General features: G+C 36.2%; 3 non-coding genes across 3 annotated transcripts; 2 read left to right on the forward strand and 1 right to left on the reverse strand.

Annotated features, from left to right (window-relative positions):
• Positions 1–24,472: 24,472 nt before the first annotated feature.
• On the forward strand, positions 24,473–24,579 carry LOC136216002 (small nucleolar RNA R71). Its single transcript, XR_010683000.1, has one exon. It is a non-coding gene; the product is annotated as a small nucleolar RNA R71 (small nucleolar RNA).
• A 5,241-nt stretch (positions 24,580–29,820) lies between these two features.
• Positions 29,821–29,927, reverse strand: LOC136216085 (small nucleolar RNA R71). Its single transcript, XR_010683078.1, has one exon. It is a non-coding gene; the product is annotated as a small nucleolar RNA R71 (small nucleolar RNA).
• An 18,103-nt stretch (positions 29,928–48,030) lies between these two features.
• LOC136216172 (small nucleolar RNA R71) lies at positions 48,031–48,136 on the forward strand. Its single transcript, XR_010683162.1, has one exon. It is a non-coding gene; the product is annotated as a small nucleolar RNA R71 (small nucleolar RNA).
• Positions 48,137–72,089: the final 23,953 nt, after the last annotated feature.

Genomic DNA, 72,089 nt, shown 5'->3' on the forward strand with positions numbered 1-72,089 from the left:
GCTGCTCGACCAGAGCAGCTCTCCCTAGGCGTACCCTTCCCTACCTTAGGGAGAGAGTACTCGGTGATCCGTTATGGCGAGGTGGGCGTGGCCTACTTAGGCGTTGAAACGGCCCCTCTGACTTTTACTTCGATGGTGCCGTTTGATCCCCCTGATGCCCTCCATACTTCGAGGGAGACTTGCACAGATTTTGTGGGGTTATCTGATTATTTCCGAGAGCAACTCAACTTGCATTGTGCCAGCCACCTAGTGAGTATTCTTATTATGTTACAGTGTAGTGAAATGTATGCATGTGATGCACACATGTATGTATAACTTCTGTTTTTTCCTTTTTATTTATCTTTTGCAAAGTGATCTTCATGCTATCGATCAGAGAGTCAGCGAGTTACAGCGGGACGCCGATGCTCGGGTCGGACGTGCCTACCGGGAGAGGGATGCTAGCTAGGCGGAGAGCATGCGGATTGAGACAGAGGGCCGCCATGTCACCGAGGAGGGACGCCGAACTGCCGATGAGGCCCTAGCAGCGGAGCAGGCTTCACATATGAGGGGTTTTGAGGACTTCTGGGACTTTGGGCCGTTTCCTCCTTGATATGCCTATTATTACCATGTCTTGTAGCTTCCTTTTATTAGTATTACCCCAATGTCTAAATTGTATATAGGGAGAGGGGTGGATATAGGTATAGGCTTTTTATTTGGTAGAGATAGAAAATGTATAACTCATGATTTATAATACAATGCATTCAGTCGATCATAATAATTCCAATCATTCTCTTCAAATATATTCATGCCTTTATTTATTTACAAACAACAGAAATACTTAGCCAATTATACATTATTTTTGTAATTGCTCAAGACATAACTACTGTTACCAGGACCTGCCTTTTTTCGGTTTTCAGATCCCAGCGATTTTTCAACTCCCTTTTTATTATCCCGGAATTTTCAAATGAGTGCCCTCTCGGGTTTTCACCCATTGGGATGTCCCTTATTGTTGCATAGATCGCCCTTTGCGGGTTTTCAATCTATCGGGAATTTTATTTCCTTTATTTTTTTTTACGAAAAGTATTTCTTAAGCCTATCCAGATTGGTAGGTTCGGAGAACTCCATGCCGTCCATAGTAGTTAGCTTCACCGCCCCTTTGCTTAGCATCTTCTTCACGAGAAACGGTCCTTCCCAGTTTGGCCTAAACTTGCCCTTAGGGTCGGTATGCGTCATCCAGATCTGTTTCAGCACCATGTCTCCCTCTTTGATAGGAATAACCTTAACCCTTTTGTTGAAGGCTCGGGCCATCCTCCTCTAATATAGTTGTACGTGGTAAAGGGCCTCCATCCTCTTCTCGTCGACCAATGCCAATTGTTCATACCGTTTCTTCACCCATTCCGCTTCAGGAATCTCTGCTTCTACCGCGATTCTCAGCGATCGCTTCTCAATCTCGATCGGCAGAACTGCTTCTGCCCCATATACTAAGGAGAATGGTGTTGCCCCAGTGGATGTTCTAATAGTCGTGCGATAGGCCCACAAGGCAAGTGGGAGTTGCTCGTGCCAATTCCGATGTGACTCCACTGTCTTTACGAGAATCCTCTTAAGGTTCTTATTAGCTACCTCTACTGCCCCATTAGCTTGTGGGCGGTAGGGAGAAGATTTATGATGCTCAATACCGTACTCCTGGAAAAGACTTTTCACTTCTCCTTGGAACTGGACCCCATTGTCCGTGATCATGTGGTGAGGTACCCCAAACCTGGTGATTAGATGTTTTTCGATAAACTTCCTCATCTGCTTAGATCCCAACTTACTAAACGATTCTGCCTCTACCCACTTGGTGAAGTAATCAATGGCAACTGCGATGAACTTGTGTCCATTTGACGTATTAGGCCTCACTTCGCCGATGATATCAATGCCCCAAGCTGCGAACGGCCAAATGGGTGCAACACGTGCAGTTCCATAGCTGGCAGGTGATTATAATCCTCGTGGATTTGACAATCATGGCATTTCTTCATGTATTCATTGCAATCTCTTTCCATGGTGAGCCAATAGAAGCCTTGCCTTATGATTTTCTTTGCTAACACTGCTCCTCCCATATGGGCTCCACAAATTCCCGAGTGCACTGACTCCATCGCTTCACGGGCTTCTCCCTTGTCTAAGCATCTCAATTGTAACCCATCGGTGTGCCTTTTGTAAAGCAAATCGTTGTGGATGACAAATTGCTGAGCTAACCTTCTGATCACGGCCTGATCCCTAAGTTCTGATTCTGTCGGATAAGTTCCACTTTTCATGAAGTTGACAATGTCGAAATACCAAGGCTTTCCATCCACTCCTAACAACATTACATCTTCGTAGCATGGTTTGTGAGACCTCCTCAATACCAGAGGTTTTGAGGCAAGGTTCCATGGATTATCCCATACTGACACCAACGTAGCCAAAGCATCCACTGCTTGGTTCTGTGCTCGAGGAATATGATAAAAGCGGCACTCACTGAACCACTGTGCCAACCCCCCTAGCTGGTCTAGGTACGGGCGCAACCTTTCCTCCCTTACTTCCCAATTTCCCTGGGCTTGCTTGATAATCAGCTTTGAGTCGCCCCAGATTTCGATGTACGATGCTCCGAGCGTTGCTAACGATTCCAACCCATAGATGCATGCTTCATACTCGGCCATGTTGTTGGTGAGAGGAAATGACAACTTCTTTGCCATAGGGATCCTTTCCCCTTCTGGTGAGATAAGTAACACTCCTACCCCGGCTCCATTCGAGTTAACCGCTCCATCAAAGAACATTTTTCATGGTATAACTTCTATTGCGTTCAAGTGCTCATCGGGAAAATCATAGTTTATCTCCTCTTCTTCCGCACTTAGGGGTTGATTGGCCAGAAATTTCGCTACGGCTCTTCCCTTGATAACCGTCTTCGTTGCATATTCGATGTCGAATTCTGACAAGAGCAACAACCATCGGGCCAGCTTCCCGGTTAAGGATGGAGTTCGTTACAGATACTTCACGGGATCCATCCGGGAAATAATGATCACTTTGTAAGACTGAAAATAGTGACGCAGCTTCTTCGTTAGCCATACTACTGCCACGCCCGTCTTTTCGATCATGTTATACTTAAGCTCGTATTCCAAGAACTTTTTACTCAGATAATACACCGCATGCTCCACACCGGTGTCCCCTTCCTGGGCCAACATTGCTCCAATGGATCGCTCCTCGATCGCTACATATATGAGAAGTGGTTTTTCGAGTTTAGGCGGTTCAAAACTGGTGGATTAGTCAAATAGGTCCGGAGGCTCTCCAACGCTTGCTGGCATTTGTCGTTCCAAACCGTCGGTTGATCTTTTTGCAGCAGCTTAAAGATTGGTTCGCAGATTGTGGTGAATCGTGCTATGAACCGACTGATATACTGAACCTGCCCCAGGAACCTTCTTACTTCTTTTTCATTCTTCGGTGCCGGCATTTCTTGTATGGCCTTCACTTTATCGGGATCCACTTCTATCCCCTTGTTACTGATTACATAGCCTAGAATTTTTCCCGATGAAACACTAAAGAAGCACTTCTTCGGGTTCAACCTTAGCTTGAATTCTGTGATTCGGGCCAAAAAAATTTCAAGTGCCTCAAAATGCCCTTCTCTCGTATCCGACTTGACCATCATGTCATCCACATAAACCTCCACTTCTTTGTATATCATATCGTGGAACAGTGCCATAGCCATTCGCTGATAAGTTGCCCCGATGTTGAGCGATTTCTGCAAGTGCACGGTATACGCTTGTAGAAATAAAAGATATCGAACCCACAGGGAACGCTTTTTAACGAAAACTTATTTTGAATCAGTTAGATTTACTTTCAAGGTTTATAAAATGTAAAATCGTTTAATTGGATTTGATTTTGAAATTGCTAGAATAAGAATTAGATTAGAGAATAATGAATATTAGAAATCACTTCTGATTTAAGGGTGAATTTGCAAAACAGAAACATTTAGTTCTTTGGAAAAGTAAACAAATGTATTCGTTTACATTAAGCAAAGAAAACAACTTTAAACTTTGTATAAATTATAAAAACGAAATAACGTAAATTCCTCTAATTAAAAGGCTTTGAACGCAACAATCCCCTAACTGGTTAGATTGCTTCCTCAACCAAATTAATACTCTACCGAGATATCAATTTGTCTAAGTGTTCAGCAAAGTTTCCTTGAAAAGATTTTGAATTCAACTATGTTTTAATGAAAACACCAGAACTCACTTCGGATGATTTACCAAAGTGCTACATAAAAATCTATCGAATAGAATGAACTTTATTAGATGAAATGTGAATTTGATACAAGTTTACAGAGAACAAGAAGCATGGAAACTTTCGACGACTTGCAAGCGAACGGGTTGTCAATCTTTTTCTTGGGTTTCGTTAGAGTTTGTCAGGCTCAGGGGCGGATCCTCTACTAAATCTTCTCGTTGAATCTTCGGAATAGAGATGGGTCGTCAACTACCAAAATGTAAACTAATATAAACAAATCTAAATGCTACTGTGTTTGTAATTATTTGATAAACAATGTGTGTACATCATATTGCTTTTTACAGAATCGAACTTCTAACTCTGAATCGCTTGACTCAGAATTTCTGCATTAATTCTATACTAATCTTTCCTTCAATTTTCTATATCTTTATCTCTGAAATCAACTCTATATTTATAGATGCTGAAGAGTCGGGTTTAAGAGACGTGTCTGCTACGAAGAGGCGTTCTTATCCAATCGAACGAACGCGTTTCTTTGTGAACGAACGTGTACGTATAGCTCCTTCAGAATTTCTGCTCTTACCGAGAATTCAAATTCTCGGCCGAGAATGGGGGAGCAAATATTTAGCCTTCGAAATGGTAAGGGGGAGAAGCTAGTGACGCGTGTCGCGACCGAGAATGGAGGATTATCGGTTGCGACACGGAGTGATTTCCTCTGTGACTGACCTCGTCCTTGTCCTCATTTTCGTGCGTTTGATTTTCGTCGTCTTCGACTCCTTTTGTAGGGTTTTTCTTCTGTTTCTAACCTCTTTTCATTCCTATTTGGATTTTACCAAATATTTAGGTACCTTACAAGAAAGAAACATATTCGAAAGTAAAATTATTATAAACAGGTATAAATAGCATGAATTCGTAGCAAAACTGATGTAAATACTAATGATATTTTAGGTATATTTTGGGCTTAACAAATCTCCACACTTAATCTTTTGCTAGTCCCGAGCAAAATCTCACTGAATTTATTCTTGAACTAATCTCTTTATGAAAATAAAACATATATCTTTGTATCCCTTTTTAAATTAGTTAAGCCGAAAAGACTAACTTCGCATGGCAAATTTATACGCAAAATATCAAACTAACTAGTATAAAGGCGATATATCATTCGTCTTGTATTTTTATTTTAAATTGAAGCATTCGGGACGATATAAGCACGCATGTTATTGAATCATCCGTCTCAAGGCATTTTAAAGCACAAAAATTTCCTTTCCCAAACCTAAACTAATATGAAATATATTAAATGAGTAAGTACTTGGGTTAATTTGTTTGCTTAGTTACGCCCGAGATAAGGGTGGTCTCGATCGTAACTTTATACGTATTTTATTACTTAGTGTTTGCTTAAGAGGTACCGACCATGCCATGGGTGGACGCAATCGTTACTTTAAACTTAAACACGCTTATTATTTTGTATTTATATATTTTTTTATTATTATTTTTTTAAACGTTCCTTCCATACCTCGATTGTGATAAGGGTGGTCTCAACCGTGGCCAAAAGTAGACGGTACTTAATTTTCTTCCCTTTCATACCTCGATTGTGATAAGGTTGGTCTCAATCGTGGCCAAAAGTTAAGAATTCAACTAATTGATTAATTAATATGAATTTTGTAAAATTGCAATTTGGGAAAAAGAAAGATAGCACATTCATCCTATATTGACTTAAAATTCAACATGTATTATGGCTAAAGTTTCCTTAAAAACTTCAATTGATGTTAATGTAAGACGAAATTAAACCGAAAAAAATTGTTAGTTCAATTTAATGCCTATAAACCTAATTGAAAATTTAAAATAAGATTTATTGTATCATGAATTTCATGATATAAAATAGAGATTGAAAAATAAAGAATTTATTTATTTAAATACATTTACTCGAGACAATTCTTACTTAAAATTGTTTCGGAGATTTATGAAAAATTTGAAAAATATTGCTCGTATAGAAATATCATTTCTAACGATAATGATAACCTAAAAATAATCATAAGTTAAAATATTTTAAACATATAAAAATGTAATGTTAAATAAATTGTGTTGCAATATATGTTGCATTTGCATAAAACAAGTGTTGCTTTTGAAAATATTGTTTATAAAAATTAATATTTGTTTTTATGGTAAAACGGATGACAATTGTTCGTACTCTTCGCATTTATTCGTACGTGTATAAATGATAGATGTATATCTCCTCCTACACTTAAATTGGACCATGTCCTCATTGGTGCAAAAATTGATATAAACACGAAAATAAATCATACGAAATAAAAGAGAACGTAAACAAAGGAAAAGCATCCATCATAAAATTAAAAATAGTACCAAACATAATAAAAAGAAATATAGTACCAAACTGAAAATTAATAACAACATAAATAGATAAGTGAATAGAAGGATAAGATAAAACCTAAGCAGTAGGTGGGGAGTCCGGAGGGGTTGGTGAAGTTTCTACATTTTGGCGATGGAAGAATGAAAGCATCCGACGTCGGGTAGATGTGTGCTCCCTTCTTAAGGTATTGAGGTTGTCATTGATAACCATATTGTTTTCCACCAAATCATCAATCCTTAAATTCATATTGCGATTATTTTCATTGAGTTGGTTCAAAATCCGCCTCAAATCCATTGGATCATCATCCTGAGGTGCTCGGGGTTGTGGTTGTGCTTGTGGTTCATCCTCCTCTTCTTCCTCTGCTTCAGCTTCTGCGGTACCTGCAAATTGAGAACTAGAAGCTCCGCCACCCATAGTGCCACGAAGATGAGCAATGCGGGATTCATAAGATACAAAAACCGGAGGAACCGAAGTAAGCAACAAATGGGCTCGCTCAAGAGCCGAGAGATTCAAAAGCAGAACATAGCCATGGTAGGTAGACATGTCATAATCCTCCAACTCGCCATGGGCACCCAAAACAACTGCGGTGATAAAATTACCAAGAGGTACTTGAATGGTGTGGGCTCGCGAAGCACGAAACATATTATCAAAAAGCATCCATATACTATCAACCCACAATCCTTTAAACAAGCTATCAAAGAAACAAATCCCTAACTTGAATCTTTGAGCTCTCAACCCGGCCCAACAAAGAAAAACTCAAGAACTTGTGAAAATAGAGCAAACAATTATCCCTAATCATTTTGCTAGACGTGTTCTTTGAATTGAAAGAAGATTGCCCCGAAAGAGTATACCAAATAGCATCATTATCAAAATCACGAGGCTTGTCATGGAAATCGGTAAGTAGGAAAACCAAACATGTTGCCCATAGCTTCATAATTAATAGTGTATGTGACATTATTATTGTGGAATCGAATTGTAGTCTTTTTCTTATCAATTTCCAAAGTGACCAAGAATTCCACAATATATTCCTCAATATGAGGAAATCGCATAGAGGCAAAGGTTTGCCAACCCAAAGTGTCCAAGAAGGCATTAATCCTAGTAGAGAAGTTTAAATCCCTTACCGTATCAAAGTCTAGGAATGGCATATCCACGAACTCTCTCTTAGGTTTTGAAAAATGAGTGTATCTACTTGCTTCTTCTTCCGAGTTGATGTCAAATGGAGCTCCACAACGAATACGATACGAAGGCGGTTAGCATCCGTAACCTGGGGCTTGTGACCAACACGTTTTGTTCTAGGCATGATTGAGTTATTTAGGACTATGGAAGAACAAAGATGAAGAATGGTAGAGAGAAAAACCAAAGGTTGAAGATGAGTTGGGAATAGTAGGGTAATGAATGAATTGATATGGAGTTGAAAGGGTAAAGTGATTTGAAAGGGTAATGAATAAATGGGGAAGAGTAAAAGTTATGTATTGGGAAGAGTTTAGAGTAGGGGATTGGGTAAAAAGTGAGGTGATGTGAGGTTTGTGTAAGAGATAGGTATATATAGGGTGAAATAGAGTGATGTATAGGTAGATTAGGAATAGGAATAGGCTTAAAATTATGGCAAAAATCCGGAATTAATGTGCATACAGGTCGCGTGTCGCGATCGAGAATCAGTCCCTAGTGACTTATTCTTGTGCATTTTGACCCTATTTGTGTAATTTCTTGAGAAATTATATCCTAATCTTAATGAAAACGGAACCTGTACTTAAAAACATAAATGTAAAGCATTAAATGTCAAAGGAAAACCAAAGGTTTGTCCTTGGTAACAAATAAATAAGGATTCATTTAATGAATATAAATTCATGTAAGTTAAGAAAACCAAAGATTTTTACATCTTAATAAGGATTGAATGAAACATTAATGCACATTAAATCATGTAAGTTAAATGAATCTATATTAATAGATATAAATTCATGAATTTATTAAGTCATAAGTGAGTAATGGATTAATGTGATGAACTTATGGACATAATGAAGATAAAACATCTCATTAGTGTAGTGCTTAAATTATTATCTGATTGGAAATAATTAGAGTTAGAGGTCTTAGTTATTATTTATAAGTTCCAAAACAAAATTGACTGAAAATAAACCAAGATAAAAAATAAGAAAGTTAAGCAAATGAACAGAAATTATTATTGAATCAAAGATGTACAAAATAAAACAAATCAAAGAAAATATGTACAAAACACACAAATATGTACAATATGAAAACGAAAAAAAAAACTAAAACTATTCTATATACTCGTCTCTATCAAGAGGGATTTCTCTAGCCCTATAGCGATCAATTTTCAATTGCACAAAAGCTTGACGTTCTGGTGCAGAAAGAAAATGCGGGTCTGCTCGAAAAACACGTTTCACGAGACCTTCATATTCTAAAAACTCATAATCCTGCGTCGGAAAAGATTCATCCGCACTCCAAGGAAGAGAAATGGTGCCCTTGGTATCGAGAATTATTCCGCATATTATATTGCCGAAACCAATCTTTTTATCCTTAGATCGAGAAGCGGCAACAAGACCCTCCATCAGAATTTTGGAAGTATAAACCGTATTGCCTTAGAATATGTCTCCAAGGACATATAAATCGGTGTCTCTGGCCACACTGCTAAACGTGCGACCGAAAAGACCGTGACACAGAAATTTGTGTAGATACAACATCGAATTGGAGTGAAAGGATTGATTGTAGGCGAGTCGAGGATTGAAACGCCAAAATCCGGTTAGCATTCTCCATATATCCGTGGATGTCATATCTTTGCCAGGATGACGTTTGATTGTATCCCTCGGGGGAAAACCAAACCAGGCATGTAACTCAGGATACCCAAAAGTAAAGAGTTCGCCATCTCGACGAAAACTAAGATGCACTCTTCGTTTATTCACAAAACGAACTGTACAGAAAAACTCGAGAATCCAGTCTCCAATTATAGGAAACCGCATGTTGGCGAATTTAGTCCATCCCAGTCTTTCCAAATAGCGACCAATGTCATCGCTTATGCCGAGTTGTTTATTTAAAAACTCGTCCATATATAGCATACCGACGAAAAACTTGTAACGAAACCTATAGTAGCGCCTGCCTTCGTCATGGTTGAAGATAGGAAATGGCGCACCATAGCGTTTGGATAAGTCGGGACGCTTATTGCTTGAAGCAGCAATTTTCTTAGGGGATTTATGTTTGGTAGTCATGGTTTTGTGAGGAATAAAGAAGAAAAATGTTTCTGTTACTTTTCTGTTAATGGAGTGTTTGAGAAAATCAGAATTTTGTTCTAACAGAGAGGAAAAGAAAATGATGTAACAGAAATCTGAACCTTTAAAATTTATTTATAGGAATCATAGGACGAAAAGAGGTGTTGTTTTGATGCGAAAATGCATAAATTCATACCTCAAAACGTTGAAGAAACTCAATTTTTCGATTTTGAAAGGCTGTGTCTGCAAGATGAAGAAGAAATAGGTCTGATGGTGCAGAAAACACCCGTGTCGCGACCGAGAATCCTAATTCTCGGTCGCGACACGCTGATTTCCTTGCGAAAATCAGGCATCGAAACCCTATATGTCTGATTCTCGGTCGAGAATATGAATTCTCGGTAAGATCAGAAAATTCTTACCTGTTTGGACAAATCTGGAAATGTGAATTCTCAACTGAGAATTCCAAATTCTTGGCTGAGAATTGCCAAATTTCTTCTAATTCGAACTAATGACCTAAAATTAAATTAAAATCATGACTGAAACATATTTTCATGCATCAAAATCTTAATATAAAGTCTTCTAATAATTTTTTAAAAAAAAAAATCATAAATTGACATGTGTAACAATGAAAACAAAAAAAATGAAAAATTTAAACTAACAAATCTAAAACAAAACAAAGAAAAAGTATACGAAATTTAAACGAATTAATCTTCAGGAAATTGTGTTATGAACTCAATCTCCTTAATTGGAACATTTTTGTAATAAATTTTGCATCTATTACCGTTAACCTTGAAGCAAACTCCGTTAGGTCCTTCAAGTTCTAAAGATCCATAGTCGAATGTTTTAATGACTAAATATGGTCATGTCCATCTGGACCTAAGTTTACCTGGAAATAAACGGAGCCGTGAATTAAATAACAGCACCTTATCCCCAATGTTAAAGCTTTTCACTTTAATCTTGGCGTCGTGCCATTTTTTCACTTTTTCTTTATATATTTTTGCATTTTCGTAAGATAGATGACGTAACTCATCCAACTCATTTAAGTTGAGTAAACGTTTCTTACCTGCTTGTTGTAAATCAAAGTTAAGTTTTCTAATAGCCCAATAGGCTTTATGCTCTAATTCGACTGGTAAATGACATGCTTTCCCATACACTAATCGGTATGGCGTCATTCCTATTGGTGTTTTAAATGCAGTACGGTATGCCCATAACGCATTGTTGAGTTTACAAGACCAATCTTTTCTTGAAGTCGAAACCGTTTTCTCTAGAATCCATTTGAGTTCTCTATTTGATATCTCTGCCTGACCGTTCGATTGAGGATGGTATGGCGTTGACACGCGGTGGTGTACTCCATATTTTTTCATAAGTACATCAAAACTTCAGTTTATGAAATGGGTACCACCATCACTTACAATGACTCTAGGGCAACCAAATCTACAAAATATATCTTCAAGAAACCTAACAACAACCTTAGAATCGTTCGTCGGGGTTGCAATTGCTTCAACCCACTTTGAAACATAATCTACGGCTACTAATATGTAAGTTTTACCAAAAGAAGGCGGAAAAGATCCCATGAAATCTATTCCCCACATGTCGAAGACTTCAACTTCTAGTATGTTTGTGAGAGGCATCTCATCTTTCCTTCCTAAATTCTCTGTTCTTTGGCATTTGTCACATCGAATAATAAATGAACGGACGTCTTTAAACAACGTAGGCCAAAAGAATCCACATTCTAATATCCTGGCTACTGTTTTACTAACGTCGTTATGCCCTCCATAAGAACTAGAATGGAATTCTGACATTATAGACCCGTATTCATTTTCACTAACGCATCTCCTAATCATTCCGTCACCGCAAGTTCTGAACAAGAAAGGATCTTCCCAAAAATACTGTTTAATGTCAAAAAAAATTTCTTCTTTTGTTGGAAATTTAATCCTTCCGGAACAATGTTGGCTGCGAGATAATTTGCGATATCCGCATACCAAGGCGACATGACACTTTTTAATTCATAGAGATATTCATCAGGGAAATCATCTCGTATACCGATAGTCTCACCTATAGGACCGTTTTCATCTTCGAGTCTTGATAGATGATCGGCGACAAGGTTTTCTACTCCCTTTTTGTCTTTAATTTCTATATCAAATTCTTGTAACAATAAAACCTATCTAATTAGACGTGGTTTTGCATCTTTTTTAGCAAATAAATATCTTAAAGCTGCGTGATCGGTATAAATAATAACTTTTGAACCTAACAGGTATGACCTAAACTTATCACATGCAAAAACTACTGCTAGCATTTCCTTCTCGGTTGTGGTGTAATTTAATTGTGCACCTGACAGTGTGTGACTGGCATAATAAATAACATGAAGTTTCTTATCCTTTCTTTGACCTAAAACACATCCTACAGCTAAGTCACTTGCATCACAAACGATTTCAAAAGGTAAATCCCAATCAGGTTTAGCAATAATGGGTGCACTGACTAAAGTTGTTTTCAATGTTTCGAAAGCTTTAACGCAATCTTCATTAAAATCAAAGGTTGAGTCTTTCATGAGTAAATTAGTAAGTGGTTTGGAAATTACAGAGAAGTTTTTAATAAATCTTCTGTAAAAACCTGCATGTCCTAAAAATGATCGTACTCCCTTAACAGTAGTTGGAGGGGGTAATTTTTCTATCACTGAAGTTTTTGCTCTATCCACTTCTAATCCTTTTTCAGAAATTTTATGACCTAAAACAATTCCCTCGTCAACCATGAAATGACATTTTTCACAGTTTAACACTAAATTCGTTTCTTCACACCTAGATAAAACTTTATCCAAGTTTTGTAGGCATGCATCGAAAGAATCTCCATAAACGGAAAAATCATCCATAAAAACTTCCATGATATCTTCAATGAAATCATTAAAAATTACAGTCATACAACGTTGAAATGTTGCCGGTGCATTACATGGACCAAAAGGCATTCTCCTATATGCAAATGTTCCATAAGGACATGTGAAGGTTGTTTTGTCTTGGTCATCCGGGTAAATATATATTTGAAAAAATCCGGAGTAACCATCTAGAAAACAATAGAAAGCATGACCAGCTATCCTTTCGATCATTTGATCAATGAAAGGTAGAGGAAAATGATCTTTCCTAGTTGCTTTGTTAAGGTTCCTATAATCTATACAAACCCTCCAACCGGTGGTGGTTCGCGTAGGTATCAATTCACCTTCGTCATTCCTTACAATAGTTATGCCTCCCTTTTTAGGTACACAATGGATTGGACTAACCCATTCACTATCCGAAATAGGATAAATGATTCCGTTGTCTAAAAGTTTAGTAATCTCATTTTTTACTACTTCTTTCATATTCGAATTCAAGCGTCTTTGCATATCCGCTTTAGGTGGCTTACCTTCTTCTAAGTGAATTCTGTGCATTACAATACTAGGATTAATTCCTTTTAAGTCGAAAATTTGCCATCCCATACTTCCTATTCTATTTCTAACAACTTCCTTCAATTTTTCTTCTTGAATATTCGTTAATTTGTTAGAGATAATTATAGGTAGAGAATCGCCTTCTCCTAAGAAAGCGTACCTCAAATGGTTTAGTAATTCTTTAAGTTCTAATTTAGGTGGTATTACAATTGAAGGCGGAACTGGTCCATCTTCTCGAATCAAAGGCTCTAGGTCCTTATCTTCTAACTCTTCACTCATTATAGGTTCTATTACTTCTTCTTTTCGAATAATGTCATTAACACATTCTTCAACTAAATCAAATTTCATACAAGCGAAATCTTGTTGGGGTTTAGTGTCCTATAGACAATTGTTCTAGGATGCAAACTTAATGTAAATGAATTGTTCTTTATATCATTTGTTTAATGAGATATATGTTTTATAACTATATAAAGGCAATCCCTTTTAAGCACTAAATAAAGTCTAATAAAAGGAAATCCGTAAGTTTATTTAAAGTGATTATAAAGTGTTCATACAAGCATGAAGTGAGACAAAACTTTATAGTAAACTGATAAACTTAAAACCACCCCAAGTCAAGTGATATGTTTGGGATTGACATATCACTGTTGAGACTTGTATGTAACAATGTCTTCTGTCCGACAGAAAGCTGATCTCACAAGCTTCATATATACAGATATCTGGACAGTTACATAGATCCGATGAAACGTTGTTCATTAGGATTGGGGATCCGATTTGAGATAACAGGATGGGTAGATTCATCCTTGTCACCTGTTCATCTCATTGGTATTAATAGGTATAACTAATCCTCAGACTCAAAGGAATATTAATTGGTATTCTGGATTACGGAATGTGATGCTTTGACTCTAGTGTAACACGATCCTTAACAGAGATGACTCTGGGGTGTGAACAGTAGACGTTGGGTATCACAGGAAGTAATTGCGGAGTTGTTATATATTGGATTGAGCATTTATCACTCCCGATAAATGGGAGATACATCCATGGATCGCTTGTGGAAGACTCGACTCTAAATCCTTGCAAGGTGATAGCTTAAGAGTAAGAAATACAGATTTCACTTAACCTATCTTTTTGAGTTGACTCGGCCTGTACAAGTAAAACGAACGTCTCGCTATATGTGACTTGACATCACCCATAGTCATAAGATTCAGTTCAAGGATGTAGTTGATAAAGGATCGAATTATACTGTAACTAATACGGAAAGGTTAACGACAGAATCAACCTGTCTTCTTATAGCTCTGGGGGAATGATTATGGACTTGTTAATCACATACTCTGTACATCATTCCGTTATGCAAAGATTAAATATAATTCTTTGAAAATTAATTTAATAACGTTGCATACGGCTAGAAGCAATAAGAACCTAATGGATCACACATAAGACTTGGAACCTAAAAGAGAGATAGATGTTAATTAATTGATAGAAGCCCAATTGAGCCCAATAAGGCCCATGGACATAAGGGGGTCGAAATTCATGTAGTGATATACCTGAATAATTAATTTGATTTTGTTAATCCTAATTAGATTAGGAATATGAATTAAATTAATTAAGAGATAATTAAGTTAGGAGTTTTAATTAGATTAATATACTTCTATTATTATCCAATAAGGTTATTATTATTATCCTTAATATATTAGATATAGTGAGATAATAATTAGGAATTCTATTCCGAATGGAATTCCTATTCAGTAACCTAATTCTATCTAACTAGGGATTAGATACAAGAGATTATAAATACCCTTTCCCTTGAGATTTTCGAAATCCAAGCAAGCCATACCCTACTTGTGATTTTCGAAATTCACCTAGTCCAAGAGAGAGAAAATTCGACACCCCTAGTTCGAGGACGAGATTTCTCTACGGCTTCGTTTGATCAATTGATTTTCATCTATTTCTTTTATCCTTGATCTTGTGTTGATTAGTTAGAGGCAATCTACTTTGGTTGCTATTCAACGATTGATACTAAATTAATCTTCCCGTGTTTTATTTCGTGTTTGGGAACTCGAAGAAGAAAAACAAACAAAAGGGAGAAATTCGTTTTACTAATCCTACATCAGGTCAGTTCACGATTTTGCGGATTCCCGGAGATTGAACCGTCGGATCGTCACGATTTTTGGACAGGAGCTTCTAGACATATTCTTCCATGTTTGCACCGAAGGGATTGTCGTTCGGTGTTCTGGAAGGTCTGTTTCGGATAGGGGCAGATTGGTAGACAGTTTCTATCTCTTTTGAAGTTGTGGGCACTTCGTTTGCAACGGTAGATAGAACTTCTAAAAGGTATTTCTTCTTATCCTTCTTTATATGAAATAACGGTTAACGGATCTTGTGGTTAAATGGAAATAGGTTAAAAATTTTATATTTCCGCTGCTATACCTTAGCCTAATTTCCAACAGTGGTATCAGAACCATCGTTAAATCCGTTATTTCATATATGAAAATTTAGAAGTTTTTCAATAGGATTGAATAAATATTTATAGTTAGGATTAATTAACAACTTGTTTTGATTAATTGATTCTAAAGATAAATAAGTTTTAATTAATTGTTAATTAAAAGAGATTATGTGTATGTTTCAGAAATTAATAGTTTTCTGTTTTGATTATCGAATGAAAATTTGTTTAAAAGTTTGTTTTACTAATTTGTAAATCAAAATGTTAAATGAATTAAAATCAAAATAATTGGGACGTGCATAATTAAAGTTTTGTATAGTTATATTAATCTAAAGATTAATATAAAAGATACGAAACTATTAGAAATAAAATTGGATGAAAGTTAATTTGATATGTTAATGTGAAATATTACATAAGATAGTTATGTAATCAACCAATTAAATTTATTTAATTGAGTCTATGCATGTTTGGAGTTATGGACATATTTGGACCCTCTTTAGTCTTTTGGTATTTTTGAAATAGGGCCTGCGAGTCCTGTCTTTCTACTATCTATTGTAATTTCTCCTCTCATCTGATTCCCTTCAATTCAATTGAAGTTTTCTTTAGTAGTATATAAATTAATATGCAATTTCAAGGCGCCATGGAGAAGACGGAGGACCTAAAGAGAAATATGTAATAGTTAGTATTTCCTTAGGTTTGCCCTTTTATTCCGTCTCTGGCTCGACGGAATAATTTAGATGATATGTCCATAACGCCAATGTATGTGAATGTATGTGTCTGATGTATGCTAAAGCAAATCAAGACTAAGTTAGATTATGAGACCTAAAATAAAATCCCTCATTAAAAAGTTAAGTAAATAAACAAGTTATTAAAATCGGTTGCCCCTCCCTAATATTATAATTCAGCCGGCAGTGCTGAGGACCTTTGGGTTATTGAGTAAACCCAAGCTCGGGGTCCTTTCGGTAACACCTGAATTATCGAAAATCATTTTTCATGAATATGGGGTAATACTTAAATTAGATTATGATAATTGGATGAGTAAACTCATGTTGTCATAAACTAATGGGCAAGAATGTTGGGATTAATATGAATAGCATATTAGTTACTAATGTGGTTAGTAACCCAATAACCTAGGAATCACATTAAAGATGTGATTGATTACATGAATCTACCTAATGAATGAGACTAGCTTGTTGAGTAAACTCAAGGCGAAATCTCAGGAGTTAGGATCCTAGCTCACTAAAGGATTTGTGAAATTCTTCGAATTAATATGAAGGACTATTAATTTGGCAAAATAGTGGGAGCAATCTAAAATAAACTTAAAGGCCTATAATTTTAGATTGATATACTTTAAGCAAATGAATGACATACGTTTACTCTTTCTCACTCTAAGGTTTAATTAAACCCACTCTTATAATCATGACTAAAACCAATCTGCAAAACATTCTTACCGATAACAAATTGAATGGTTCAAACTTCACCGACTGGTTTCGTAACCTCAAAATTGTTTTGAAGTTCAATAAAATAGGGTATGTACTTGATACATCGATACCCCCTCTCCCTGCTGATGATGCTCCCATTGAGGAAATTAATGCTTACCAGAAGCATAAGGCTGATGATGATCATGCCGGATGCATCATACTTGCATCGATGACATCGAAATTACAAAGGCAACATGAGGAAATGGATGCATATTCCATCATCATGCACCTAAAGGAATTGTTTGGGAAACAAACCAGGTGCGAACGCTACGAGATATCCAAGTTGCTATATCGTAGTAGGATGCAAGAGGGCACATCTGTCATGACACATTGTGTCAAGATGATTGGCTACATTACCAAACTTTCTAGTATTGGATTTGTGATGGATAACGAATTAAGTGTAGACTTAATTCTTCAATCCCTCCCAGAAAGTTATTCACAGTTCATTATGAACTATCAGATGAATGACTTGCAAACCTCTCTTGAAGAGCTTGCAAATATGCTCAAGTCAGTTGAGCCCAATATGAAGAAAGACAAAGCCATACCAACTCTTATCATTGAGGGATCAAAGAAAAGGAAAGGGAGCTATCCCAATCCTAATTATCCCAAGAAAGGTAAGAAAGCTGTGCCCTACAAAGCTAAGGGAAAGGAAGTGAAGAAGCCCAAAGGAGAGTGCCACTTCTGTGGTAAAGACGGGCATTGGAAAAGAAACTGTTGGTGTACCTAGCCTTCCTCAAAAGGGGAAGAAGCTGGGACTTCAACATCTGGTATGTTTTATATTGAAATTTCACAGTCTGAATCTTTTGGTACTTGATACCGGATGCAGCCTGAGGATATTCCAGGAATATCTAGAAATATTATTTCTATTAGCCGCCTTGTTGACGACGGTTTTTCATATTTCAATAAAAGACAAACGTTGCGATTTTTATAGAGATTCGATCTTCTATTTTTCAGGAATATCACAAAATGGGATTTATGTGTTAGATAACAAAATTCCTGCTTTTGCAATTGATACCAAAAGACATAAGCTAGATAATTCCACTTACTTGTGGCATTGTCGTTTAGGCCACATAAACAAGAGACGCATGCTAAAGCTACATTTAAATGGGCTTATAGATCCAATCGATCCCGAATCATTGGAAACATGCGAATCATATTTAAAATGTAAAATGATAAAGACACCCTTTAGCAATAAAGGTGGGCGTGTATCAGACACTCTAGGACTAATTCATTCAGATGTATGTGGTCCTATGTCAGTCCAAGCAAGAGGAGGATTCAGATTCTTCATAAGCTTCATAAATGACCATACCCGATATGGTTACATCTACTTGATGAAGCACAAGTCAGAAGCTTTTGAGAAATTCAAATGCTTCAAGAATGAAGTAGAAAATCAATTAGGAAAGAAAATAAAGACGCTTCGATCTGATCGAGGTGGCGAATATCTTTCAGATGATTTTTTGAATTATCTAACTGAATGTGGGATATGCTCACAATGGACACCTCCCTATACACCACAACACAATGGTGTGTCTGAGAGGAGAAACCGTACCCTATTAGGTATGGTACGATCCATGATGAGCATGGCCTTACTTCCAAAGACGTTCTGGGGCTATGCCTTAGAAACTGCCCTCTTCACCCTAAATCGAGTACCAACTAAATCCACTAGTTCCACACCATATGAATTGTTCGTTGGTAGGAAACCCGTGTTTTCATTTATGAGAGTATGGGGTTGTTCAGCCTTTGTCAAACGCATTACGTCGGACAAACTAGATTCGAAATCTGATAAATGTTTCTTCATTGGATACCCTAAGGAAACTATGGGATATTACTTCTATCATCCAGATGATCAGAAAGTAATCGTATCCAAGCACGCAACCTTCTTAGAGAAAGAGTTTCTCGAAGAAACACAAAAGGGAAGCATGATTGAACTTGACGAAGTTCAAGAAGATGAAACACCGACTGAAACAACAGAGGCGGTTGAGGTACCCGAAGGAGTCCCATTAGATGAGACTCCAGTGCCACCTATTCGTAGATCACAAAGAGTTCGTGAACTCCCAGTTAGATATGGTTTTCTAGTGGGAGATGATAATGAGGTTCCCGTGTTAGACGACGAACCCGAAAACTATGAAGAGGCTCTTACTAGTCCAGATTCTAAAGCATGGCTTGAGGCCATGGATTCTGAAATGGATTCCATGTATACTAACCAAGTGTAGACTTTGGTTGATCCACCCGAAGGGATAATACCCATTGGGTGCAGGTGGATCTTCAAAAAGAAGACAGACATGGATGGAAAGGATAGCACCTACAAAGCTAGGTTAGTAGCGAAAGGATATCGTCAGAAGCAAGGAATTGATTATGACGAAACTTTCTCTCCTGTGGCTATGTCCAAATCAATCAGAATCATGCTTGCAATTGCCGCTCATTTTGATTATGAGATTTGGCAAATGGATGTGAAAACAGCTTTCCTAAACGGAAACCTGCTTGAGGATGTATATATGATGCAGCCTGAAGGTTTCATATCAAAGGATGCAAATAAAGTTTGCAAACTTCAGAGATCCATTTATGGACTCAAGCAAGCATCAAGAAGCTGGAATAAGCGTTTTGACGAAACCATAAAACAATTTGGTTTCGAAAAAAATTGCGAAGAAGCTTGCATTTACAAGAAAGCAAGTGGGAGCTCTATACAATTTCTCATACTATATGTGGACGATATATTATTAATGGGAAATGACGTTGCTCTCTTACAGTCAGTGAAAGTATGGTTATCTCGTAACTTCTCAATGAAAGACCTTGGTGAAGCAGCTTATATACTTGGTATAAAGATCTATAGAGATAGATCGAGAAGACTGCTTGGTCTTTCACAGTCTACATACATTGAAAAGGTGCTAAATCGGTTTAGCATGCTTGAATCGAAACGAGGTAACTTACCCATGTTACATGGAGTAAAGTTAAACAATCATCAATGTCCTAAAACCGATGATGATAAACGACGCATGGCTGTAGTCCCGTATGCCAGCGCAATCGGTTCGATTATGTATGCTATGCTATGCACTAGACCTGACATAGCGTTCGCGTTATCTGTAACGAGTCGTTACCAAGGGAATCCGGGAGACGAGCATTGGATTGCCATCAAGAACATTCTTAAGTACTTGAGAAGAACTAAAGATATGTTCCTAGTGTACGGAGAAGGTGATCTGAAAATAGAAGGATTTTCAGACGCAAGTCATCTCACAAATGAGAATGATTATAAATCCCAATCAGGATACCTGTTTATCTTGAATGGGGGCACGGTCAGTTGGAAGAGTTCCAAGCAGGGAAGCGTAGCTTTCTCTACGACCGAGTCAGAGCATATCGCAGCAAATGAAGCAGTTTGGATTAGAAAGTTCATTACAGAACTAGGTGTGGTGCCTGACATTGTCAATCCCATTACACTGTACTGTGATAACAATGGATCCATTGCGCAAGCAAAGGAACCACGGTCTCATAATTCATCCAAGCATTACCTTAAGCGATACCACATCATTAGAGAGATTGTGGCTAGAGGAGATGTGAGAATAGAAAGAGTACCTACAGAGGACAACGTTGCAGATCCGTTGACAAAGCCTTTAACCCAGATAATACATGATCGTCATTTAACTTCTACTGGGATAAGTTTTAGAAACAATTGGCTTTAGTCCAAGTGGGAGTATGTTGGGGTTTAGTGTTCTATAGACAATTGTTCTAGGATACAAACTTAATGTAAATGAATTGTTCTTTATATCATTTGTTTAATGAGATATATGTTTTATAACTATATAAAGGCAATCCCTTTTAAGCACTAAATAAAGTCTAATAAAAGGAAATCCGTAAGTTTATTTAAAGTGATTATAAAGTGTTCATACAAGCATGAAGTGAGACAAAACTTTATAGTAAACTGATAAACTTAAAACCACCCCAAGTCAAGTGATATGTTTGGGATTGACATATCACTGTTGAGACTTGTATGTAACAATGTCTTCTGTCCGACAGAAAGCTGATCTCACAAGCTTCATATATACAGATATCTGGACAGTTACATAGATCCGATGAAACGTTGTTCATTAGGATTGGGGATCCGATTTGAGATAACAGGATGGGTAGATTCATCCTTGTCACCTGTTCATCTCATTGGTATTAATAGGTATAACTAATCCTCAGACTCAAAGGAATATTAATTGGTATTCTGGATTACGGAATGTGATGCTTTGACTCTAGTGTAACACGATCCTTAACAGAGATGACTCTGGGGTGTGAACAGTAGACGTTGGGTATCACAGGAAGTAATTGCTGAGTCGTTATATATTGGATTGAGCATTTATCACTCCCGATAAATGGGAGATACATCCATGGATCGCTTGTGGAAGACTCGACTCTAAATCCTTGCAATGTGATAGCTTAAGAGTAAGAAATACAGATTTCACTTAACCTATCTTTTTGAGTTGACTCAGCCTGTACAAGTAAAACGAACGTCTCGCTATATGTGACTTGACATCACCCATAGTCATAAGATTCAGTTCAAGGATGTAGTTGATAAAGGATCGAATTATACTGTAACTAATACGGAAAAGTTAACGACAGAATCAACCTGTCTTCTTATAGCTCTGGGGGAATGATTATGGACTTGCTAATCACATACTCTGTACATCATTCCGTTATGCAAAGATTAAATATAATTCTTTGAAAATTAATTTAATAATGTTGCATACGACTAGAAGCAATAAGAACCTAATGGATCACACATAAGACTTGGAACCTAAAAGAGAGATAGATGTTAATTAATTGATAGAAGCCCAATTGAGCCCAATAAGGCCCATGGACATAAGGGGGTCGAAATTCATGTAGTGATATACATGAATAATTAATTTGATTTTGTTAATCCTAATTAGATTAGGAATATGAATTAAATTAATTAAGAGATAATTAAGTTAGGAGTTTTAATTAGATTAATATACTTCTATTATTATCCAATAATGTTATTATTATTATCCTTAATATATTAGATATATAGTGAGATAATAATTAGGAATTCTATTCCGAATGGAATTCCTATTCAGTAACCTAATTCTATCTAACTAGGGATTAGATACAAGAGATTATAAATACCCCTTCCCTTGAGATTTTCGAAATCCAAGCAAGCCATACCCTACTTGTGATTTTCGAAATTCACCTAGTGTAAGAGAGAGAAAATTCGACACCCCTAGTTCGAGGACGAGATTTCTCTACGGCTTCGTTTGATCAATTGATTTTCATCTATTTCTTTTATCCTTGATCTTGTGTTGATTAGTTAGAGGCAATATACTTTGGTTGCTATTCAACGGTTGATACTAAATTAATCTTCCCGTGTTTTATTTCGTGTTTGGGAACTCGAAGAAGAAAAACAAACAAAAGGGAGAAATTCGTTTTACTAATCCTACATCAGGTCAGTTCACGATTTCACGGATTCCCGGAGATTGAACCGTCGGATCGTCGTGATATTTTGACAGGAGCTTCTAGACATATTCTTCCACGTTTCCACCGAAGGGATTGTCGTTCGGAGGTCTGGAAGGTCTGTTTCGGATAGGGCAGATTGGTAGACAGTTTCTATCTCTTTTGAAGTTGTGGGCACTTCGTTTGCAACGTAGATAGAACTTCTAAAAGGTATTTCTTCTTATCATTCTTTATATGAAATAACGGTTAACGGATCTTGTGGTTAAATGGAAATAGGTTAAAAATTTTATATTTCCGCTGCTATACCTTAGCCTAATTTCCAACAAATCCTCCATAGGATATTTCATTGCTTGGTTCATATCAAACTCGATCTTATCTTCTCCTATTCTCAAAACTACTTTCCCTTCCGACACATCAACTAGAGCACGTCCCATGTTCATGAACGGTCTACCAAAGATTAGTGGACAATTAATGTCATATGCAAAGTCTAATATAACGAAATCGGTAGGAAAAATAAATTTGTCGACTTTAACTAAAACATCATCAATTATACCATATGGTCTTTTAGTGGTTTGATCTGCTAACTGCAAAACCATATTGGTACGTTTGATATCTTCTTCTAATCCTAACTTATTAAAAATAGACAGTGGCATTAAGTTTATACTCGCTCCTAAATCACAAAGACAACTTGGGAATTCGATATCTCCCAACTTACACGGAATGGTAAAACATCCGGGATCTTTGAGTTTAGTAGGCAAATTACTTGACACTATTGAACTACAATCTTCAGTTAGTGAAATGGATGATATTCCTTCCCAACTGATTTTCTTTGAAATTAAATCTTTTAAAAACTTACCATAATTGGAAATTTGCGTAATCGCATCCATAAATGTCAAATTAATGTGCAAATTTTTAAGTTTGTCTAAAAATGTTAAAAGTTGTTTGTCATAGTCCTTATTTCGGACCTTGTGTGGAAAAGGTGGTTTGGGTACAAAAGTTTTTGTACTTGAGTCTATTGGTGAACTTTTTGTGTTTGATATATCTTCTTTGGACTTTGGTAAATCAGTTCCTTGTAAAGTTCAAATTTCTGGGCATTTCCAGACCTAAGTAGTTTTTCCCTGAGCGAAGAGTGATAACCTTTACATGCTCTTTCGGATTTTCCTCAGTATGGCTGGGAAGACTTCCCTCTTTGCGGGATGGAATTGATTTAGCGAGTTGTCCAATTTGAACCTCCAAATTATGGATGCTAGATGATTGGTTTTTAATAAGCTGATCGAATTTATTCTCGATCCGTTTAAAACCATCGTCGTGATTACTTATTTTTCCACTCATAGCATCAATAAATTTGTCGATCTTAGAAGATAAGGTGCTAATCGTATCTCTTGATTGATTTTGATAATTATTGGTACGATTTTGATTAGCATTCGTATTATTATTATTATTATCTCTCCAGTTAAAGTTAGGATGATTTCTCCATCCAGGATTATATGTATTGGAATATGGGTTATTAGTTTGGTTTTGCACTTGGACAAAATTTACCTGTTCAATCTCGCTCATACCTTCATAATCCACGTCCGTTTGGATTGTATTACCATTAGGATCGCACGGTGCCATAAACCTATCTATTTTGTGCGATAAGGCAGAAAATTGGGCTGTAACATCGCAACTGGATCAAGATTCACTATACCTTTAACCGAAGATGTAGTTGAGGATGATGGTTTCGCCACTGGTATATGTCCACGCTCCACGGGCCACATACTACTGTTGATTGCCATTTCTTCCAAAAGTTCTCTTGCTTGTGCTGATGTTTTCTTCATGAATAACCCTCTAGACATAGCATCGAGTGAACCTCTAGTTGTAGGATTTAATCCATTATAAAATGTTTGCATTAAAAGTTCAGCGGGCAATTGGTGGTGTGGGCATAAAAGTTGAAATTCTTTAAAACGTTCCCAAGCCTGATAAAGAGTTTCATTATCATTTTGAGAAAAAGATGTTAACTCTTTTATGACTCTTGCAGTTTTTGCTAAAGGAAAATATTTTGATAAAAATGCTTGGGCTAATTGTTCCCAAGTCTCAAATGTTGCGGCTGGCATGGAAGTTAACCATTCTTTGGCTCTATCCTCCAAAGTAAAAGGAAAAAGGCGAAGTTTGATTGCTTCGGCAGTCACATCAGTTATTTTAAAAGTGTCACAAATTTCTAAGAAATTTGTCAGATGGGTGTTAGGATTTTCGTTAGGCAACCCATGAAATGTTACGTTATTTTGCAACATATTAAGCAATGCTAGCTTAATTTCAAATTGGTTTGCATTTATTTGGGGTCTAACTATGCTGTTTGTTACACCGGCCACTCCTGGCCTAGCGTAATCCATAAGTGTAGCCATAATTTCTGGCTCGATATCTCTGGTTTTTATTGGAGTTTTGTTTTTTGTTTTTTGTTTTTCTTGTTTTTCTTGTTCTTTTTAAGGGTTCTTTTAATTTCTGGGTCTAATAGGTTTGGTGGCGTGCCCGAACTTCGAGAACTACGCATGAACTTGAAATCTTGCACGAACCGAAACTACCTTCAAAACAGAATTTGAAAAATAAATATGTTAGTAATTTGAAATAAATGAAATATAAAAGTCTGAATAAGTATGAATAAACCTAGATTCGAAATATAACATGGAAAATCTAAATTTTTGTCAAAAATTTTGGCGTTCCCCGGCAACGGCGCCAAAAACTTGTTGAGCGATTTCCGCAAGTGCACGGTATACGCTTGTAGTAATAAAATATATCGAACCTACAGGGAACGCTTTTTAACAAAAACTTATTTTGAATCAGTTAGATTTACTTTCAAGGTTTATAAAATGTAAAATCGTTTAATTGGATTTGGTTTTGAAATTGCTAGAATAAGAATTAGATTAGAGAATAATGAATGTTAGAAATCACTTCTGGTTTAAGGGTGAATTTGCAAAACAGAAACGTTTAGTTCTTTAGAAAAGTAAACAAATGTATTCGTTTACATTAAGCAAAGAAAACAACTTTAAACTTTGTATAAATTATAAAAATGAAATAACGTAAATTCCTCTAATTAAAAGGCTTTGAACGCAACAATCCCCTAACTGGTTAGATTTCAATTTGTCTAAGTGTTCAGCAAAGTTTCCTTGAAAAGATTTTGAATTCAACTATGTTTTAATGAAAACACCAGAACTCACTTCGGATCATTTACCAAAGTGCTACATAAAAATCTATCGAATAGAATGAACGTTATTAGATGAAATGTGAATTTGATACAAGTTTACAGAGAACAAGAAGCATGGAAACTTTCGACGACTTGCAAGCGAACGGGTTGTCAATCTTTTCCTTGGGTTTCGTTAGAGTTTGTCAGGCTCAGGGGCAGATCCTCTACTAAATCTTCTCGTTGAATCTTCGGAATAGAGATGGGTCGTCAACTACCAAAATATAAACTAATATAAACAAATCTAAATGCTACTGTGTTTGTAATTATTTGATAAACAATGTGTGTACATCATATTGCTTTTTACAGAATCGAACTTCTAACTCTGAATCGCTTGACTCAGAATTTCTACATTAATTCTATACTAATCTTTCCTTCAATTTTCTATATCTTTATCTCTGAAATCAACTCTATATTTATAGATGCTGAAGAGTCGGGTTTAAGAGACGTGTCTGCTACGAAGAGGCGTTCTTATCCAATCGAACGAACGCGTTTCTTTATGAACAAACGTGTACGTATAGCTCCTTCAGAATTTCTGCTCTTACCGAGAATCCAAATTCTCGGCTGAGAATGGGGGAGCAAATATTTAGCCTTCGAAATGGCAAGGGGGAGAAGCTAGCGATGCGTGTCGCGACCGAGAATGGAGGATTATCGGTCGCGGCACGGAGTGATTTCCTCTGTGACTGACCTCGTCCTTGTCCTCATTTTCGTGCGTTTGATTTTCGTCGTCTTCGACTCCTTTTGTAGGGTTTTTCTTCTGTTTCTAACCTCTTTTCATTCCTATTTGGATTTTACCAAATATTTAGGTACCTTACAAGAAAGAAACATATTCGAAAGTAAAATTATTATAAACAGGTATAAATAGCATGAATTCGTAGCAAAACTGATGTAAATACTAATGATATTTTAGGTATATTTTGGGCTTAACACCCGACGTTTTTCAAACCAAATGGCATAACTCTATAGCAGTACGTCCCCCACTCAGTAGTGAACGAGGTCTTTGCTTTGTGCTTCTCGGCCATCTGAACCTGCATGTAGCCCATGAAACCATCCACGTTCATGTGCAAGATGCTTGAAGCTTCACTGTCAATCAATACGTTGATATGAGGCAGCGCAGACTCATCTTTGGGGCAAGCCTTGTTGGGATCTCTATAATCGACGCATGATAGGGGTATTTTACCCCTATCTTTTAGCGTGATTCACGGGTTGATTTTGGATAAAATAAATAAGTTTAATTACAAAAATAAAGCGTTTTGATAAAATAAAGAAATAAAAATAAATTTTGTACTTTCAGTTAATTTTTCGTATTTTTGATTAGTTTAGGAAATAAAAACATCAAGCTAACTCGGCTCGCAAGATTTGTATTTTAGGTACGAGCAAGGAGCAAAAATCTACTCAAATACGCGGGGCGTATCATCCTTTACGCGGGGCGTGAAACATGGTGTCAGCAATAATTGCCTTATCCACAGACGCCATGTGGAATTGACTCAGCATACGCAGGGCGTATGCCACCCTACGCGAGGCGTATGACACATGTCGGAAATGATTGGCCTAATCCTGTAAGTCAGACTGCACTGTCTCCTTGAGTCAACTCTTCGTACGCGAGGCGTATCACCATACACACGAGGCGTACCAGGCAATTCCTCGATGATCAAAGCTTAGAGACTCATTTACGCGGGGCGTGCTTCAGCTACGCACGGCGTAAAAGCTCCAATTCAAGCAATAAAACTTCAGAGACTCAAACACGCGGGACGTACTTCATATACGCAGGGCGTGCTTGAGACAACAAGACATGGAATTGGTCCACATGCAGGAGATTTCTGACGGAATGTGTTAAGCCCAAAATATACCTAAAATATCATATATAAATACGTTAAATTTACATTGAAATCATGTTAATTATATTCATTTTGAATACTTTTACGTCTTTATTTACTTCCTTGATGCAAGGTACCTAAATATTTGGTAAAATCCAAATAGGAGCAAAAACGGAGCTAAAACGGATGAAAAACCTTAAAAACGTACCGAGAATGCATATCAGTCAGAAGAACGCTCGAGGAGGACGAAAAGCAGTCGAGAGACAGGGAGAACATCTCTCTGTCGCGACTGAGATTCTCATAATCTCAGTCGCGACTTGCGGAGGCCAGATCGGGGGAAAATGAAGTTTTCAAGCTCACCCCTATATCCCCTGTCGCGACTGAGATTTTCAGAATCTCAGTCGCGACAGCGAACCTCCCTGCACACAAAACACATGTTTAAATTCGAAAAAACGCGTCTGTTCGTTCGGATAAAAGCGACCCTTCACCAGCAGACACGACCCGTCATTTATAACCCTTCAACAACTATAAATAAGTGATCCATTTCAGAAATCAAGGTTGGTAAAGTTGGAAAAGTTAGAGAAATTAGAGAAGAAAGTTGTTATGTTGAGTTTCTGATTCAGAAAAGAATCAGAAAGTTAGATTTCATTTCTGTAAACAATCGTGTTGTACACGAATTGTATTTAGATTAGTTATAAACACAGTATTAGTTTAGTTTTCATTCTGATAGTGGACGAGACCAGTCTCTATTCCGAAGATCCAGTGAGAAGAATTGACGGCTGAAGCGCATGAGGTTTGACGAGCCTACGGAGTTTGAGAGAAAGATTGACGACCCGGATCTCAAAGTTTTCGTTGCAATGCTATCCAAGTTTCTACTTCTCTGTTAACTTGTGGAAATTCACATTTCATTAATGATATACTTATTTATTCAATACATTCTTACTATTGTTATTTTGATATTGTTCTGACAAAATGATTTTCAAAATGATAAATTGGTGTTTTTATTAAAACGTTCTATTCCATCTTATTCATATAAGAACTTTGTTGAACACTTAACGAATTTAGTTTTTATGGATGACATGATCGCTGATCGCGGCTTATCAGAAATAAAACACTAGTTTGATTAAGGTAGGAATCATCTCAACGCCAGGGGGATTTCTATAGTTCGAAGCCATTCAATTGAGTAAATCGCTATATTGTTACATGTCCATAATCTCACAAAGTTAAAGTTGTTTACTTTGCTTTATGAAAATAAGATCTATTTTATTCCAATTACGGAAATATCTGTTTTGTAATCAAAATTCTAAAACGGAATTGTTCTCTAAACTCGATATAATACTTCTATTTAATCCTAATTTACCAAAACCTATTCATCAACTAAACGTATTTCTTTTATTAAACCTAAACACGTGATTAAACCGAATTAAATAAAGTTTTAGTTAAAAAGCGTTCCCTGTGGGTTCGATATCTTTTATTACTACAAGCGTATACCGTGCACTTGCGGAAATCGCTCAACAAGTTTTTGGCGCCGTTGCCGGGGAACGCCAAAATTTTTGACAAAATTTTAAATTTTTCGTGTTTTATTTCGAATCTAGGTTTAAACATACTTATTTTAACTTTTATAATTTAAAAGTTTCCCTATACTAATTTATTTATTTTTCAAAATTCTGTTTTGTAGGTAGTTTCGGTTCGTGCAAGATTTCAGGTTCATGCACAGTTCTCGAAGTTCAGGCATTGTACCAGACCCTATAGACCCAGAAATTGAGAAAACCATTAGGAAGAACAAGAAAAATAAGAAAAACAAAAATAAGACCCCAGTAAAAACACATACCGAGCCAGAAAAAATGGCAGACCCACCAACACTTATGGAATACGCTAGGCCAGGTGTGGCCGGTGTAACCAATAGTATCGTTAGACCCAGAATCACCGCAAATCAATTTGAAATTAAGCCAGCTTTGCTTAATATGTTGCAAAATAATGTAACATTTTACGGGTTACCTAACGAAAATCCTAACACCCATTTAACAAATTTCCTAGAAATTTGTGACACTTTTAAAATCCCAGATGTGGCTGCAGAAGCAATCAAACTTTGCCTCTTTCCTTTCACTTTGAAGGATAGAGCCAAAGAATGGTTAACTTCTATGCCAGCCGCAACTTTTGCCACTTGGGAACAATTAGCCCAAGCGTTTTTATCGAAATATTTTTCTTTAGCAAAAACCGCAAGAGTCATAAAGGAGTTAACATCTTTTTCTCAAAATGATAATGAGACTCTTTATGAAACTTGGGAACGTTTTAAAGAACTTCAACGTTTATGCCCACACCACCAATTACCCGCTGAACTTTTAATGCAAACATTTTACAATGGACTAAATCCTACAACTAGGGTTTCATTAGATGCTATGTCGGGAGGGCTATTTATGAAGAAAACATCAGCCCAAGCGAGAGAACTTTTGGAGGAAATGGCAATCAACAGCAGTATGTGGCCCGCGGAACGTGGACATATACCGGTGGCGAAACCATCATCCTCAGCCTCACCATCAGTTAAAAGTATAGTTGAACTTGATCCAGTCGCGATGCTACAAGCCCAATTTTCTGCTTTATCGCACAAAATTGACCAATTTATGGCACCGCGAGATACCAATGGCAATCCAATCCAAACAGATGCGGATTACGAAAATATGAGTGAGATCGAACAGGTAAATTTTGTCCAAGGGCAAAACCAAACTAATAATCCTTATTCTAATACTTATAATTCTGGATGGAGGAATCATCCTAACTTTAACTGGAAAGATAACAGTAACAATAATATCAGTGCTAATCAAAATCGTACCACTAATTATCAAAATCAGTCAAGAGATACGATTAACACTTTATCTTCTAAAATTGACAAGTTTATAGATGCTATCAGTGGAAAAATAAGTAATCACGACGATGGTTTTAAACGGATCGAAAATAAATTCAATCAGCTTATTAAAAACCACTCATCTAGCATCCATAATTTGGAGATTCAAATTGGTCAACTTGCTAAATCAATTCCATCCCGAAAAGAGGGAAGTCTTCCCAGCCATACGGAAGAAAATCCGAAAGAGCATGTGAAGGCTATTACTCTTCGTTCAGGGAAAAATTATCAAGGGCCTGAAATGCCCAAAGATGCAACATTATCAGGAAATGATTTACCAAAATCCAAAGAGGATATCTTAAACACAAATATTTCACCATCTGACGCAGGTACCAAAACTTTTGTACCCAAACCACCTTTTCCACACAAAGTCCGAAATAAGGACTATGATAAACAACTTCTAACGTTTTTGGATAAACTTAAAAATTTGCATATCAATTTGACATTTATGGATGCAATAACACAAATTCCTAACTATGGTAAGTTTTTAAAGGATTTGATTTCAAAGAAAATCAGTTGGGAAGGAATTTCATCCATTTCGTTAACTGAAGACTGTAGTTCAATAGTATCAAGTAATTTGCCCACTAAACTCAAAGATCCCGGATGTTTTACTATTCCGTGTAAGTTGGGAGATATTGAATTCCCAAGTTGTCTTTGTGATTTAGGAGCAAGTATAAACTTAATGCCATTGTCTATTTTTAACAAGTTAGGTTTAGAAGAAGATATCAAACGTACCAATATGGTTTTGCAATTAGCGGATCAAACCACTAAGAGGCCATATGGTATAATTGAAGATGTTTTAGTCAAAGTCGATAAATTTATTTTTCCTACCGATTTTGTTATATTAGACTTTGCATATGATGAAAATTGTCCTTTAATTTTTGGTAGACCGTTTATGAACACGGGACGCGCTCTAGTAGATGTGTCGGAAGGGAAGGTAGTTTTAAGGATAGGAGAAGATAAGGTCGAGTTTAACATGAACAAAGCGATGAAATACCCTATGGAGGAATTCGCTTGTATGAAACTTGATTTAGTCGAGGAATGTGTCAATAATATAATTCAAAGTGAAGAAATAATTGAACCTATAATAGATGAGGAATTAGATGATAAGGACTCAGAGCCTTTGATTAGAGAAGATGGACCAGTTCCGCCTTCAATTGTAACACCCCCTAAATTAGAACTTAAAGAGTTACCCAGTCATTTGAGGTACGCTTTCTTAGGCGAAGGCGATTCTCTACCTATAATTATTTCTAACAAATTAACAAGCGATCAAGAAGAAAAATTGAAAGAAGTTGTTAGAAATAGGATAGGAAGTATGGGTTGGAAAATTTCAGACTTAAAAGGAATTAATCCTAGTATAGTAATGCATAGAATTCACTTAGAAGAGGATAAGCCACCTAAAGCGGATAGGCAAAGACGCTTAAATCCGAACATGAAAGAAGTAGTCAAAAATGAGATTACTAAACTTTTAGACAATGGAATCATTTATCCGATCTCGGATAGTGAATGGGTTAGTCCAATCCATTGTGTACCTAAAAAGGGAGGCATAACTGTTGTAAGAAATGATGAAGGTGAAATGATACCTACACGAACCACCACCGGTTGGAGGGTTTGTATAGACTATAGGAACCTAAATAAGGCTACTAGGAAAGATCATTTTCCTCTACCTTTCATTGATCAAATGATCGAAAGGATAGCCGGTCATGCATTTTACTGTTTCCTAGACGGTTACTCCGGATTCTTTCAAATTTACATTTACCCGGATGACCAAGATAAAACAACCTTCACATGTCCTTACGGAACTTTTGCATATAGGAGAATGCCTTTTGGTCTATGTAATGCACCCGCAACTTTTCAACGATGTATGACATCAATATTTAATGACTTCATTGAAGACATAATGGAAGTTTTCATGGATGACTTTTCAGTTTATGGAGATTCTTTCGATGCATGTTTACAGAACTTAGATAAAGTATTGTCTAGATGTGAGGAAACGAATTTAGTTTTAAATTGGGAAAAATGTCATTTCATGGTAGACGAAGGAATTGTTTTAGGTCATAAGATTTCTGAAAAAGGTTTAGAAGTGGATAGAGCAAAGACTTCAGTTATAGAAAAATTACCCCCACCAACCACTGTTAAGGGAGTAAGATCATTTTTAGGTCATGCAGGTTTTTACAGACGGTTTATAAAGAACTTTTCTGTAATCTCCAAACCACTTACTAATTTGCTTATGAAGGATTCAACAAAGACAATAAATGTAATCCCACACCTAAGAGATCAATTGTTCCTAATCATGAGTCTAAAATATTGATCTTTATGGCTCTAACTCACAATTGAATGGTTATTTGTATCAATCCTAACCTCAACTAACGTTCCGTTCCATGTCAATTTTAGGCAAATAATACTCTTTGGAGACTCAAACGTTGTTCAAAAAAATTTCATGCATCAATTTCATTTAGAATGTGCAAATTTTTAAGCGCATTATCAACTGTATTGCGGGATAGCTAAATGTATCAAATTCAACTGCCTAGGAATCTTTTTATTCCTAGAATTAAAAACAAAGAGCAAACAAAAACATAAAGAATAAAATCCTAAAATTAAAACAAAAACATAATAAACATGCAACCTAATATAGAAAAACAAAAAGAAATTAAAAACATGCAAATGGCAAGAACCAAAAATCATCCTATCATATTATCTCCTCCCCATACTTACAACATGCATTTACTTCCAACAAAAAGCCAAACATAAAGTGCAGAAAAGAAATAGGATAGAAAAACTCCCTCAAGGGTGGCTGTCAATCCAACCCCGAATTTCTGATGCTAAATTTCCAAATCCAAGCTGCAGTCCTGAAAATCAATCTGGCATCGGTGAGTATTCCGATTAGAGGGTTCTGTCAATAGGAAAAAAAAAAGAAAACGAACATAAGAATAGAGGAATAAAAAGAAAAGAAAAAGAAAAAACGTAAATTTTTTTTTAATTTTTTTTTTCGGGTGCGTCTCGACAAGACGACACAGGAAATCTTTTTTTAATAAAAAATAAATTTTTTTTGGTGCGTCTCGTCAAGATGAAAGTGTCTCGACGAGACGACACGAAAAAACCCAAAATTTATATATATATATATATATATATATATATATATATATATATATATATATATACAAATCTAAACAATTATTTCAACCTATTCAATTTACACAGATTATAATCGAAATAGTCCCTGGCAACGGCGCCAAAAATTTGATGCTCGTAAAGTATATAGCATTTAATAGGACAAGTGTATCCTTTCCCAACAAGTAATATTGTGCTAAGCACGAGATCGAACCACAAAGACTATTTGTTATAACTAGCAAATCTACCTAGAATGATCTAATTGTTTAGAGAGTTGGATACAGATTTGGGTTTTTGTAATTACTAATTAACTAATTGAAAGCAATAAAGATAACAGAATAAAGTGATCAATTGACAGGGTAGAAGGTGAATTAATGGATGGCACAATCTAGGCTGAGGAATTCTTTGATTAAATCCTATGTATGGGTTTAGGGAGTTCAGATTTATGTTTTACCAATGATTGAAGGTAATTGTCCTAAGTGAAAGACTAGTGTGATCAGTATTGTCCTTCCTATTCACATGCATTCGGGTGACGACTTGATTAGGCATAAACCCTAGGTCATGCAAAGCATTAGGTTTATTGACAACTAAGGCTAAAGTCGTAGCCCAGCCATAAAGCCTCATTCCTAGTGGTCTCTAGCGAAGTCAGGTTAATACAAATTCGGTATAGACGATTCTGTGGTCAGGTTCTCATCTATCTATAATCCTATTTAATGTTAGGGTCACAGGCATTAAGCAGATTATATACATAAACAGGCTAGTTGATCATTATCAATGTTCATTCTAGCATAAATCATGTTCCTAACAATTTCTAGGCATTAAGCATGCATAAACTGATCAATCAAAAGGCCCTAGATCCCTAATCACACATATTCATACAATCAATTTCATCCCCATCCCAAATTGGATGAAGATCAGTTCATAGACAACCCAATCATAGCAATAGGCATATATGAATAATGGAAAAAGCTTCAATTAAATATAAAAGGAAAAGATAGGGGGAGATAGAAATCCAAAACCCGCTTGTCGATTCTGATTACAAAAATAGAAGATGAGGAGCTTCTCCCATCAATTGTTCTTCAATAAGAAATAAAAGCAGAAATAAACCTAATCTAGAAAGCAGGAAAACTAAACTAAAAGCTAAAAACTACATTGTGGAGGAGAGAAACCCTTAGTGGCTCTCTGATTTATTCAATGGCTAATCCCCCCTCAAGGATTAGGATTAGCTCCCTATTTATAGAGTTAGGGAGGAAACCCTAATGCCTCAAGGGTAAAAAAAGAAAATTACAAAGTGTTTTAATGGGCTTTTAGGGCCCGATCCACGCATTCCAGCAAGGGGAATGTGCTGGTGCGCCTTTCCCCACCTTGTCTCGTCGAGACAAGGAGTGTCTCGACGAGACGAGGGCTTGTCTCGACGAGACATGTAGTGTCTCGACAAGACAGGTCCTAAATTGGGCAATTTTGCTCTAGCTTTTATCTGTTTAGGTCCTTGGGATTCCAAAAAGTGCTCTAATGGTCCCTGATGAATCACAAAAGTGCTCTGACGGTCCCTAAATAATCCGGAAATGCTCCGATAGGCTTGAGTCTAGTTCGAAAATGCTCAAATAGACCTAAAAACACTTGAAAACACAGAAAATGCCATAAATAATGGAAATTACTAATTTTAACTAAAAAGTAACAAAATGATACTGAAATTAAAAGGAAACAAAGGGAAAACAAACTAAAATGATCCTAAAACCCCTATACAAATGGGAGCTATCACGCTGCCGGCTCAGTATCCGTAGAAATGACCAAGTTCTGCAGCTCCTTCATCAAATTCTCACGGTGGTATTTGGAATGGCACAAAACCTCCCACACCGTAGACTTAGCTTGTGTCTTCTTCAATTGCTCGAGGACTTGATCATCTGGCTTGGAGACCAATCCTTCTCCTACCTCTGTCTCAACCATGGGTGCCTTCCCCTCGGCCACACGACCCGATCTCGTCATAACGGCAATTTCTGGCTCGTCATCAGATTCATCCTAAATATTGATAGGAGTTCCTCGATCAGCATCCTCCTCATCCGATGAACTTCCCCAAATATCCACAACCATCAGATCCATCACATGAGGGACATTCGGATTAATATAGGAGGGGTCTGACAATCCATACAACGCCCAACCTATCAGCTTGTCATAATCCTTCAAGAACACCCTGCTCAACCTCTTTGACACAAGGGGAATGGCACCCCTTCGGATGCACATGAGTTGTTCCTGATCGCTCAAGGTGACCTGACACGAGGCATACTTGAACCTCCACCTTCTTACGTAGTCCATGGATGCTTCTTCGGGAAATTGCTTGATCCTTTCTAAATCCTCCAACGACCCTGTCCACGGAATGTATATCTCATATCTCCGCACAAAGGCCTCCATGAGGGATCCCTAGTCCCCTTTTGTTTTTACCGAGAGCATTCGGTGCCACATCAAAGCTTCTCCTATGAGTGTCTTTGGAAAATGCTGAATCAACTCACTTCGATAGAGTCCCGCGTCATACATGTAGGCATGGAAACGGTTTATGTGATCGATGGGGTTCTCATCTCCCTTGTACTTAGCCATGGTCAATACCGCCTCAGGTGTCTCCTCATCGGGTGACTCAGGCATTTCCTTTGGATGTCCCCATGCGGTATATTTCTTGATGAATCTCTTAGTCACTTCAGCCCAATTTACCTTAACGTTCATTGGAAGAGACATATATATTGAGCGATTTCCGCAAGTGCACGGTATACGCTTGTAGTAATAAAAGATATCGAACCCACAGGGAACGCTTTTTAACTAAAACTTATTTTAATTCAGTTTTATTCACGTCTTTAGGTTTAACTTAAAGAAAATCGTTTAATTAATTGTATTGGTTCGGATTAATTAGGATTAGATGAGAATATTATATTGAACTTAGAGAACAATTCTGTCTTGAGATTTTGATTACAAGACAGACGCTTTCATATTTGGAATAAATCAAAGGTATAAAACTTATTTTCATTAAGCAAAGAAAACAACTATAACTTTGGTAAGATTATGAACATGGAATAATACAAGAATTTATGCAAGTAAATGGCTTTGAACCGTAGAAATCTCTCTGGATCGGAGCAGATTTCTACCTTAATCAAATCAGTATTTTATATCCGATAAGCCGCGATCACGATCATATCATCCGTAAAAACCAATTCTTTCAAGTGTTCAACAAAGTTTCTTTGTAAATATGATTGTATAAAATGTTTTAATAAAAATGCCAATTTATCATTTTGAAAATCATTTTGTCAGAACAATATCAAAATAAAAACATGAAGAATATATTGAATAAAATAAATGTATTATTAGTGAATTGTTAATCTTCACAAGTTAACAGAGAGGAAGAAACATGGATAGCATTTTGACGAAATCTTTGAGATCCGGGTTGTCAATCTTTCCCTCAAACTCCGTAGGTTTGTCAGACCCTTTTGCGCTTCAGCCGTCAGTTCTTCTCGCTGAATCTTCGGAATAGAAACCGCTAGGTCCATTACCAGAATGAAAACTTATCTCTGATCAACCTTTGAAACTAAACTAATACTACTGTGTTTATAACTAATCTAGTAACAACTTGTGTACATCAAGTTTGTTTGTACAGAAATGAAATCTAACTTTCTAACTCTTTCTGAATCAGAGTTTCTTCAATATAATAACAACTCTCTAATTTCTCTAACCTTTTCTTTCCAACTCTGATTTCTGAAATGAATCACTTATTTATAGTTGGTGAAGGGTTGTAATTGAAGGGTCGTGTCCGCTGGTGAAGGGTCGCTTTTATCCAAATGAACAGACACGTTTTTTGGATTTAAACATGTGAAAGTTGTGCAGAATTCTTCACTGTCTCAACTGAGATTCTGAAAATCTCAGTCGCGACAAGGGGCACGGAGGAAGGCTGAAAACTTCAAATTTCCGGTGACTGGCATCAGCATGTCGCGACTGAGATTTTGAAAATCTCAGTCGTGACAGGGGTATTCTTCCCTGTCTCTCGGCTGCTTCTTGTCTCCTTGAGTCGGTCTTCTGATTAATACGTATTTCTGGCACGTAACTTAGGTTTTTCCCTCGTTTTAGCTCCGTTTTAGCTCCTATTTGGATTTAACCAAATAATTAAGTACCTTGCATCAAAGAAGTATATAAAGACGTAAAAGTACTCTAAATGAATATAATTAGCACGATTTCAATGTAAATTTAACGTATTTATATATGATATTTTAGGTATATTTTGGGCTTAACAAACTCCCACACTTAAGCTTTTGCTAGTCCCGAGCAAAATTTCACTGAATTATTCTTTAATCAATCTCTTTATAAATAGAACATATATCCATATATTCCTCTTTAAATTAGTTAAACCGAAAGAAAAACTTTTCATGGTAAATTTATACGCAAAGTATCAAACTAGCTAGTGTAAAAGAGATATATCATTCGTCTTGTATCTCAATTTTTATATTGAAGTATTTGGGACGGTGTAAGCACGCATGTTTTTGAATCTTTCGTCTTAAGACATTTCAAAGCACAAAATTTCCTTTCCCAAACCTAAACTATTACAAATATAGATTTATTAAGGACTTAGGTTTAATATATTTACTTAGTCACGCCCGTGATAAGGGTGGTCTCGTCCGTGACTTTATATGAATTAATTTGCTTTTGTGTTCGTTTAAGAGGTACCGACCATGCCATGGGTGGACGCAATGGTTACTTAAAACTTTAAACACGTTTAATTTTGCTTTAACTTCTAACGTTCCTTTCATACCTCGACCGTGATAAGGGTGGTCGCAATCGTGGCCAAAAGTAAACGGTACTTAATGTTCTTCCCTTTCATACCTCGATTGTGATACGGGTGGTCTCAATCGTTGCCAAAAGTTAAGAATACGACTACTTAATTTAATTAACACGAGTTATAAAAATGAAAATTATAAATTGGGAAAAGAAAAATAGCACATTCATCCTATATTGACTTGAAATTCAACATGTATTATGGCTAAAGTTTCCTTAAAAACTTCAATTGGTTTTTAATGTAAGACGAAAATCATACCGAGCTAAAAAGCTAAAGTTGTTAGTTTGATTTATGCCTATAAACCTAATTGAAAATTGAAAATAAGATTTATATTTATCATGATCTCATGATATAAAATAGAGATTTGAAACTAAAGAAATTTTACTTATACACATTTACTCGAGACGTTTTGATAAAAAGCGTTTCGGAGATTTGTAAAAATATTTGTAAAATATGGCCCGTATAGAAATATCATTTCTAACAATAATGATAACCTTAAAATATACTAAACATTATTTTGAAAGTTAAATTGTTTGAAACATATCAAATATATACTTGACAAAAAATTTACGTTTATGAAAAATTGTCATTATTTTTGAAAAATGTTGCACATTATATAAAAATCTTGCATTTCTTGTTTTGAAAATGTTGCATTATATACTTTACTTAAACATTAATAACAACATGCATTTATACTTAAATAAATAGCATTATTCTCATTCGTTGCATTCATTCGTACTTAAAATTAAAATGAATATGAAATATCTCCTCCCACATTGAATTTGGACCATGTCCTCATTGGTGCAAAAAGCGATAAAACACGAAAAATAGTACGAAAGTAAATCATACGAATGGGAATTAAAAAGATGGTACGATAACATCCAAACATAATAATAAAGATAATTGTACCAAACATAAGTAGAAATATTGTACCAAACTTAACAAAACATAATAACGAAAATGAGTTAAAGATAGAAAGGATAAAACCTATCAAGGTGAACTCGGTGGGGAAGGCGTAGTCTCAACTCCTTGGCGGCGGAAGAAAGATAGCAACCGGCGACGAGTAGATTTGTGCTCACGTCTCAAAGTAGTGATATTGGCATCCTCCGTGTTTATCCTCGAACTTATTTCAGTATTGTTGGCAACGACTTCATCTAACCGCAAATTCATGTGATGGTTATGCTCGTTCATTTGTGTCAAAACACGTTGCCATCCAACTTGTTCTTCAACATTTGGTTCTTCATGTGCTTGCTCTTGGGCAGTAACATCAACATGCTCCTCCTCCTCTTCATATTCCTCATTATGCTCCTCATCATCTTCTTGGGCACCTAATCCTTGAGAACTTGAAGCTTCACCACCCAAGGTAGCAAAAACACATCTTGTACTATCCTCGTAGGATATAAATACGGGTGGTCCCAATTTTTTCAACAAATTGGCTCTTTGAAGTGCCGTGATATCCAAGGAAGGCAAACCAACATGAGGCATATTTTGATAATCCGCTAATTCACCCCGAGCACCCAAAACAATGTCGGTAATTAAATTACCCATTGGCACTTGCTTATTGCGTGAAGCGGAAGCTCGGACCAAATTAGTAAATATCATTCCAATACTATCGATGGTCAAATTCTTAAAAATACAATCTAGCACAAACAAGTCACGTATTTGCACCTTTGAACTCTCAACCCGACCAAATAAAGAAAAAGGTAAAAATTTGTGAAAGAAAAAGATACAATTATCCTTAATTAATTTGCTAGAAGTGTTCTTCGGATGAAAAACATCTAGGTCGGTCAAAGATTGCCAACCCGTGTGTGCATCAAACTTCTTTGGTTTAGAGTAAAAATCTTTAGTAGGAAAACCAAACCAACGGCCCATCGTCGCATACCCGACTTCAAAACGAACACCATTATTTCGAAAAGAAAAAATACCTCTCTTCTTATCATAAGTTAGAGTGACCAAAAATTCCCAAATATGCGATTTATTACTAGGAAAACGCATACTAGCAAATCTTGTCCAACCAAGAACGGATAAAAATTCATCAATACGTTCGGTAAAAGAAAATACGTTTACCGTGTCAGTATCGAGAAAAGGCATGTCGACGAACTCAATTTGGGTATGTGAAAAGTGGCGAAAATTACGTCCTTCGGCCTCCGTTGCAATATCAAACGGTGCTCCATATTGAACCCGTAATCTATTGACTTCAGTGCCTTTGGTTTTGTTAGCAACTGTCTTTTGTCTAGGCATTTTTTTGTTTTGTGAAATTTGGTGAAAGAGATGAAGAAATTTGAAAGAGATGAATGTATAGTAAAGATAATGGCGGTGATTTAGGGAAGAAGAAGATGAATAGGGTAAAGATATATTGGGAAGGTGAGTGAATCTTGGTATTGGGAAGAGTAAAAGATGATTGATTGGTGTAAATAGAGGTGATTTATATAGGTGTAAGGTATAGGTATTGATTAGGATAGATTAATAGGTATGTAATTAGAGTAGGAATAGGAATAGATGCAAAAATCAGCCCCATTCCCGTCATAGCAGTCGCGACAGCAAGCATGCCAGGGGGCTGATTGCTCCTGAAAATTGCTCCTTGTGCTATTTCAACTGAGATTTCAGAATCTCAACCGAGATTCCGGAACTGCTGGCTAAAAACTGGACATTTTTTGACAATATCAACATGATTAATTCAACTCCTCTTGTAATTAAGTGACATTAATGCTAAGTATTAATTCCTGAAACTGAAATAAACAAAACTGAAACATTAAATTGAAGGAAAACCAAAGGTTGTTCCTTAAATAAAAGAAATTAAGGAATGAATTAATGCACTTTATTAATCATAAGGAAAAGAAATACAATAAAATACCTTATTACATATATACATAAAAACATCAATGCATTAAAACATCAATCATATGTACACTATTTACAAACAAAGAACATAAACTCAAATAGTATCCCTATGAATTGGAATACGACGTACAGTGGCCCTGTCAATCTTCGCTTGAATGAAGATTTCCCTTTCTGTAGGAGAAAGAAATTTTGCACCAGAACGAAACTCTCGCTTTACAAGTCCCTCATTTTCCAAAAACTCGTAATTCATTATGGGGAATGGTTCCTTATCAGTCCAAGGAACAGAAACTGATCCCTTGGAACCCAGAATGATTCCACATATAATATTCCCAAACCCTATTGTCCGATTCTTCAAACGGGAAGCGGCAACTAATCCCTCCATCAAAATCTTTGAGGAATTAACTGTGTTACCTTGGAAAATATCACCTGGCACATACAAATCGGTATCCTGGACGACACTGCTTCTGACTCGACCAAACAGACTATGACAGAGAAATTTGTGCAAAAATAGCATGGAGTTAGAAGTTATTGATTTGTTGTAGGCAAGACGTGGATTGAATCTCCAAAATCCCGTCAACATTCTCCAGATATCTGTAGAAGTCATATCTCTGCCAGGATGATGCGGAGTGGTGTCCCGTGGCGGAAAACCAAACCAAGAATGAAGTTCAGGGTATCCAAAAGTGAATATCTTACCCTCACATCGAAAACTGAGACGAACACGCCTCTTATTGACGAAACGAACGGTAGACAGAAACTCTAGTACCCAGTTTCCAATAATAGGAAACTTCATGGAAGCAAACTTGGTCCATCCCAAATTTGTCAGATAACGATTCATGTCATCGCTTATCCCGAGTTCTTCGTTCAGGAACTCGTCCAGATACAGCATGCCATAAAATTGTGCATATCTAAACTACAAATATCGTTTCCCCTCATCATGATTGTAGATTGAAAACCATGCTCCATAGCGTGAAGAGATATCAACTCTCTTGCTTCGAGCAGAAGTGTTCTTCCTAGCATTTTTTAGAGATTTGGTCATGTTTGTGAAATAAAATTGTGTCTGTAGGATTTAGAATTGAAGAAAGAAATTCAGAAATCTGAAAGAGATGAAATGAAATGAAAGAATTCTGAACCTACAGGAATATATAGATTACATAAGTGAAAGGTTGTGTCTGTTAAGAATAAAAGATGTCTAACTGATACCTTTTGGATTTAACTAACTGAATTTTTGAAATGAGATGTCTGTAATCTCTTGCAGTTATATCAAAATGTTTAAAATACTGAAAATCTCAACTGAGATTTCCGGAATCTCAACTGAGAATTCCCAAATCCTGAAACATGGAGAATCTTAATTGAGATTTCTAGATATATATTTTCTCAAAAACACTTAACACTTTATGAAAAGGCTTAATACATCATTTGCCCCCTGAACTTGTCCAAAATGGTTGATTGGCCCCCTGAACTTTCAAAGTGTCTCAATAGCCCCCTGAACTTGCATAAAATGTTCATTTAGCCCCCTGAACTTGCATAAAATGTAATCAATTAATCACTCGGTTGTAAAAAGGTAAGTTAAATGCGGAAGATATGTTGCACGCATCTAAAAAAAAGTAAAATGACTAAGATCGGGATATGCGATTATAATATTAGAGAAGAAAATGTTTTACAATTGAATAAGTAAGAAATTCTTTTTTAACATGTTTTAATTTATTTTGTGAAGTATGTAATAACATTCTAAGGCACGTGTAACACATCTTCCGCATTTGACTTATTTTTTTACAACCGAATGATTAATTGATTACATTTTACGCAAGTTCAGTGGGCTAACTGAACATTTTATGCAAGTTCAAAGGGCTATCGAGACACTTTGAAAGTTCAGGGGGCCAATCAACCATTTTGGACAAGTTCAGGGGGCAAATGATGTATTAAGCCATTTAGAAAAATTTCAAAACATGACTAGTTAGAATTTAATTTTTACAAAACCTTATTTGTACATAAATTCAAAAATAAAAATAAATAAAAATAAAAATAAATTAACCTAAAACAAATAAAAATAAAAATAGATGAATTAAAAAGAAAGAAAAATAAAAATTATGAACATATAATAAGAAAAACTAAAAATTAAAAATATGAAAACTAAATAAATTAATTTTCATAGAGTTCGTCCACGAATTCAATTGCTTGAATTGGAGCTCCTTCTTAATAAATTTTGCATCGATTACCGTTGACCTTAAATCGATCGCCTTTGGAATTTTCTAACTCTAAAGCTCCATAAAATGTTTTAACAACCAAAAACGGTCCATTCCATCTAGACTTGAGCTTACCCGGAAATAACTTTAATCTGGAATTAAAAAGCAAAACTTTATCTCCAATATTAAAGCTTTTAACTTTAATTCTGGCATCATGCCATTTTTTAACTTTTTCCTTATAAACTCTTGCATTTTCGTAGGATAAATAGCGTAATTCATCCAACTCGTTTAAGTCGAACAAACGCTTTTTCCCTGCGCTTTGCAAATCATAATTAAGGGTTTTTATAGCCCAATATGCTTTATGTTCTAACTCTACTGGCAAATGACAAGCTTTACCATAGACTAGTCTATAAGGTGTCATTCCTATAGGTGTTTTAAATGCAGTACGGTAAGCCCATAACGCATCGTTAAGTTTATGTGCCCAGTCTCTTCTAGAAGACGAAACTGTTTTCTTAAGTATCCATTTGAGTTCTCTATTTGATATTTCCGCTTGACCATTCGTTTGAGGATGGTATGGCGTAGATACACGGTGGTGTACTCCGTATTTTCTCATAAGCGACTCAAAGCTTCTATTTATAAAATGAGTACCTCCATCGCTTACCATAACTCTAGGGACACCAAATCAGCAAAATATTTCATTCAAAAACTTAACAACTACCTTAGAATCATTTGTCGGGGTTGCAATTGCTTCAACCCACTTTGAAACATAATCTACGGCTACTAATATATAATTTTTGCCAAAAGAAGAAGGAAAAAGACCCATGAAATCGATTCCCCACACGTCGAAGATTTCAACTTCCAACATGTTTGTGAGAGGCATCTCATATTTCCTTCCTAAATTCCCGGTTCTTTGACATTTATCACAACGGATAATAAATGAACGGACGTCTTTAAACAGAGTAGGCCAAAAGTACCTACATTCTAATATTCTTGCTACTGTTTTGCTTACGCTGTTATGACCTCCATAGGCGCTTGCATGACATTCCAACATTATAGAGTCATATTCAAACTCACTAACACATCTCCTAAGCATTCCATCACCGCATGTTTTGAACAAAAATGGATCTTCCTAAAAATATCTCTTAACTTCCGAAAAGAATTTCTTCTGTTGCTGAGAATTTAATCCATCAGGTACAACATGAGCAGCTAAGTAATTGGCTATATCCGCATACTATGGTGTTATGACACTTTTTACTTGCATGAGATATTCATCGAGGAAATCATCTCGAATGCCTAATGTTTCACCGATGGGACCATTTTCATCTTCAAGTCTTGATAGATGATCGACGACAAGGTTTTCAATTCCCTTTTTATCTTTAATCTCTATGTCAAATTCTTGTAATAACAAGACCCATCTAATAAGACGCGGTTTTGCATCTTTCTTAGCAAATAAATATCTTAAAGCTGCATGATCGGTATAAATGATGACTTTAGATCCTAGTAGGTACGATCTAAACTTATCACATGCAAATACTACCGCTAGCATTTCTTTTTCAGTTGTGGTGTAATTTAACTGTGCACCGGATAATGTGTGACTTGCATAATATATAACATGAAGTTTCTTATCCTTCCTTTGACCTAATACACATCCTACAGCTAAATCACTTGCATCGCACATAATTTCGAAAGGTAAATTCCAATCGGGTTTCGATATTATAGGTGTACTGACTAAAGCTGTTTTCAATGTATTGAAAGCTTGTAAACAATCCTCATTAAAATCAAAAGTTGAATCTTTCATAAGCAAATTAGTAAGTGGTTTGGAAATTACAGAGAAGTTCTTTATAAATCTTCTGTAAAAACCTGCATGACCTAAAAATGACCTTACTCCCTTAACAGTAGTTGGTGGGGGTAATTTTTCTATAACTGAAGTCTTTGCTCTATCCACTTCTAAACCTTTTTCAGATATCTTATGACCTAAAACAATTCCTTCGTCTACCATGAAGTGACATTTTTCCCAATTTAATACTAAATTCGTTTCTTCACATCTAGACAATACTTTATCTAAGTTCTGTAAACATGCATCGAAAGAATCTCCATAAACTGAAAAATCATCCATGAAAACTTCCATTATATCTTCAATGAAATCATTAAATATTACTGTCATACAACGTTGAAATGTTGCTGGTGCATTACATAGACCAAAGGGCATTCTTCTATATGCAAATGTTCCATAAGGACATGTGAAGGTTGTTTTGTCTTGGTCATCCGGGTAAATGTAAATTTGAAAGAATCCGGAATAAACGTCTAGGAAACAATAAAATGCATGACCGGCTATCCTTTCGATCATTTGATCAATGAAAGGTAGAGGAAAATTATCTTTCCTAGTTGCTTTGTTTAGGTTCCTATAGTCTATACAAACCCTCCAACCGGTGGTGGTTCGCGTAGGTATTAATTCACCTTCATCATTCTTTACAACAGTTATGCCTCCATTTTTAGGTACACAATGGATTGGACTAACCCATTCACTATCTGAGATCGGATAAATGATTCCATTGTCTAAAAGTTTAGTAATCTCATTTTTTACTACTTCTTTCATGTTCGGATTTAAGCGTCTTTGCCTATCCGCTTTAGGTGGCTTATCTTCTTCTAAGTGAATTTTGTGCATTAGGATACTAGGATTAATTCCTTTTAAGTCTGAAATTTGTCATCCCATACTTCCTATCCTATTTCTAACAACTTCTTTCAATTTTTCTTCTTGATCATTTGTTAATTTGTTAGAGATAATTATAGGTAGAGAATCGCCTTCACCTAAGAAAGCGTACCTCAAATGACTGGGTAATTCTTTAAGTTCTAATTTAGGGGGTATTATAATCGAAGGCGGAACTGGTCCATCTTCTCGAATCAAAGGCTCTGGGTCCTTATCTTCTAATTCTTCAGCCATTATAGGTTCTATTATTTCGTCATTCTGAATAACGTCATTGACACATTCTTCAACTAAGTCAAGTTTCATACAAGTGAATTCCTCCATAGGATATATCATCGCTTTGTTCCTATTAAACTCGATCTTATCTTCTCCTATCCTTAAAACTACTTTCCCTTCCGACACATCAATTAGAGCACGTCCTGTGTTCATAAACGGTCTACAAAAATTAGTGGACAATTAACGTCATATGCAAAATCTAGTATAACAAAATCGGTAGGAAAAATAAATTTGTCGACTTTAACTAAAACATCCTCAATTATACCATATGGTCTCTTAGTGGTTTGATCCGCTAATTGCAAAACCATATTGGTACATTTGATATCTTCTTCTAAACCTAACTTGTTAAAAATAGACAACGGCATTAAGTTTATACTTGCTCCTAAATCACAAAGACAACTTGAGAATTCAATATCTCCCAACTTACACAGAATAGTAAAACATCCGGGATCTTTGAGTTTAGTGGGTAAAGTGCTCGACACTATTGAACTACAGTCCTCAGTTAGCGAAATAGATGAAATTCCTTCCCAACTAATTTTCTTGGAAATTAAATCCTTTAAGAACTTACCATAGTTAGGAATTTGCGTAATTGCATCCATAAATGTCAAGTTAATGTGCAAATTTTTAAGTTTATCCAAAAATGTTAAAAGTTATTTGTCATAGTCCTTATTTCGGACTTTGTGCGGAAAAGGTGGTTTGGGTACAAAAGTTTTTGTACTTGAGTCAATTGGTGAACTTTTTGTGTTTGATATATCTTCTTTGGACTTTGGTAAATCAGTTCCTAGTAATGTTGCATCTCCGGGCATTTCCGGTCCTAGATAATTTTTCCCTGAACAAAGAGTGATAGCCTTTACCTGCTCTTTCAGATTTTCTTCCGTATGGCTGGGAAGACTTCCCTCTTTTCGGGATGGAATTGATTTAGCAAGTTGACCAATTTGGACCTCAATATTATGGATGCTAGATGAGTGGTTTTTAATAAGCTGATCGAATTTATTTTCTATCTGTTTAAAACCATCGTCGTGATTACTTATTTTTCCACTGATAGCATCTATGAATTTGTCGATTTTAGAAGATAATGTGCTAATCATATAGATTGACTGATTTTGATAATTATTGGTACGATTTTGATTAGCATTATTATTATTATTATCTTTCCAGTTAAAGTTAGGATGATTCCTCCATCCAGAATTATAAGCAGTAGAATAAGGATTATTAGTTTGGTTTTGCCCTTGGACAAAATTTACCTGTTCGATCTCACTCATATTTTCATAATCCAAATCCGTTTGGATTGGATTACCATTGGTATCGCACAGTGCCATAAACCTATCAATTTTGTGCGATAAAGCAGAAAATTGGGCTTGTAACATCGCGACTGGATCAAGGTTCACTATACCTTTAACCGATGATGTGGTTGAGGTTGATGGTTTTGCCACCGGTATATGTCCACGTTCCGCGGGCCACATACTGCTGTTGATTGCCATTTCCTCCAAAAGTTCTCTTGTTTGGGCTGATGTTTTCTTCATAAATATCCCTCCCGACATAGCATCTAATGAGCCTCTAGTTGTAGGATTTAGTCCATTATAAAATGTTTGCATTAGAAGTTCAGCGGGCAATTGGTGGTGTGGGCATAAACTTGAAGTTCTTTAAAACGTTCCCAAGTCTCATAAAGAGTTTTATTATCATTTTGAGAAAAAGATGTTAACTCTTTTATGACTCTTGCGGTTTTTGCTAAAGGAAAATATTTTGATAAAAAAGCTTGGGCTAATTGTTCCCAAGTTGCAAACGTTGCGTCTGGCATCGAAGTTAACCACTCTTTGGCCTATCCTTCAAAGTGAAAGGAAAAAGGCGAAGTTTGATTGCTTCGGCAGTCACATCTGGGATTTTAAAAGTGTCACAAATTTCAAGGCAATTTGTCAAATGGGTGTTAGGATTTTCGTTAGGTAACCCGTAAAATGTTACATTATTTTGCAACATATTAAGCAAAGCTGGCTTAATTTCAAATTGGTTTGCGGTGATTCTGGGTCTAACGATACTATTGGTTACACCGGCCACACCTGGCCTAGCGTAATCCATAAGTGTTAGTGGGTCTGCCATAATATCTGGCTCGGTGTTTGTCTTTGATGGAGTTTTGTTTTTCTTTTTGTTTTTCTTATTTTTCTTGTTCTTTCTAATGGTTTTTTCAATTTCTGGGTCTAATGGGTTTGGTACAATGCCTGAACTTCGAGAACTGCGTATGAACCTGAAATAATGCACGAACCGAAACTACCTTCAAAACAAAATTTGAAAAATAAATATGTTAGTAAATTAAAATTTATAAATTACAAAAATTAAAATAAGTATATGTAAACCTAGATTCGAAATAAAACACGAAAAATCTAAATTTTTGTTAAAAATTTTGGCGTTCCCCGGCAACGGCGCCAAAAACTTGTTGAGCGATTTCCGTAAGTGCACGGTATACGCTTGTAGTAATAAAAGATATTGAACCCACAGGGAACGCTTTTTAACTAAAACTTATTTTAATTCAGTTTTATTCACGTCTTTAGGTTTAACTTAAAGAAAATCGTTTAATTAATTGTATTGGTTCGGATTAGTTAGGATTAGATGAGAATATTATATTGAACTTAGAGAACAATTCTGTCTTGAGATTTTGATTACAAGACAGACGCTTTCGTATTTGGAATAAATCAAAGGTATAAAACTTATTTTCATTAAGCAAAGAAAACAACTATAACTTTGGTAAGATTATGAACATGGAATAATACAAGAATTTATGCAAGTAAATGGCTTTGAACCGTAGAAATCTCTCTGGATCAGAGCAGATTTCTACCTTAATCAAATCAGTATTTTATATCTGATAAGCCGCGATCACGATCATATCATCCGTAAAAACCAATTCTTTCAAGTGTTCAACAAAGTTTCTTTGTAAATATGATTGTATAAAACGTTTTAATAAAAACACCAATTTATCATTTTGAAAATCATTTTGTCAGAACAATATCAAAATAACAACAGGAAGAATATATTGAATAAAATAAATGTATTATTAGTGAATTGTTAATCTTCACAAGTTAACAGAGAGGAAGAAACATGGATAGCATTTTGACGAAATCTTTGAGATCCGGGTTGTCAATCTTTCCCTCAAACTCCGTAGGTTTGTCAGACCCTTTTGCGCTTCAGCCGTTAGTTCTTCTCGCTGAATCTTCGGAATAGAGACCGCTAGGTCCACTACCAGAATGAAAACTTGTCTCTGATCAACCTTTGAAACTAAACTAATACTACTGTGTTTATAACTAATCTAGTAACAACTTGTGTACATCAATTTTGTTTGTATAGAAATGAAATCTAACTTTCTAACTCTTTCTGAATCAGAGTTTCTTCAACATAATAACAACTCTCTAATTTCTCTAACCTTTTTTTTCCAACTCTGATTTCTGAAATGAATCACTTATTTATAGTTAGTGAAAGGTTGTAATTGAAGGGTCGTGTCCGCTGGTGAAGGGTCGCTTTTATCCAAATGAACAGACGCGTTTTTTGGATTTAAACATGTGAAAGCTGTGCAGAATTCTTCGCTGTCTCAACTGAGATTCTGAAAATCTCAGTCGCGACAGGGGGCACGGAGGAAGGCTGAAAACTTCGAATTTCCGGTGACTGGCATCAGCGTGTCGCGACTGAGATTTTGAAAATCTCAGTCGCGACAGGGGTATTCTTCCCCGTCTCTCGGCTGCTTCTTGTCTCCTTGAGTCGGTCTTCTGATTAATACTTATTTTTTGCACGTAACTTAGGTTTTTCCCTCGTTTTAGCTCCGTTGTAGCTCCTATTTGGATTTAACCAAATAATTAAGTACCTTGCATCAAAGAAGTATATAAAGACGTAAAAGTACTCTAAATGAATATAATTAGCACGATTTCAATGTAAATTTAACGTATTTATATATGATATTTTAGGTATATTTTGGGCTTAACAATATACCACACCAGTGATTCTCCTACCAACGAGTTGTAAAACAAGCTCGTAATCTCCTCCTCTTTGAAGCCTAGGGGACCCATAGCGGACAGATAAAAATGAAGGTGCTCCATGGGGTCCTTGCCTTCATTATACTTGCTGACAGTTGGCAACGGGCGTTTGATAGGCCCGATTTGCATCGCGCTATGTTTCACCACCTGTGCTTTGGCTTTTCTATACTTCATCAAAAACAAGCTCGACATCAGTGACCAATCATGCTTAGTCGATTCAGGTAGCAACTGAAACCACCTCAAAGGTTCGCCCACTAGCGATAGATAGAACCACGGAGCGATATCTTCCACCTCATATGGCTGTCTAAACATAGCGCACACATATCCGAACAAATGGGCTTCGGGATCTTCTATCCCACTGAACAAACTTAACACGGGCTTGACCCACTGAGATGACACTTCTTCAGATTTTCCTTTGTCATTTATCACCTCCTCTGTTAGTCCTTCTCCTAAGACGGATGCATACAACCCACTTCCCACCTTGATCTTTTCATCGGAATCCAATAATTCCTCTTCGTCATTCCCGGAGGGTTCTACTATCAAGCTTCCTTCCAGTCCAGATCCGATCATGCTTACCCTATGGTTAGGCAATGGATTGCGCCTAGTGGAAGGGTTCGCTGATGATGGATCAGCTGTCTTCTTTTCCTTTCGCTTTCTCTTTCCCAAACGACTTGTCACGTAATCCTAATAGTCATCCTCGTTCCCGAAATGGGGACCATTGTTCGCACCATTCTTGACACGTTTACTACCACTCTTGCCATCTTTCAGTGCCAGCCCAGTTAGCTGGACTAAAATTGTAGTCAACTGATCGCTGATGTCGTTTACGACTCTTTCTAACCCTGCGATTCTCTCATCTGGCGTAGACATACTGACGGAATACCGAGCTAACTTGAACAAAGATGATTCAGAAGCCACTACTCTCGATTCGAAATTGACAATCTGTAACTGGTCGAACTGTCTGACTAGCCAAGTACTCTCATGGAACCACGACCTCTTAATGATGACGTCTGCACGAGTGATACCTATTAGTATGTATGCATGATTTTATATGCATGAGTCATGGCGTGTGCGTTAATTATTTACGGATATATAAGATAAGAAGAACAAACTTTAGTCTAATTACACGTATCACAACATCTCTCTTCCACCCTTATTCCTCCACACACTCGATGGTCCAAGTCTCTTTCCTAGGATTTTGGTTTGGGGCTCACATTGCAATTCAGGGGACGCGTGATGCCGTCGATTATTGCGGAAAAATAAATCATTCATCACACAATACAATTCGTTTTAGCGCATCAGTGCTTAGTGACTAAGATATCGACCAAATCTTAGATTGTCCTTTTGAATAACTTGTCTTTTGTTATTTCGCGAGACGCATTAGTTCGGGTTTTGACTCCCTTTGAGCGTGTCTCGAATTTAGACGCGGTACGAGTTATTCTTTCGGTTCAATCGTCCGTTATTGACAATGACTCGTTCCCTTTTATTCGTGTGGGTTCGTGTCTTGATTTTTGGATTACAACGGGATCTTTTGGATCTATCGAGAGACGTAACCACGTGTTTATTTAGTGACAGTATCACTTTTGGATTTTATTTTAAGGAACGGACTCATCGCGTAACGGGTTTGTTTCTAGCGTCAAAATCCACTTGCTCGTTTTAGCTACGTGAAAAGACGGTGAGTCTTATTCGAGCGCACGATAATCTTTCGGTTAGTAACAATTCTTTATTTCTTCCAATTTACGGGATATAACATCCTAGCGTGGTTATAGAAAATCAACGTTTCGTTTAATCGCATGCTTATTCGAAGTAGGGATATTACCGTTCTTTTCATTTAGGCACGAACTAAGCAAACACACAGGTCGGGCCATATTTCTTGTAGTTTTGGTAACGGTCGAAATGATCAAGCCATTAGTCAAACCCACAGTCTCGTCCATATGGTGCAATTATGTGGTTTCTTAGCTTAATTCGGCTTCGTGATTTTAAACGGCGTGTATGCCAGTTCGAGGCACGTATTTAACAATATTGGTTCATTTTCTTTAACTACTCTCGGGATTGACATATATCGTAGATACGGAATGATTTTGGTCGTTTTTATTTTCTTTTATTTTTTAGTCACCTTTGCTGATACGTCCATTTCTCCTTAGAACAATGCAAGGTGTAACGTAAGAGCTCGTTTTTTATTCAGAAGGGGCGGGCCACGTTTACGAAACTCTTTTCGTTACAACAGGGTCGTTCAAAACAGAAATGTTCTTCATTATTGTTTTGTCATAATTTCGTTTTATCCCAACGTATTTAAAGAATGTGAATAACGACTATCGTTAATATAGTCTTTTGAATCGAGATATAACTATCCTTAATACCAAACCGATTTGTACTAATACGTGCTTACGTCACAACGTATCTCCTGAACATGTGCCTTCTTCGGGACACGGAAAGGGACCAAACGGGTCGCACAAGTTCATTAATACGAGGCGATTAAGTCGTCTTTAGTTCAAATCGTTTCGATGTTTTGGGGTAGTTTGTATATCGATTTAAGAGTATATATTAACGTCTCGTCTCATTTTCTTTACGTATTTTAGGATTAGACACATATCATGGCAATTTGAAAACACGAATCGATTCATTCATCACACCAAAAATAGTAACGGGTAATCCTATGGCAACTTCGAAGGCTACTATATGCTGACACGGCTGATCGCGGGACCTCACAGGACCGCACAAATTCGCCCCTAACGAATGGATGGGGACCCTTTGGCGCCTTACTGCAAGGGGGAACTTACACTAGCCTCTTTCGAGCGACGAATGGTTTGCAATAATGCTTATGAATGCATACGAAAATAAATAATACGATCCGTCCCCGTTATGGGCTTAATACACGCATTCCGGAATCAAATTTCTCGCTTCCCCAGTGGAGTCGCCACTTGTAGGTGCCGCGGCCTCGCCCAGAAGACCCGGGGGGTGGACACCGTTGACGACAGATGCTGTGATTGGCGCCAAAAGCAACCAATCACGGAATCAAGCTGCTCGGCAGGGCAGGAGCTCGGAGTATGGAAGAGTCGCCACCCACGAATGGGAAATGAACACCGATCCCTTGTGGGAGACCGGTGAGGGTTCAGGAAATTTGGGTACGAGCCGAGAAGGCTAGCTCCTTTCTGGAGAAAGGCTACTAGGCACCCCGACATCGCCCGGTTCTGAACCACCGGCCTCCTACTTAGCATGTTAGGCACTAACGGACTAATCGCATATTTCTTTAAGTTTAAAATTCATTTGAAACCTTTTCTTTCTCGTTTTGAAAACTGTTTTGAGCATATTATTGAAAGCTACTTTAGTAAAGAACCACCCATTTACATGAATTAGGATATATAGAAGAAAGAGGGAGATAAAAGGAAGAATTGGTTTATTTACAACGCGAATTATGCTCTAAGCTATACATTCAATCTAAACTAATCTCAATGATTTAGATACGTTTCAAAACCCCGTTAATTTACATGTTTTTCACTCGAATCGCCGTTGGAACGATTCGAGTGTTTGAAAACGTGAAATAAGAAGCTTTAACCGAAAACTTGATTAAGCATACAAGTCCATTTATTTTTGTACAAAGCCGTTTAGATGGGAAAACGATTCAAAACTCTATTATTTACAAGAAAACAGTTTTAATTACAAGGTTCGCTTAATCCGTCGTTGGAACGGATTAAGGTTTCAAAACGTGATATTTTAGGAAGTCGTTTAAAAAGGATGACGAACCAAAAACTTTTATTTACATTAGGAACCTCTAAAAACTCTTAGTTTAAATAACCAAATTGAAATTTCTTTTTGTGATTTATTTTCCCTTTTTTCCCTCAATCAACCTTTACTTGAACATAATTACAACAATTAACAAATTAAATCCCAAAAATTCACCCAGCCAAACACCTTTGAAATAGATACATTTTGGGTAAAAATGGTATTTACAACTATAGATTAAAAATGAGGTATATAAAAGATACATATACTATGATAGTCAAATAGTAAAAATAATGAAAACAATACTTTAATTAAAAACAAGTAAAAACAATGAACAAAGTTTACAAATAGAAAAATAACCTTTAATCCCCAAATAATTTTCACATAATAAGTACATAGAAAATAACCTCCCCCCCAAAAAAAAAAAAACTAATTAATATGGTTTAAATGCATTTAAGGAAAACATATATATACATATAGTCTTTACAAAACCAAATTAATGAAAACAATACCCAAATGATAAGTAATTATTAGTTATATCTCCCAAAAATAATTTTAACAAACATATTACATATTTAACATATATATATATACAAGAATAAATGTCAAAAAGATAGAGAAAAATGTTGAAAAAGACATTTTTAAGTTCCAGCAGCTTTACCGATGGAAAATCCGTCCGCTAAACTGCTTTTAGTGACAGAAAAGTCAGAATATCAGAAACAGTCCCCCAAGTTTCCAGATTTATTAAAAGGCTTTAGATTTACTCTATTCTATCATTTTGGTCCCCGAACTACCCAAGTCGGGTCATAGTCTATAGCGGAGCCTCCCAAAACAATGTTTTATTTTAAAACGTTAATTTAAAAAGATTTTCTAAATTCTATATTTACAACGCTTTAATCCCGAACTACCCTTAAATCGGGTCACGGTTCGTGTTGGGACTTTAAAATGAGGTTTTTATTTTAAAACCAAAACGCTTATTTAATACGAGACGGGAATTAAATAAATACGGAAAAATAAATAAATGTGATAAAATAAATAAAATAAATGAATAAACAAAACTAAAAATAAAATAAATAAACGAAATAAATAAATTAAACGAGTCTAGTCCTCAGATTTTTTTTTTGGTAGAAACAGGAAAGAAAACAAACCAACACCGAGACAAAAGCTAACCTGGGATCAGCCTAGGAAAGCTAACCCCAACTCTGTCCTCTAAAAGGAGAGAAGAAAGATAGATAGGAGGATCAGAAAGGGTGGAAACACCTAACATCCCCTCGTGCCCAGCCGCCGCCAAGCGATCCGCAATTCGATTTTGTTCTCTGTAGATGTGGCTGAACTCTAAGGACTCAAAGGAGAAGCCAAGACTTCTTATTGCTTTGATAAGGTTCTGGCTAGACAAAAAGCATGATTATTAGAGATCATACTAATAGCCTCCATATTATCAGACTCCACATCAAGCCTTTTAATACCCAGATTTCTGGCAAGCTTGACTCCAGAAAGAATACCCCAAAGTTCCGCTGAAAAGGATGAGCCCAAACCCAGGTTATGGGTGAATCCAGACAACCAGGCACCTCCCGCGTCCCTGAGCACGCCTCCAGCCACGATCTTTCCATTATTGAGACAGGAGCCATCCGTGTTCAACTTAACCACCCCATCCTTCGGCCTACACCACCCAACGAGTTGAACCTCTTTATTCTGGGTAGAATTGGCAAGGGGGTCCCCTTTGAAGCTCCCCGTAATGGTAAAGAGCTTTTTAGAGAAGAACTCAGGTAAGTTCTGAATAAAAACAGTCTTCTCACCAAAGATCTCCTCGTTTCTCCACTTCCAAAGGTGGTGGCAGATAATAGCAAATAAAATGTCTCCCTGCTCCATGCTAACCATTAACCTACCTTTAACCCCATTGCAGAACCAGTCATTCTCAGGGTAGGCAAAGAAGGAGGGGACAGATAATAGCAAATAAATAAATTAAACGAGTCTAGTCCTCAGATAATACCTCAAGATCGGTATTGACAGTCGAAGTTAGTTGATTCCACGAGTTGTGATTTTTGGTGTTTTTCGGTGTTTTTGTAAAATATTTAACTTTTTGGAAATTTTCGATTTTTAGGAAAAAAAATGTTTTCCCCCAAAAATTTACTTTCTATCTCCAAAATAATTTTTTTTAGAAAGAGAAGCTCCCAAAAGACCTCCTTTAAATGCATGGGGATCCGTGCCTTTTATAGGCACGGATCCCGAGGTTGGGCGTGCGCCCAACTTCTGGTTAGGCGACGCCCAACTGGCGTTGGGCAGACGCCCAACGCAGGTTGGGCGACGCCCAACCTCTGTTGGGCGCTCGCCCAATGATCATCGGGCGCGCGCCCAACACTGTCGGCCATGCGTTCGACACACGTCGGGCGCACGTCCCACGTCCGTTGGGCGACGCCCAACGTTCGTCGGGCGTTCACCCAATGAGAGTTGGGTGGCTGCCCAACGAGCATCGGGCGTGCATCCAACACTGGTTTGGATGAGCGTTTGACGCGTCGAGTGTCATGTCTGGCATTCGTGGGATGCTCGCCCATTAGGGGGCGCTGTTAGCTGTTTGCTAACTGACACCCAATCCTCTAGGGCTTTCTTGTGATTTTTATTTTTAAACCAATGGAACCAACCGCTTTAACCGTCCGTTGTGGGTTTTCGCCACAGGTCCTCCGACTCGGTGTCTACAACATGGGTGAGTTAGGAGCTAGAAAAATGGAGTTAAGGCCATGAAATACGTTCCTGAAATGTGTAGACAAGTTCAAACCCGTTTTTCAGCACTAGTGCTCTTTGAAAAATTCTACCGACTTCGTTACAGCTCCGTTTTGCTCCTTTTTTATATTCCGGAAAGCTAATATCCCAAACTTTCTGAAAAAAATACTGACTATCTGATATTTCACTATTTCGGGGTCCGTTTTCGTTGTCGAAGTTTCTGGACGGGTTGCTGAAAAATGGTGCAAATTTATCCCTGATTTTTATTATTTCTTTTTCTTTTCTTTTTTATAATAATCTTCTGATATTATTTTCTATTTTTTATCACATTTTTATTTTATTGCAAAATGAATTAAATTAAAATAAAATAACTATGGAGTAAAAATTATAACCTATGCTAAAACAGAAAAAATTAAATTAGCCCCCAACAATTGCCCCCTTATTTTATGTGTAGAAGATTTGAAAATGAATTTGGCACATAAAATAAGTCTTTTATTATTATTATTATTTTTATTTTTTTACCCGTCGGTACCGATTTTGTTGAAGCTGAAATTGTGGCTCGGAAAGAAAATAAAGATTACCAAGGTAAATTTTGTATGAAAATTGGCGGTGTGTGATGAAATTGCTAGATGACTTGTTGAATTTTTCTTTGAATTACAAGTCATGCTCATCTGCTGCTGCATTTTCTGATATTGCAACCTCGATTTTTTGCTTGCTTCGGCTTTGACTGATATGCTTCGCTGCTGCTGAAATTTTCATCAATCACGCCATGTTTGTTGATGCTGAATATGCTCATGTCTGCCTATATTTTCCTTCGTAACTAGGCTGAATTTGCAATCAGTTTTTCCTGCTCATTTAAACAAAATAGCTGCTGCCATTTCATTTAAATTGCATTAAAATTGATCTTGAATTTCAAGTTATTTGAGCTTATTCCTGTAAAAATGTTGAAGTTGAATCCAATTTGTATCCGTATAGATCCATTGCTTGCTGAAATTGTTTTAACTTCGTGTATGAATTTGCGACTTCACTTTCGTTGTTAATAAACTTCTTTGAGCTACTAATTGGTGGAAATAAATTGAATTGTCACTTCTTTTTTTTTGCAGGAATCATGCTTGGCTGATATCCGTCTTGAACATGTTGAGCTCGGAGTTGAGAATCCATTTGATGATATGGACATATAATACATGACGGAACATGCCCTCCCGACGTCTCCGAGCTTGGATGCCATCAGTGGTGCACATGTTATCTCGGATTTGATGGCGATAAAATTGAGCGAGTGGACGGTGGATCGAGTGGAAAAGGCTATACTGAGCTTCTTCGTAGCGATTGCATTTTTTTTAATCTCTCACAGTCTTTTATTCTTTTTTAATTTTTTGGGGCATGTAAAGGGACATTTATTCTTTTTCTTTATTTTTATTTTTCTTTTCATTTATGACTTTTGTCATTTTTTTTGGAAATGAATGCTTTATTATCTCTAAGCACGCTAAAAATATCAATGATGCTAATTAACGGCTTAAAAGAAAAACTAAAATGTAAAATGATGCAAAAATGGAACAAAACAAAAAATAAAAGGCACATCGTACCTTGTCACATCTTTATTTTTCTATAGCGGCTGATGCCACCGCTTTGTCCTTCAACTGTGACAAAATCATTGAACCTCTTCGATGAGAGGCTCGCTGCCAATTGACCTATGGTAAGGCACAATGGTGCTCGTCTTGAAGATGTTCTTCACTTGATCGGTGCATGACTTGTTTTTGCCTTTGGTCTCGATCTTGATTGGACCAATGCTATCTTCGTATAACTGAGACTCCACCATATTTGAATGTGTCTCAAATGGTTTTTCATTTGCCCGAATCACCTCAACGTCATTCCCTTTCTAAAGTAGTAAAAGTTGGTGCAAGGATGATGGAATGTATGAGTTGGAGTGAATCCAATCTCGACCGAGCAGAGCTTGATAACTTGCCGTAGAGTTCACCACAAAAAATACCGATGTATTAGTTTGGGTACCGACGGTAAGTTGCACAGGTAAAACCCCGTAGGTTTTAGCAACTTCACCGGTAAAAGATGAAATGGAAATTTATGACGTCATTATGTCACCTACAGATTTTCCGAGAGCTAGTCCCATTTTTAATGGCATAATGTTAACGACTGAACCGTTATCAACTAGAACTCTCGATAAAGGATTGCCATCAATGTGTGCTTTGAGGTATAATGGCTTAATGCGACATTCATCTTCAGAGTGGGTTTGTCAAAATAAACCTGCTTCATCCGATCTTCCGACGAAGCTTTAATTGTGACGCCACTTCGTCAGTCTTCTTGAATCTCTTGTACCTCCTCATTTGGATCTTTACTTCTAAAATTTATTGGTAAAATTAAAGAAGTAGTAGCACACCCAGCTTGGATAATGAAATCTCCAATACGAATTTTCACATTTTTCTTTTCTTTTATTTTTTCTTTCAAAACGTTGCTAGAATCGACACTGGACAACTCCATTTCACTTTTCCTTCTTTTTTCTGCCTCTCTCTTTCTTATTCTTCTTTTTGCATTTTTTGAGAGAGGTTGTGGAAATTTTTTATGTCGGTTGACGAACCATTTTTCGAAGGAAACTTGCGCCAGTGGAGTAACGAAGCGTGACCGACCTTGGTTTGTGCCACTTTTATTTTTATTTATTGGCTTTCATTTTCTCCTTGGCGGTTGGCAAAGTGCCATTTGGTACCCAAATTTGTTTTGTCTTTGGGTGGTCGGGGCGCCCTTTTCTCTGGCTTGAGGTGTTGCTATGGACATTATGCTTAAGAGGTGGCATCTCGATGGAAGTTGCATTTATCATTGTAGCAGTTGGAAATGGATCATCATCAATCAACATGCTCTCTTTCTTTTCAGGAAATTTAAGCACGCCTTTGTTTATTCTATCATGCACTGCATTCTTAAAAACAAAGCAAGATTGTATGTCGTGGCTCCAACTATCATGATATTTACAATAAGTTTTTCCACTTATGTCATCTCTCGATGGAATAATGTGTCCATGTGGTAAGGTGATAAAACCATATTTTAGCAAATAATCAAACAATTCTCCAGTTTTAGAAACATCAAATATGTATTGCACATTTGTATTCCGCTTAAACACTTCAGGAGTTTTTGGACTTTTTGCTAACATTGGACAAACGCGGGATCCTGTTCTAGTTAACTCGGCTATAGCTACCTTATGTGTTTCATTGGTTTTTATATCCTGATGGTAACTACCTATAGAATTTTTCTTCCTACGATTATCCCCATGCATTAATTCTTCATATTCCGATACTTTAGCAACAAGTTCATAATAATCATAAAAATCAATGCCTTGAAATTTCTTCCTGTTTTCAAACTCTAAGCCACGTTGAGCAATTTAAACAAATTCTATTTCAGGAATATTAACTCGACATCTATGCCTCATTTTCTTGAAACGATTAATAAAACTTTCAACGGACTCACCTGAGCGTTGAATCATACGAGATAGTTCGACGACACATACCTCGGGCTCAGTCCGATAGAACTGAGCATGAAATAATTGTTCCATGCAACCCCAACTTTTGACAAATTCAGGTTGTAATGTCGTATACCATGTGAAAGTCGGTCCAGTTAGTGATCTAGGGAATAAACATAAACGAAGCATATCGAAGTCTTGCTTCACACTAATCCCACTGCATTAGAATGAAAATTGAGCAACGTGCTCGATGGTAGATTGTCCACTTTCACCTGAAAATAAAGAAAAATCTGGAATTCTAAAATTGTGAGGAAATGAGTATTGCTGGTCGTATTCCCTAGGGTAGGCTTTCTAAAACTCTGGGCGGTACACTTCACGGACCGTAGGTCCATAAATTTCTTGAACGATGTTTCGAATACGTTGCCTATCCTCCGCCTCATTACATATTTCACTTCTCACACCTGAAACACGAGATACATTATTATTATCACGGGGATTCCCACGAATATTTTCACGAGTATATTCGCAGATATGATCATGGTCTTGATTTCTCCACATGCCCCCCAAACCACGGGCATTGTTGTCACTATAGTGTCCAAGTGGGTATTAGGTCCGGTGTTAGACCTAAAATGAGGCGCATTTAGGGGTATTGCAAATTGCTCCGAGGTTCTTCGATCTCCTCACTCATTGAATCTTATGTTTTCTTCACGACTAGGCGGATGCCTATATCGGTCGCCTTGGGGAGTGCCTTCCCTTGTGTTATCTGAAACATTGTGAGAATTCAAATTTTTAGCATAAATTTCAGCACACCTATCTGGGATTTTATTTATCTCGTCACTAAGATTATTAATCCTGTTTTCCAAATTGGGTTGTCTACAAGCTTGCAACATCTCGGTTTGAGCTTTAACATTTTGCGACATCTCGGCTACAAGCCTTTCTATGATGCGCATATGAGCCTCTTGTCGCGCAAAGAATGCATCGAAATCTGGTTGTCGCGTTGATGTCCGATGAAAATCTTCCAAATGGCTCACGATCTCGGCAACATAGCCTTCGGGTATATTCGTGTCCACGTTTGTATCTTCATTCCTCTTCTGACTTTCATCAGACTCTGGAACATGTAATTCTCGACTTGTATTTTTCTTGGGTGGCATTGTGAACAACAAATAATATTTACGAAAGTTTGGAAATAAAATACTAAAATAGAATATTACGGGAATAAAATACCACATAAATACACTACCAAAATAATTAAATTTTGGTTAAATAATTTAGTAATGGAAAAAAATTAAGCCTAAAAATAGGAAAAAAATTTCGTGAAAAATTTTCGGTACTAGAAAAAAAATGTTTAAGGTCCCACTGGGCGTGCCAAAAATTGTTGGCGATATTTTCAAAATATCCCAATTTTCAACCTTGGTACGCGTATACGGATATTAAAAATGGTAAAAATAATGCGGGCGTGCCAGAGAAGCTAGTTCTCAAAAGGTAAAATGGTAACTGAATAAAGTAAATAAATAAAATGCGCCTAAATTACTTGAATTCTAAACGAAAAGCGATTGACGACCGTTACAAGGACTGAAAATAAAAACAACGGTCTTGGGCCCCGACGTTACTTGACAGGTCGGTCGAAAAAACAATGTTTTAATATAGGTACCAAAAATAAAGCAATAAAACGACACACATATATAATTTTTTTTTAATTCTCTTTTATATTTTTATTGATTTTGTATATATTTTGTAAATATTTTTATATTACAATTAAACATAAAGCATAAAAATTATAACTTTAAAGATAGAAATATAAATAAGTCACAAAAACAAATATATACAGGATGAAATAAAATTAACCGATCTCTTTGATGTCGTTGGGATGTGTGAAATTGAGGATTGGAACTCTGGAAAATCGGCTCGGGGGCTGTTGCGTTGTCCGGGTAATTCCGGGCAAATTCGGAGCAATTTAGAGAGTTCAGGGACTGAACCAGCAATTTACCATCAAGTCAGCAGCAAAATGGGACTAAACTGATGCTTTCATGGGACTTTCGGGCTCGATTACGGGGGTTGTAGAGATCGGATTTAAGCGAAACGAAGGCTAGTATTTAAAGTTAGTGTGCAATGGAAAGGTCTGGAACTAAAATTTCAGAAAAAAGTCAAGTGAAGGAGTCAGAATAAATTATTGCAAATGGGGCGACAAAATAATTGTTTGATGCTTGAAAAACCAAAAGCTTGATTTTGTTTCGTGCAGGGTGTTTTAAGAATGATTAAGAAGGTTATAGGGGTCGTTTTTTACGAAATAAAAATTGAGAATTCGAGAATTGATGTCAATAAAGAGATTAAAATCAATTTGGGATAAAATGATCAGCTAACGAACTCGAAATAAAATTTGGAAAACGGCTCACCAGAAAATTGTTTGATGAATTTTTCAATAATGAAAAACTCAAAAGCTTGTTTCTGGGTCTTTTTAATTGATTGGGATCAATAAAAAGTTTCTAAACATGATTTAGAATAGGTGTGTAAACTGAGAATGACTCGAAAATGGGGTTTTGGTGATCTCGGTTTCACAAAAAATGCTTAAAGCTTGGAGGAAGATGACAATGGTGAAATTTGATTTAGACTAAGAGAGCTCGAATCGAGAATTGGGTAATGATCTAAATGAGACTTAACTAAGAGATTGCAAAAAAAAAAACTATTTGAGAATTGATTGAGTAAACTAAGAGAATTTCGGATCTGAAATTTCTGAAAATTGGAAACATTTCTGAGGAACTGGAGATTGAAGAACTAATTCTGGAAATTAAGACTTTGTTTAGACTAATTAGTTGCTAAAGGACGATTTCTAAGAACCCAAGGATTGATAAAATAGGTCGATTTTGGCAAGGAATTTGAGAGACAAATTGAGTTGTTCTGTGTTTGATTGATTTTTGAGTGGGGTTTGGGAATGAAGGAAATGAGCTCTATTTATAGGATTTTGAACAACAAATTTCATGTTAGTGGCCTTTAAATTTGTCATCCATGATCCCATTACCTTCCCATAAGTTAAATAAAGAACATGGGTGAGTTAGGAGCTGGAAAAATGGAGTTAAGGCCATGAAATACGTTCCTCAAATGTGTAGACAAGTTCAAACCCGTTTTTCAGCACTAGTGCTCTTTGAAAAATTCTACCGGCTTCGTTACAGCTCCGTTTTGATCCGTTTTTTATATTCCGGAAAGCTAATATCCCGAACTTTTTGAAAAAAATATTGACTGTCTGATATTTCGCTGTTTCGGGGTCTGTTTTTATTGTCGAAGTTGCTGGACGGGTTGCTGAAAAATGGTTCAAATTTGTCACTGATTTTTATTATTTCTTTTTCTTTTCTTTTTTATAATAATCTTTTGATATTATTTTCTATTTTTTTTATCACATTTTTATTTTGTTGCAAAATGAATTAAATTAAAACAAAATAACTATGGAGTAAAAATTATAACCTATGCTAAAACACAAAAAATTAAATTAGCCCCCAACAGAGGTGATTATGAATTATGAAATTATATTGAAATACGTTTGAGACCATATAAAACATAAATAACTATCTTAGATGGATATGTAGAATGGTTTGGAGGTTATTCGTACTGTGATCACATGCATGAGTCTTGGAAGAGCAGACAATAATGGTGTTAGCTCCAATTGAGCTTGTATTGTGTTTTGCAATGTTAGACAATATTAGTAGCATTACGATGAGAATTATACTACAAGTTTTAAGGTTACGTCTCTTGCAAGAGTAGACGATATCATATACCTATTTGATGATGAATTTCTTAACCTTGAGACCATTGGGCATGTGCACTTAAGTTTAGTTGACCCTTAATAATGAACATAATGAATCTTGGATTTATCAAACTATTTGTAATAAAATTAGTCACATATATGATACTATATTTTTTATTCCCGATCGATTTGCTTGATTAAACGTGCTATATATGAGATTATACGCGCGTGTGTATATATATATATATGTGTGTGTGTGTGTGTGTGTGTGCGCGCGTGTGTAACTATATTTATTAAGTATGCAACTTGCCCATTGTCACATATTTTTCATGTTAGGTTTAGAACTTTTCCTATTTGATAGTTCTATCAGATTCATCCTACATCCAAGTTGACCAACACAATCATTTCATTCCCGTTAGCACTTCATGGGTTTTATATGATTTATTATATTTCTGGATTGAATTATTTTGTTTATGTTAAGTGAATATTATTGATTGAGTAATTGAATTGAATTTTTATTTAGTTTTTTTTATCATGGGAATTTCGATAGACTTTAATAGATAAGACGAGACTTTATTGGTTTTATATTAGTGCTTATGATGGCATGGAGCAATCTTAAATCCTTGGGCCAGTTGTCCTACTCATTTGAGGTGCCTACCAACCAACGAACGATGATTAGTTTGTATGTTGACATGGCTTAAAGGTGCCGTCGTGATCGTGCGGATCCTCCAGGGTTACCTCGTGGTTTGACAAAAAAAATGTTGGTGTTTGTGATTTGATTTATGAAGAATTGTGAAGGGTGGTAAAAAAAACGAGGACATTGCTACATACGTATGTGGGGATGTTAGTCACTAGGCTAACAAATGCACCAAACACTATAAGAGAGGGGGGAGCACATGTGCTACCCATGAAATCAGCTTCAGCCTCAAGCAAACTTGGTATGGATAAATACTTTTTCTAGATACCATTTGATAATTTTGCTTTTCCAACATGGTATCAGACACATGTACCACTCACTATATGACCAATGACAATGGCCAAGACATATGCGCTACTCTCGAAATTAGCCAAACCTCAAGCAAACTTGACACGAATAAATACTTTCACTAGCTATCCACCATTTGATAATTTTGTTTTTCAGCTGTGGTTTCAGGCATGGATGCCACTCACCATATGACCAATGATAATGGTTAAATACAGAATATGATGTCATATCAAGGAATACATAATAGGGCTAATTACAAATCTAGCCCAACTAAAAGGGTCCATTTACATATCTAACCCACTTTGCTTCAATATCACCAAATTAGACACTTTCATCCACTTTGGACAAGAATACCCTAATTTCAATTCATCTTCTTTCTCAGATTCTGAACGTCTTTCTCGTCATCCCAAACGGGCGAAAAGACGGTGGTTTATAGAGAGAAGAGATTTTGTTTCGTTTAACCTTTGAAGAACTAGTGTCTGCGGAAGAGGATTGAGAAGGAAATCTTAAAAAATAAGAAAGAAAAAAAATCTAACAATTGAACTGCTGTGATGTCGCATTTGTGACGAATTCGTCGCAAATGCGACAAGATTTGTCGCATCTGCGACAATGGTTGTCGCATTTGCGACGAAATGCGACAGCGATTGCTGCATTTATGAAGTGGTGTCGCATTTGTGACGAAATGCGACAAATTCGTCATAAATGCGACAACAATGGAGGAAATTGACGGAAAATGGTGGAAAATAGAGGAAATTGAAACAATACCATTACAGATGAAGAAAGAGGCAAGACTAGCAAGAAAAACATGTATAAAAGCTAAAAACATACCATTTCTACGGAAATTTGAACATAATACTTCAATAATCACTAACGATTGGTATGAGAAATGGAAGAACATGAACCGGAGAAGAAGAAGAAGAAGAAGAAGAACCAATAGAAGAAGAAAGAAGAAGAAGAAGAATCGAACGAAGAAGAAGATTCGATCGAAGAAGAAAGAAGAAGAAGAATTCATCGAAGAAGAAGAATGGATCGAATAGAAATATGGGTATTCTTGTCCAAAGTAGATGAAAGTGTCTAATTTGGTGATATTGAAGCAAAGTGGGTTAGATATGTAAATGGACCATTTTAATTGGGCTAGATTTGTAATTAGCCCTACATAATATCATTAGAAATAACAATGAATAGGTCATGCCTCTACATATAAAACTGTGTAATTTTAAGTTTGATGTTTATCAAACGGTGTGATTTTAACTTTTATTAATAAAAAATAAGTTTTTTTTTTGTATGTAATTTGATGTTTTTACCATCCAATAAGGTTGAAATTTTATATTTATTATTAATGAAAAAACTCATATATTTTATTAATATGAATTGAAATTGTATTGTTGGACAAATCGTTTGATAAATTTTAGGTTTAAGATTTTAATGCATGTAATTAAATAGTTTTTTTTATCCCATTTATACTATATATAATAGCGGAAGCAGAGAGAATTTACAAGAAGTGTTTTAGAGTCTTTTTGGCTTAGTTGGCATCGTAGGAGCAAAATGAATAAATGAGTGTTTTAAAAAAAAAAGAATAAATGTGTTAATGAACTTTTATTATCTATATATCATAAGTACTATATTAACACATTATTTATTGTCAATTATTAGCTAATTAATTAAAGTAATAAAAAAAGTATGAGTTACAAGAAGGTGAAAAAACACTAAGCGAATGAAATCCAAAAGTCACAAATAAACCTATATATAAAGCATGCTATATAGTATTCCATCATTATATTCATTGGCTACCGAAAATCAAAGACCTCCTTTAATTTTGATTATGTGTTAGTTTTGTTCTTAATCTTATAATTTTATTGTTACTTCAAATAATATAGTTTTATAATTTTTTTCTTACTTCATTAAGAGATTCATATTTATTTAAGAGCGATTTCCATTGACAAACTGTATTAATAGATTTTTTTTTTTAAAGAATTGGAAGGATTTAGACTTTGATATCTCCAATTGAAGAAATCAGATGGAAATAGAAGAGGCACAACTGAAATCGGGAAAAGCATACAGGAAATCGTTATGTTTCCAAAGGTAATTATTCGATTTTTTTTCATGGGTAGTAGTTATTTTATTTTCAATTGTGTTGTTCCACACATCTCGCTGTCTCATCTATGTTTTCTTTTTTATTTGTCTTTTTTCAAAATGACTAAATAAATATTTGTATATTTTCATTCTTTTTTATTTGTATATTTTATATAATAATGGAAGCAGAGAGAAATTAATTAGGAGAGTTTTAGAGGCATTTTTTATTAATTGTCAAAATAGTAATAATGGAAAATTATAAATATTATATCTAACCTAATATATATTTAATAGATATAATAAAATAACTTATAAAATATCCCAACGAAAAAAAATTATATGACGATAAAAAAATGTAAGGATCCATTCAAATTCCATTCATTTAACTTTAATAAATAGTATTAAAACCAATATTACTGAAAAAAATTTATATTTATATTTAATAGATATAATAAATAATTTACAAAATATCACAACGAAAAAAATTGTATACCGACAAAAAATATGTAAGGATCCATTCAAATTCTTTTTATTTAACTTTAATAAATCGCATTAAAACCAATGTAACTGAACTTTTTTATAACACATTGAGAAAAAAAATATGTAAGATCCATTCAAATTCCATTCATTTAACTTTAATAAATAGCATTAAAACCATTGAGAGCTTTAAAGATGAAGGTTCACCTTTCTCTTGCTAGAGGAAAGTGGTTCAGCTTTTGGGATGGATTAAACCTGGGGAAGGGACTGTTAAGTTAAATTCGGATGGTTCCTGTGTTGCGAATGGTAAGATTGCGGCTGGTGTAGTCTTAAGAGACGCTGGAGATGCCTAGGTGTCTGGTTTCGCTCAGAACCTTGGAGTAGGTTCTACCTTCGCCGCTGAGCTTTGGGGAATTTTCTCTGGGCTTAGGCTTGCTAAAAACCTGGGTCTTAAAAGGGTTATTGTGGAATCGGACAACCTTGAGTCTATCAGATCTATTTCTGAAAATAAGTCCTTTTGTTTAGGTAACCAAAACTTGCTAAAAGGGATCAAGAGGTTATGTTCCTCCTTCGACTCCATCAGTTTTGGGCATGTGTTCAGGGAGCAAAACAGGATTGCTGACCGTCTGGCGGCCGAGGGCCAGAAGATGATGCTTGGCGTCTTTACCTTTTCTTCCCCTCCGGACTTCCTCCTTCCACTTCTCTCTGCTGATCAAGTTGGGGTTAGCTTTCCCAGGCTAATCCCAGGCTAAGGGTCTTTGGGTTTTTTTTTCTTTTCCTTTGCCTACAAAAAAAAATTAAAACCAACGTAATTGAAAAAAAATTAAAATTAAAATTAATAGATATAATAAAATAATTTACAAAATATACCAACGAAAACAAATTATATAACGATAAAAATATGTAATTTATATATGGCGGGTTTGATAGTTCTTGGGCCATAGGTGCTCCCCCCTCCCCCCCCCCCCCGCTCAAGGTATGTCTCGTCCCAATTTCTATATAAAAAAAAATATATGTAAGGATCCATTCAAATTCTATTCATTTAACTTTAATAAATAACATTAAAACCAATAGAACTAAAAAAAATTATAACACATTTAATTTTTTGTTGTATAATTAGCACAATATTTAAACTTCTAAACTACTATATAAACTAAATAAAATTTAAAAAGAAAGATATGTTTATTTCAAATTCATGGATTTATCAAAGATTTTTGAAAGCACATGAAATTTTTTTTTTAGGAGAGCTAGAATTTGATTAAAAAAACATCGCCACAAAGTGTAGTAAATATTTTAAAATTGTAAGATTATATAGAAAAAGTATTATACAAGAACAGAAAGGAATGACCATTGCAAACATGTCAACATGACTAATAGATTATGACTTCAACAACTTCCAAAACCTATTATTAAGCAATTATAAAGATATGTATGTTAATTTATTTTTGTAAATTTAAATTATTTTAAAACAAAATATTAATATCACTACATGTAAATAATATAAAATTTAAAACATATTAAAATGGTGTACGAAAAAATTATCCATCCGCGTAACGCGCGGACACAATACTAGTTTATAATTGATAGAGAATCTGAAACTTTTTGGTATTTTTAATTTATAAATACTGAATATAATGTTGTGGTTAACGGGGGCCCATATATTATTTCTAATCATGTTCTGGCCTTAAGACCATGAGTCCCTAATTTTAATCCTAATGATTGCTCGATGAATAGAATTTTGACTTGGGTGAGATTCTCGGGTCTCCCAATCGAGTATTATAATGAAATTTTCCTTAAAAAGATTAGTGGGCTTGTTGGTAAAGTTCATCATGTGGATAAAACCACTATTGGGGCAGTTAGAGGTAAGTTTGCAAGAGTTTGCATTGACATTGACCTTGTTAAACCCCTTTTGTCCAAATTCTGCTTGCAACATACGGTTTATTTTATTGAGTATGAAGGAATTCATAACATTTGTTATAAGTGTGGTATGTTTGGTCATACTTATGAGGGTTGTTCTAAGAGAAAGAAGGTGGTGGAAGAGGTAGTTGAAGCTGTTAAGGTTAGAGAAGAGGGTATCCAAGGGGATGGGAGGAATTTCGGCCCTTGGATGGTTGCTAAGAGGTCTGGGAGACGAAGGACGCGTGCTCCAGTTGCTCAGAATCGTCCTCCTGACATTAATAATGGTACTTTTCTGATCCAAAATAATTCTAGAAGCAATGAGAGGCCCTGCCCAAAGGAGAAAGAAGGTACCGGTGGTACTACAGTATGTGGCTCAGGGTCTAGATTTGGGGTTCTACCTATTAAGGATGAACAAGTCTCTGACCAATCAAAAGAGCAATTTGAGTTGAGCATGCCGGAGTTAGAATCTACTGAGCCGGCGGATATTAATGTGTAGGCAGTTAATCCTCTTTTTGAAGCCAAAGAAGTGGTCCAGGATTGTGCCCTGGTTCAAGTCTCCCAAGTAAATGAGAAGAATAAAGAGGTTAGTATTCCTAAAAACTGTGTTGAGGCTAAAAATAGGAAGGCCATGGGTGTCAATAAGTTGAGTATGAAAAAACCTAAGGGTAATCATAAAAATAACCAAAATCCGTTTGAGTTTTTGGAGAAAAGAGAGTCTGCAGGTATCTCTTCTATGCTCTTAGGAGCCCCTAACAAGTATCTGGTTTAATGGTTTGGGCCTGTGGTTAGTAGTCCTCCATTTTGATGGATTTGTTTGTTTGGAATGTTAGAGGAGCGGCTAGTAAGGCTACCCGTGTCCATGTCAAATATTTTATTAAACATTTTAACCCTTATTGTTTTGCTCTACTTGAAACTAAGGTTAGTGGAGTTAAAGCTGATGAGGTGGTGAAAATGTTTAGGAATTGGAAGTGTGTCAGATCGGAGGCTACTAGCCGGGCTGGTGGGATTTGTATTTTTTGGAAGCCTGATCTTGTTCATTTTGATATCGTTAGTATGGATAAACAATTTATTCACAGTAAAGTTAGTTATCCTGGTAATAAACCTTTCTTTATCACTTGGGTGTATGCTAATCCTATCTTGGCTAATCGTAAACGGCTGTGGGACGTTCTGTATACTTTGAGTACAAGCATGGCGGATGCTTGGTTTGTGGCGGGTGATTTTAATGATATTGCCCTTATGAGCGACTAAAGAGGGGGTGGTAATCACTATGTTAATCGGTGTCTTAATCATAAGCAGAATATGGACTTGTGTGGCCTTTCGGATCTTGGTGCCGCTGGTCATAAGTTTACTTAGAAGCGCAATAGTACCTTTGTTCATTTAGACAAAGTTTATGCTAATATTTTGGCTAAGAGTAGATTTCATGAGGTGACTGTGTTTAATCTCCCATTCCGACATTCGGATCACTGTCCTATCTTAGTGAAACTGGTGAGAGGTAATCGTAATAGAGGGAATAGACTGTTTAGGTATCAGATGGCTTGGGAATCTCACCCTGAGTTTAAAAACTTTGTTCAGGATAATTGGAAGCCTCATTCCAATGTTTTACAAGTTGTTGAGGGTTTTAGAAGTAATGTGGTGGGCTGGAATAAAAACATTTTTTGACCACATTATCAGAAGAAAGAATAAGATTTTGAGCAGGATTGAGGGCATCAATCGTACCTTGGAATTTAGGTATGATCATAGTTTGGATGGTATTCTTAGAACCCTCCAGAAGGAGTTGGAAGCTGTGCTAAGACATGAAGAGTTACTTTGGTTTCAAAAGTCTAGAAAAGCTTGGATTAAAGATGGAGATCGCAATACTAGGTATTTCCATCTGTCTACTGTTATGAGGAGGCAGAAGAATCGGATTGATGCTATCAAAGACCATAATGGTGAGTGGGTTTATGAGGATGAGGATATCCGTCACTTGGCTCTAAATTTCTATAAAGAGCTATTCAAAGAGGACAATGTGGACCTGGATAAAGCTCGCTCTAGGACTACGTTCCCTTTACTGTGTGCAGATAAGGTTCTTGAAGCTTTCCACCATATTGATCAGAAAGAGATTGATCAGTCGATCTTTAGCATTGGGGCTACTAAAGCTCCTGGGGTTGATGGTTTCCCTGCCGGTTTTTATCATAAGCATTGGGAGACGGTTAAAGAAGGTATTGATAGTTTTTTTAAAGGGGTTTTTAATGGTTCCGAGGATATTAGTCTTGTGAATAAAACTCTTCTGGTCCTAATTCCTAAAGTGGAGAAGCCGTCTTCCTTCTTACAAATGAGGCCTATAAGTCTGTGTAATGTGCTTTATAAGACTATTACTAAAATTGTGGCCAATAGACTTCGGTGTATCCTCCCTGATATTATTAGCCAGAATCAAGGCAGTTTTGTCCCGGGGAGACAGATGATGGATAATGTGGTTATTGCTCAGGAGATGGTGCATTCTATGAAAATCAAGAAGGATAAGAGGGGTACTGTGGCTCTCAAGCTGGATCTGGAAAAGGCTTATGATCGGCTTAACTGGAGTTTTCTTCTTGATAGTCTTAAGAGAGCTGG

This window comes from Euphorbia lathyris, chromosome 1 (genome assembly GCF_963576675.1).
Source record: "Euphorbia lathyris chromosome 1, ddEupLath1.1, whole genome shotgun sequence".
Classification (NCBI taxonomy): domain Eukaryota; kingdom Viridiplantae; phylum Streptophyta; class Magnoliopsida; order Malpighiales; family Euphorbiaceae; genus Euphorbia; species Euphorbia lathyris.